Source organism: Carassius auratus, unplaced genomic scaffold (assembly GCF_003368295.1).
Source record: "Carassius auratus strain Wakin unplaced genomic scaffold, ASM336829v1 scaf_tig00214720, whole genome shotgun sequence".
In the NCBI taxonomy this organism is placed as follows: domain Eukaryota; kingdom Metazoa; phylum Chordata; class Actinopteri; order Cypriniformes; family Cyprinidae; genus Carassius; species Carassius auratus.
The window spans coordinates 221,251-292,938 of NW_020527781.1; the positions used below are offsets into that span (position 1 = coordinate 221,251).

Consider the following 71,688-nt stretch of genomic DNA (forward strand, 5'->3'; position numbering starts at 1 on the left):
TGTTTTTCCGGGAAAAATTGGTACAGACTATCTTTCTCTTATGAATATAATAAAACTAAAGACTTTTTGGATTTATGAAGGATGCAGTACTACTCTGTATGTACTCAAGATTAACAGGATATTGAGTGAAAACGAGCATTTCACCCCCCCTTTAAGTTCATAAATTCGATGCAAAGTAGGTTTTTTTTACAGGATTTTAAGGTTTTAAACTGGCTCTACCATCAAGAAAAGACAAGCATTTTACACTTAGACCATCCATACTTTACACCATCAAAAGGCACCTGGTGCATAAACACACTTCTTTTTTTATTGTTTACTTCATGTAGTTCTGAGAGCATGAGGTGCATATTTGTTTACTTCATGTAGTTCTGAGAGCATGAGGTGCATATTTGGATTTTTTCAGATACATCAAGGTAAAATAGGCTTTGTAGTTCACGCGTGTTTCAGTATCGATGGGAAAAAAATCATAATTAACAATATGTGGAGTAAGTGGACCACTGCTAATGCTGAATGTCTGGTGAACGACTGCTGTTTCCAGTGAATATGTGCGTGAGGCACCAGTGCGATCAAACAGCTGAAACAGAAAATACTAAATTTTTGGTCACACATAAGGCATAATTGAAAAATGCAAAGTGTTTGTAGTTTGAAAAAATCAATAATAATAACATAGTTCATAGTAATTATTGCTAATTGCTGCACCGTTCTCATTTCGCTCTGCATATGGAACCCGGAGAATGAAAAGGTCTTCTTTTAATTTTTGACGAGTAGACTGTAGCCTAAGACTATCCTATGTTTTGAAATTAACTCACTGTAAATGTTTTAATATTTTTTTAAGATGTTACAATGTTATATCATAATGTTATTGTTGTTTTACTTCCTCCTTTTATCTCATTTTACAATTACATTCATTTCACAATCCGTCCCTTTGCGCCACCTGGCAGTAGTTTCACGGATGATTTTAAGACGCGACTGAATTACATTTCCCGACGCGGCACTGTGGCAGCGGTATGTGCAGCGGTAATCCCCATTTAGGTTTTCACCTATTGTAGTCCACACCCAGATAGAGAGGTAAACCGGCATACACACCAGAGCATGTGAGCAGTTATATTTGCTCCATCAAAGTGGAGAGCACATTCTGAAGTTTCCACTCCACTCGGAACTAGTACTACTAACTGTTGTCTGGAGTTCACCAGGGAGCAACAGGTGAGACCTGGAGAACACAATCAGGAAACTATATATAAAAGTACAATATTACAGTTCATATCTTTGTGATTAACAGATAAAATTGAGGTGTTTAAAACCCACCTACCCAGCCCCATACACCAAGGAACACAAGAACCACAGATGTTGAGAAATGTTGGCTTTAATCACTCATGTATACCTTTAGTATTTCATATAAAATAGATGTTCTGATGAAACATAAAAAAAAAAACATTTTTAAGGAACAGTTCCGGTAAAGATTTTCTGGTGATGTACAACAATATCACAATGTGGGAACTATAAACTTGTTTTCAAGTTCCAAATGATGACCTTGCTATTTGTTGTTACTTTAAAAATGTCACACCATCTTGAAGGGTTTAGTTCACCCAAAAATGAAATTCCTTTCATTAATTACTTACCCACGATTTCCAAAACCTGCAAGACCTTAGTTAGACCTCAAAACACAAATTGAGATATTTAAGACTCAATATGGGAGTAATTAGTAAAAAAATATATATCATTAAGAATCAAAGCAAATCAGGATTCTGAGATGGTCCTTCACTAGATATAGTTGAAAAAGTCTGTTTTTGCTCACAAAAAGTATTCTCATTGCTAAATGAAAGTCATTACATTTGCCAAGTATGGTAACCCATTGGTGGTCTGTATTTGTCCCATCCAAGTGCACACACAGCAGTGAGAAGTGAACACACACCTGGAGCAGTGGGCAGTAATATCCAGCGCCCGGGGAGCAACTGGGGGTTCAGTGCCTTGCTTGCAGTCACTTCAGCCATGGATATTGAGGGTGGATGAGAGTGCTGTTCATTCATCTATAAAATGCGTTGGTGTTCTGTTGCAAGTAATCTTAAAGACTCTTAAATGCATATACTTTCAGAAGGCAAAATAAATGTTTTAGTGGGGCGTGGCAGAGACTTTGATAAAGAATATATTTTTGGGTTTGAGACTTTAGTCTTTGCAACTGAGCTTCCAAGAGAGAAAGAAAAAAATGAAAATCGTATCATGACCCCTTTAATTTGGTAGGAGGACAATCAAAGGTGTTACAGGTTTGGAACAACATGAGAGTAAAGTAATTAATGACAGAAATGTAATTTTCGGGTGAAGTAATCCTTTAACCATTCTTACACATTGTAATAGCTACTCAAACCATAACTACAAGTGGATCCATCCACACTCCACATCAAACTTCAGTGGTTTGGACTCAAAAGAGACAAAACATTTTGAAGGACATCCACTCCGTTTTGTCCCCTTGAACCACCAAGTGGATTTATTTGTGCAACAAGTTGCTCTAAGGCAGCACTGTCCATCGTGAAGTGACTTTGAGGAACAGCTAGTCCCTCTGGCCAGTCAAACACAGGTGACTCCTGGGAGCTTGATTCTGCTGCTGGTGCCTGAAGAACGGTTTCATTTGCTGGCCCAGCTGTTCTGCCAAAGATCTCTTCCATTGCAGTGGTTCGCTGTCTTTGTTGTTCAAGGCAGCCTCGAACAAAAATCTGCATGGGTGTCTGGTGTTGTTCCGTTCTCAGCCCATGGTTGTTCCACTGTCGAGTAAAGGCTGATAAATGCCTGTTGATCCACATAGACAAAGTGAAGAGCCCAGAGATGCATTTCATTGTCTATGTCCAAGATACCTTCAGCCTCCAGGAAGTGGAAGAGATTATAATAAACATTAGTCAATCCCCGTCACATGTCACCCCAGAGCCTCTCAATTCTTTGGTTGTGAACGCTCCTGCCTCTTATTGTGCTGCCTCTCTGTGATCCCCTAAAAATGTTCATCATCACACAGACGTCACTGTTTTCTCCTCCATTATCCGTTCTGACTTTAGAAGGCACTCCATACATGGCCATAGCATTCAAAAAGCTATTCATTACGGTGCTGCTTGCGGTTGTAAGCCATATTGTCCATGCTGCCTATAGTCTTGCACCTCTGCTATATATTCATTGAGATCCTGAAGTAACTCATCGGCTTCTGGTGCAGTGATCAGCCTCCCTCTCCCATGCAATGCTTTATTGCATTGTTTCTAGCCTCTTTTATGTACTGAATTTTCAGGATGCAAAATGTTCATCAATATAATGAATTAGAATAGAATATGAACATTCAACTGAATGGGCTAAAGAAAGCACACAAATCTAAGTTTCAGAAACAAGGGTGTCTAAACTCAGTCCTACAGAGTCACTATCCAGCAGAGTTCAGCTCAACTTGCAATAAACCTTCCTGGAAGGGCTTGATTAGCTGAATCAGATGTGTTTAATTGGGGTTAGAGCAAAAAGGTCGCAGGACAGCGCCCATGTTAAACATAATTTGAAACAAAGCAATCCTTACCTCACTAAAGTTGACTGTATTACCCAGAATCTTCTGTCAGCTGTCGAGTGCAATTGTTCAGCGTCTGTTGACAACGCAAAATAAAGTTTCTTCTGGTCAGTCAACTGAATGATTAATATGACAATCGAACTCGGAGATAAACTAGTCTGGCCTTAGTCAGGACATCGTTGATTGGATGAGAACCATTCAAAATTATTGGTTAGAGAAATCAGTGGGCGTGGCTCATTATAATATAAGCAAAACGCCTTAAATAACGCATGCTTTTATGCAATCAGACGATGTCTGTCCTGTGGCAAGCCAAACGGCGTTAGAAGCAGCGCTTTTTACAAACACTAAATCCCCGTTAAATATGCAGTTTTTTATGTTTTAAACGCCGTAAAAAATGGCATTTTGAATGTAAACGCGATTAATCTATAGCGTAATTCTGACCCTTTTGGCTTTCCTATATGCATTTAATTAATGGTCTTTATAACGCGGATCAAGTAAAGTACACAGTTCTCAGTGAAACGTGTGCTGACAGACTTTAAGAGTGTACTTTTAATTGTTTTCACTCGGTGGTCCATCACCCGTATAATTTTGGTGATAAAAGTATTTCGGCCGAAAACCGAAAATCCACTTTTGGGCTACTTTTGGGCTATTTTCGGCCGAAGGTGATTTCAAAACATTTCAGCCGGAATATATATATGTCGCAGACCTGATATAAGATGCATTTGGTTTTGAGTCAAGCGCTTCATTGTAGTACTACGGTGATATCTCTTCAGTGCACAGCACGAGCAGGTCAAACTACAATGCAGAATATTAATAACTATGACTGGAAATGTTATATACATACTATTGTAACGGTATCAGGTGATTGACAGCAGTGTCATCCTATCAGCACGTAGTACCTTGCATTTAAGTCTGATTGGCTGTTATCTGGGATGTGTCACGTCCGATTTTCCCCGTTTGTTTTGCTAGCGTCGACGGTGGTTGTAGGTAAGCGAGCTGTGTTTAATGGGTGATTCTTTCTGGAGTTTTCCTATGCATAACTTTTTAAATCATTATCAACTAGTGCAGCTTTGGTGCGGTGCCCTCCGTGCTGCTTAGTGGGTCTGATGACTGTTCACCTCACAGGTAATGTTTATTGTTAAGAGCTCGTGATATGGTGCTGAAATGGCTGTGTGGGTTTAACATTCTTTCGGATATCAAATAGGCGTGATTCCCTGTATTCCCTTGTAAAACCGATGGGCATGACTGACCAATCGGTGTTTTAAGCGTGCTATCTAGCGTGATCTCCTGATGGTAAGTGTTTATACTTTACTATGACTAGGAGTGGGGCTAGTATTACGATTGGTAACATCTCCGTTTGGTTTTTATAGGATTCTCCTTCTCGTTCTATGCCGTGATTTTTTTGCTACTGTCTTCACCCTATTAAAGTGCTGCGGTTAATACGGCCGCGCTGACGCGATCATCACTAAAGAGACGGGAACTGCTTGTTTGGTTCTTATCGTGGCGTTATATTTGACCCTGGATTGTGTGGGGGACTATTTGGTTCCTTCCACTTGTAGGGGAGTTAGCTGCCCTTTTGTGTCTTTGTTTGATTTGAAACCTCTTTTGTTTATTTTCTGTTAACTAACCTCTAATTTTTGGAAGTATAGTTTGTTTGGTTACCTTGATTTTTATTTCATCTTTATTTATGTAAAGCCAATTAAACGGCGTGTAATATTTAATTAAGCCATTTAATTGCTTGGTTCATGTGATCAACCATCTATAAGTACAATTTTATTTGTGTGTGAACCTCTATTGAGCTAAAATTGTCTTGTATTATTTAGGTGACCAACTAATTGATGTTCCTGCGCTTGAATGGTTTTTGTTTATTTTTTTGTTATTTACATTTATTGTGGTGAGGATTTGCTTTATTGATGTCCATCTGGTTATTCTTTTTTTATGAACATTGTTATAGTTTCTTATCTTTATTTTGCAGACGCTGGGGTCCCACGGGTGGATTGCTCTTCCTCCTCCTGGTGGTGGTCGTCCTTTATCGTGTGCAGTGTACACTGTTGAGTGTGTGATTGTGTGATTAAGTGACACGGGGTGTGTGTGCGTGTAGAAGTGTTCCTGTCGTTGGGAGCCCCAGGCCTGCTGGTATTTATTTTCTGTTTTTTTTTGCATTGTTTTTCTTATTGTTTAGTTTAAAAGTGGGTTTCAGTGTCCAACATTTTAAAGTATTTCTTTATTAATAAATATTTGTATTTTTGTATTACTCCCGTCTCTTGCTCAATTCTATGAGGGAATCGAACCTGTGTGCTGTGCTCATTGTTTGAGTATTTTCCCTGGGGCTAACCCCTAGGGTGGCGTAGTCGGACTTTTATTTATTAGGGAATAAAAATTTGCTCTTGTGTTCCAAAAATTACACCGCCCCGCCACACTATTATAATTTTATATACATTTTAGGCTAACGTTATAATGAGAACACTATTGTAAAAAAAATCGTTAATTATTATGGTTTCCTCAACGTTAAGTGTTAGCTATCTGTTAATCAAAACATAAAACATTTACTCCATTTATATATTTACCCCGTTTATATTAAGTTGTTCATTACACATTTTCCCTGTGTGTTAACATCATTGATTATGTTAGTTGAATGTCTGACTTGACTCTTGTTAATAGGTGCGTTTAAATCGAAGCAGGGATGCACAGCATGATCACTTGTATGACATCAAGGTACTTTGATGTCATACAAGTGATCATGCTAATAATACTAAAGTATTTTGCCCCGCCCCCAAAAACATTATTCAACTATCAGTCGAATATCGGCAAGATTTGAAAATACCGATTTGACTATGAAAATCCTTAGTCGGGGACACACCTAATGTTTACCATCTTGATTGGAAAATGCTGTTTTTAAGGTAAGAGTGGATGTCCTACTTTGCTGATATTAATATGGGGAGCGGATGGAATCTAGCAACCTCTCCTGGATGGTAATAATATTAATATTATAAACTGAAAGCAATCTTTACGTGACTTACATTTTAAATATTTTAAAATTGATCGTCTGAGTCTAAAATGATCAAGCATTCTAAAGACACTGCGGGCCATATACAGCAGATTGGTTTCTTATAAGCAAAAACAGATTGCATTAGCGCCCCCTTTTGTCGGCTATCACTTTATCTGACACTTTTTCTGGACTTCTCCAGAACGTCCAGATGGTCAGTCTGCCCCTGGTCATTCCAAACAACAAGCTCCAGAACCAGGAGTTTATAGAACTCTCTTTGTGTTTTTGGTTCCATGCTAGAGCCATCTGCTGATGAATGATAAACGCATTCACCACAGTGATATCAATAAAGTGGTAGAATAGTCTTTCGGAGAACAGTGTAATAACCAATGAGGGCATCAGAAAGATCAACTCCTCCCATGTTCCTGTGTGGAAAATAATAGAGGACATATTTCAAATCTAACAAATCAGTCAAACATTACCAAGTAAATGTGAACATATCTGCACAATTCATTATACAACATCACTAAATAAATTAAACTCACTTGTAGTCAGCCACTGCAGCAGGAATAGGAACAGTCAGCTCCGTCCATTCTCCACTACTCGTCCTCATCCTCCTCTGCACTGTGCGTTCTCCATTTGCTGAATGGACGAAGGAGCACATGAGCACCTCCCTGGTGTCCTTCCATTCAACACAAACAGTTGCTTGTCATTGCGAATCCATGTCATACTTCCAAGGGGAGCAAGGAGAGCATTTCTGGGCAGTCTGTTGTCAGTGGCTTGCTGAAAGCCCACCCGGTTGCTGCGAATTGTCTCACAGGCCCAGATCTCTTTCTGGATGAGGTCTTTAAACAGTGATGGGCTGGTGTAGAAATTGTTCACATGAAGCTTGTAGCCTGTTCTTAAGATTTTTTTTCATCCACCAGCACCATCACCAATTCATAGCAGAGACCTTTACTTTGTTCTGCTAGTGCCACAGGGGATTTGCCCTCATGGATAAAAAATCCAATCCCCGCCTTAGATGCCACCATCCGTTCATCTACTGCAATGTCTTGATGAGGATGGAAGAAGGTTTTGCAGACATCATGTATCTGCTGATAGACCAGCTTCAGTTTGCCAAGGCGATCATAGGCAGGTGTTCCACTTTTTTTCATGTTCTCAGCTTAATTTTTTGGATCACTGAGATGCAGTGCCAACGATATTGCGTGAAATTACCTGCCTGGAATTACCCTTGAAAGCCTATTCTGTCGAGTCTGGACCCATTCCAGTAATCCGTCAGAACAGGAACTTTTACCAGATCCATGTAAATTACTACCAACAGGTAGGAGTATAGATTCCTTTACGGATCTATCCTGCCATGGCTTCCTTGCAGCATCTTGATTTTGTTCTGCATAGGCACCCGAATTCTGAATAATGGTCTATTCTGAGGGTGAAAGACACAGCTGAAAGATTTCTAGAGCAATGTACAACTCCACAGGTATCAGCCGAGGTCCTGGAGTTCTAGCTGGTCGAAACACTGTCACAGGCGGTGGAATGTCTGGTTCATCTGAGGTGTGCCATTTTGCTGAGATGCCACAAGAAACAACAAATTGTGTTTGTCTCCCTCTTCCTCTGTCTCTCCCACTCCCATTTTCTCTTCCTCTTTCTTTAAACCTCCCTCCCTCTTTATCTCCATTCACTTTGCATTGTAATTCTGTCTCTCTAGGTTGTATAAAAGAAAAAATATGCATAAACTCACCGATCCAGCACTGAATCAGAAATTTATTCAGGCAGAAGCATGTAAATTTGTTAATGTAATTTAATTTAACAATTTCATTACAAATTAAGAATAATAATTTAATTGAATAATTTTGTAAATTTAATTTACATTTAAAGGTCCCGTTCTTCGTGGTCCCATATTTTAAACTTTAGTTAGTGTGTAATGTTGTTGTTAGAGTATAAATAATATCTGTAAAACTCTAAAGCTCAAAGTTCAATGCCAAGCGAGATATTTTATTTAACAGAATTCGCCTACAAAAAACGACCCGTTTGGACAACAGCCCTCTAGTTCCTGCAGTAATGACGTCACTAGAACCGTTTTTTGACTAACCTCCGCCCACATGAATTCACAAAAAAGTGGCCTTGTTGCGCTCCGACGGATAAGAGGAAAAGTTGTGTTTGTGTTTGTCGCCATGTCGTCAAACCACTGTTATCAATCATCTTTGTTTGGGCTTCCCAGGGACGATGTACTTGGAGATCAATGGTTACAATTTGTTTAACTTGGTTCCGGAAAATTATAATCCACATGTAAAACTATGTGCAGCACATTTTGCTGAGGACAACTTTCTCAATCAGTTTAATGCCGGATTCGCACAAAGATTATTCTTGAAAGATGGAGCAGTTCCCTCTTTGTCTGGAGAAGGCGTTGTTTATGAACCACAACCGGTAAGTGTATTTTATTATATTAAGTTGGTGCATTTAACAGTTTCTGTAACTTATTACACAAAGGGCAACGCTGTTTAGCTTTGTTAACTAGATGTTAGGGCTGTGCAAAAAAATCGAATGCGATTTTCATGTGCATCTCGTCAGTAAAAACGCTGTGATTATAAGTACCAGGGTTCCCACGTGTCCTGGAAAACCTGGAAAATGAAAGACCAATTTTCCAGTCCTGGAAAACACATGGAAAATGGGAAAAAAAGTAAAATGTCCTGGAAACGTTTGCGTTGTCCTGGAAAATAATTTTCCCTCCTTGTGGATGAAACGGTTTAAACATTTTACGCATGAAGGTCTGTTTTCAGCTGCCTTCTGTAGCAGAAATGAGTCGAACAGACAAATTAAAGAGTGTATCAGAGCTGTGTGCATTGAAACATGAGCTGAATTCCTCGGGAAGTCATAAATCAGTTCTAGTGCCACAAGAACCAAGCAGATTACCAACCAACTTGTTCACACAACAGCTTTCAACATGAACACCACTAGAGCATTTATTTACAATTTCAATTCGAAGAAGAGATTGTCAAATTTGTTGTTCATAATTGAAATGCAACGCTGGACATCACATGGAAACCCATGAGAGTACTGCACAAGTCCCATTGACTCCCCCATCCAGCAGAACCAGACTGAAATACCTAAGGGGGAAGGGCTTTAAACCTTTGTCTCCACAGAAAAGTCCCTTTGCCAGAGAATGGCAAAGAAACTGCTTTTTATACATTATATATGGACCAGAATGAACTCAAAAAGACTTGTAAATGAATCGTTCCATTGCTTAACTCCATATTCATTTATGTGTAACCCACACATTTGACTATCATGTATAATCACTTATTGTGTATGTCTTTTGATAACTATAGGATACATAGTCATGTCTAGTATTGACATAATCGAATTTTCTTGCTTGATATTGTCCTGACAATCATTTATTTGTAAAATATATCATAATCATGTTATAGGAATCATTTCCAAAATTAGACCCTGTGAGGCAAGAACCACATGCTTGGTAAGATAAACAAATTATTTATGATACCCACACCAAGACCATATCTGATTGGTCAAGGCAACATTTGAGGGGTGGCCAACAAGGAAGTTTTAAATACTTTGGACCCCATGAAATTTCGCTTTTAGTCTGCTTTTAGTCTAGCATTGCTTGTGCTATCAGTCATGCGGGCTTTTAGTCTGCTTTTAGTTCCAGCCTTGCTCGTGCTATCAGTCATGCTATTAGTCATGCCTGCTCTTAGCTTTTAGCTTGTAGCTTTGCTACCTAGCTTTAGCTTGTAGCATCTAGCCATGCGGTTAGTCATCATGGTTCTTTGAGCGTGGTTCCAGCGTGCCTGCCTGCTGCTACTATGCCACAATGAGAAGGAACACAACCTAGTCTCGTCAAACTTTATTTCTTTTCTTTTCCGTTTGAGAGTTTCGTGTTCTGAGTTAAGTTTTGTAACGTCGAGTCTCCGACGCCTGACCTCGGATGCCCGTTCAACTTCGACCAGCGCACACGACTCTGCACTTTCAGCCAACGCCCAACAACCACGGGCTTCCCAAGACATCACTTCAGCGACTACTGAACTTCCAGCCAATCAGCGACACCGGGATACCCCTTTCAACGGGAGTCCCTTTCACAGGAAACGAAGGCAACGTATCCCCAGATATTTGTTGTATTTTGATATTTGTTTGTTGCGTGCATTTATGTGTTAGATTAGTTTATATGTTTTAGATTTATCTAATAAAGCCTTATTCATATTGAAAAGAGAAGTATCTTGTGTTTTGTGCTTACAAGTTAATGTCTTAAACTGCCGATCTTGTTACTGTGCTAATTGATAGTGTTTTCACTATAGTTTGGATATTAGTATCCAGCGCAGATTTGATGTTAAACGGCTCGTTCACTGAACCGCAGGCGCGTCTCCGTGAACAGCCGTGGAACAGTGATTCTGTTCAAATTCCCTTTAAAATCTTAAATGATTCCCTTTGAGCTAAATTGACCTGTTTCCCTTACACTTCAATGGGTAATTTTGGGCTGGAACGCTTGTCTGTTTTAATTTCTGCATGTAGCCAGCACAGCGACCCACGTGACACAAACCTGCCAATATGTACGCATTTTGCATAGCAAGTACGCAATTTGACATCTCAGGACGCTGGTAGGGCTTGCCCCTCTAAACTAAGGACATGTGAGTTCTGTCTGTGGCAAATGTGCAAGTGCGGTACTCCGGTCTGACAACACGATGCGGCAGCGTGGTGAAGCAGTTTCAGCTAATCATTGTAGAAAAGCAGAGAATAACGAGTCTACCGAACCTACAACATAACATTCTCGTCCCTCTCCTCCTGCCCAGAATATAAAGCTGAAATAAAAATAAAAACGAGGCATTACAAAAAAACGATAACTAACTATAAAACCGTAATGTGTGTTTGGCAAAACTAACTAAAAAAAAAAAAAAAAAGAGTAAATGTCCTTAGTTTTCGTCTTTGTCAAGGTCTTTCATTTTTAAGGCAATTTAAAACACGCAGCGTATTTGCTCAGCTTAATTTCCTTTCCCTGCTCTCCCTCCGTCTCTCTGTCACTCATGCGTCTCTCACATGCGCGCGCACACACACACACACACACACACACACACTATGGCGCTCGCTTTGTGTCATTTCTTTCCTAACCAAGCTAAAAGACGTGTTAACGTGCATGTGGAGAACGTCTGCACGTCTGAACGTACTTTTATGTAGCTACTTGTATGATGGATTACTAACTGTAATAACTAACTGTATTTTTATATGTAGGCTACATTTCTGAAATGCATTTTCTGTAAAGCTGCTTTGAAACAATATTTATTGTGAAACTAAATTTTTATTTAATTTAATTGAATGGACTATTTGAGACACTGTTGAACAGTAATTTAAGCTAGTATTAAATTAGATTAGTAATTTTTAGCAGAGAAAATCACATGAATAGCTATAGACTACATAGGCCTAGCAAAGCTTTTAACATCCTTGAATATTAAGAAAATACTATTTAGGTGTGGATACATAAACAAACTAAACTAATATCAAAAGTAAAAAGCTTTGAATGTATTTTGAAATATCAATTATGCACGAGCCTGCATGGGAATAGGAAAAAGGGTATATAGGCTGCAATAATAGAGTTTCTATGTTATAAAAAATCGTTCTATGAACTTCTAGCAAGCTCATTTAAACTGAGTTGTAAAATGCCGAAATGAAAGGAGGCTAAATAAATATTATACTAGGCCTACTAAATATCAATATAAAATTGCCAGTAGATGGCGCCAAGGCCCTGTTCTATTGAGATTTCTGGTTGATGTTCAACCTATTCTTTCAAAAACACAAATATATGTTTAACATCCACACAACTAACTACATCTTTCAGACAATTGCAGTTTTTCTGCTGTGTTGCTTTTTGAAACTGTATTTTCATTGACTATTGTGTGAAATGCCAGTAATTAATATATTGTTTATTTACAGGCATTCTGGTTTTCTAAAAACTGTTCATTACAGAAACATTCAAACACATATGTATAAATTTGTTTTACTTGGTATTTTTCCTCAACTTGTCTCAGTTGGCAATTAATTTTCATTATGTATATATATATATATATATATATATATATACTCAGAAGTGAAACATTATGTGAATTTAAAGTGGCTGCATTACAAATAGAAATGGGTATAGCCTAAATGTATGTGCTGTTGTTGGTTCTTATGACATGCTATTTTAACCTTTTAATTTTTCATTTCACTAATGAAGGAGAATGTAAAGCATTGAATCAACCAGGTCTCTGAAATAGCTCAGAGGTGCATCTCATGAAGCTTCATTTGACAAGCATATATTAACAGAGCACAACTCAGTGTCACACATTTAGATAATGGAAGAACAACACAGAAACAAACAGTGTCAAGAGCCTTGAAGAAGAAGAGTAATGATGTGTGGTGGAAGAGTACGGAGGCAAAAGAGTGGAAGAGTTAAGATCGTGGACATGTTTCTAAAGAAATAAGGACACTATTGCAGACAATCTAATCAATCATGACCTTACAATGACTGAGGTGGGTCAAAAGGTAAAGCCGAATGTTGGGAGAACAACAGTGTCTTCAATCATTCAAACGTTTGTAGACAGAACAGGTGTGTAATCAGACATTATTTTGTGGCCACGCCACATGATGAAATGTCTCCTAACTCTGTCTCATGGACAAGCAGCAGTGGAGCGAGGGTACTCCGTGAACAAGGACATGCTAGTGGAAAACTTGAAGGAGAGGAGTCTGATAGCATTGCGCCTGGTCCAGGATGCAATGGCTGAGCGTGCAGATGATGAAGCCCTGCCAAAAGACCTAATCCAACACTGCAAAGGAGCAAGAATGAGGTATATGCAATACCTTGAGGATGAAAAAAAAGAATAAAGAACTAACTGCAAATGAGAAGAAAAGAAAGGAGCTCCCCCAAGACATAGAAAATGTCCAAGCAAAACAGAGAAGAATAATGAAAAGCAGTGAGATGATGCAGAAAGAGGCACATGAAATGGCAATGAAAGCAGAAAAAAATAGGACTTCACATTACTGTCCAAATACAATGCTTATCGCAAAAGTGTGGCCGAGAATAGGGAAGAGCTACAAGCCCTAGCAAAAACACTGGAAGACCTGCAGGAGAGCGTCAAGAAGCTACAATAACAGATTTATTTTAGAGGAACATTTGAATTGAAATGACATTGCTTTGGGTTTATATTGACCTTTTTGCACTGCAAGATAGGATTTGAGTTTGATATTTATATTTTTGATTTTCATTTTTACTTTGTAGAATGCAGGTGTCAGATGCACTAAGTCAACTGTAAGTAAACAGTAACCAGATAAAGTAAAGGAAATTGTTTTTGAAAACGTGAACATGCGTTGGAGATTAATAGATTAATATTTTATAAATATTTATATTTTTCAGCAAAGAAAGCATGTATTAAGTGATGTCTTTATTATCTTACTGGGGCTTGAAAGTGGTAGCTGCATAGGCTGTCAATGGATGAACAAAAAACTCTCAGATTTCATTAAAAATATCTTAATTTGTGTTCCAGAGACAAATTTACATGTAACATGAAAATTACTTTTTGTTACAAGGATATTATATATCCATAATGTGGTTAAACGCAAACACTGTTTTTATATCTAATTTAATAAGTAAGTGTATGTGAAGGGAAACGTGAATGGATGAGTGACTGCAACCAAAGAAGAAATAATGAACACTTACATTGAAGTTGACTATCACTGAACACAATGATTTTCTCATTTTTATTAGAGCTGGCAAAGAGTTATTTGTTTCTGAGATTTTGGCTTTAAAGTTTATGAATAAAAACATCACATCAGAGAGTGTGTAGGGGAAAGTAAAAATCCTCTTCCACTAAATAGTGAACAATTTGTTCCTTACTCCATGAACTCTGGATGTACATGAACATGTCTCGCCACCAATTTTCATCAGCACTTTTTAGAGTACTTCAAATGTATATTTGACCTCCTTGGGGTAAGTGATATTCACAGCATAAAGAAGCGCCATTAAAACAGCAAAGGTATTTGACACGTCCTTTAAGCCATCAAGCAAAAACTGCTCCTCTAACACCACAGCCACATCAATAATTTCCTTTGGGAGAAGGTTTGCAGGGTTCTCCTCTGTGACCACCAAGAGTCCAAAATTCATCACCTTCACCACCTCTTCCTCATCAGTTGGCTAATAAGAGAAAAAGGAAATTACTATGAATCACAAAATTACAAAGCATTTGTAGGTTAACAATGAATGAGTTTTAAACAGAGGTGTGTTTTGCATTAGAATAAGGGTACAATTAATGGTAAATAGTACAGTTAATGGTAAATGTTCTTTAATGTTTTAATTATTTTAATACATTTTGGTCTTGTCAACATCAGTTTAAAATAGCTTAAATTATTTAATTAACTCCAAATAACTTCAAGTCTACCTGCGGTAGACTATGGAAGTTTTTTCCTAACATAATTAAAATTAAAATGAAAATTCTTAAAAAGATCAAATAATAAATCAAAGTCTCAAAACAACTGTTCAAATGATAAATCAAATGGTCAAAATATTAAATAATACATCCAACTCTCAAAATGGCTGCACAAATTAAAAATCAAATGCTCAAAACACATTTCATTTCCTCATTCGGATTTGATTTTTAATTTTCATCATCAACCCAGTATAAACCTGTCATAATTGAATATAAAATGCTCAAATCATGAATCAGATTCTCAAATTATAAATCAAATGATCAAAGCACATCGCAAAAGGCAAATCAAATGCTCAAACGGACATCGCAAATGGCAAATCAAATGCTCAAACCTACATCGCAAATGTTACATCAAAGGATGCATTTCAATCAACCTAGCCTGGGCAGGGCTTTGACATGGAAGAGATCAAGATCGGATGGTGGAAAATATGGATTAAGGTTAGGCTTAAGCTTAGGCTACTTAGGCTAGGCTCTGGAAAAAAATAATCTGTAATTTTTACGGTAAAAAAAGCCTGCAGCTGTGGTTGCCAGAACTTTACCATCAAAAATACAGCAGCAATGTTATCGGTTTACAGACCGAACAGTAGCCCAATAAACCGTATTTCCTTATCTGATATAATGTTAATTTACCGGCCTATTGAAGTATTAATATCTGTTTTGTACGATTATAATACACCAACAACCATCACAGCAGTGATGCGTCACATGATCAGAGCTTATCACAAGCAGCTCTTCTAAAAGTTAATAGCTTACGGCAGTGTCATTCGCACAAACATTAAACACGATCATGGTAATTAACACACATTGCATTTTAAAAATGTAATAAACATTAATTTAACATTAGATATAACATAAAACCTTAATGTACACTGTAAAAAAACAAAACAATTTGTTGAGTCAACTTAAAACTTTGTTACCCCGCTGCTTTAAATTTTTTATCGTCAACTTGACAATATGTATTTTTTTTTGTTTTGGTTAAAGTAACTTCCCATTAGAGTGGAATTAACCATCATTTACTAGTCCAGTCAACACAAGTCAAGTTATGTAAACAAACATTTTCAACTTGAAATTAAAATAGATGACAACACATTTTGCCTTTCATTCATTTATTTAATGATATACAACTCTTTCATTCATTTTTAAGTTGAACAAGCAATTGTTGTCAACATATCAACTGAAATCACTTTTTTGTATCGATTTGTAAGCAAGGTAAAAGGCACTCGTCTATTTAAAGGAAAATGAGTGTAGACTATTGTACTATAAGAGAAATAAAAATTATAAGATATGCATAGCACAAAGCATGAGAAAGTCAACTTTCTGCAAAAAGTGCATAAAAAGAGCATGCCTTTTAAAGAAATACCATATGACAAATGTTAAATACTACAAGCATAAAGGTCTGAGTCTATATAGCATAGCTCAAATAAGACACAAGTTTAAACATTGAGTATTAACTTTGCAAATTTCCAAACAACGAACAGACAAAACTGTGACTGCTAAATTCGAATGTCAGGTGTTCAAGTGTTGCCAATAAAAAAAAAAAAAACAATAAAACTGTCTAACACATTTGCTTTCTAACTACTCACCAACAGCTCCACGAATTCACTTGCACTTAAAAGTCAAAGTCAATTAAAGTCAAAAGTCAATTAAAAGTTTAATGGCAGGGAAGCATACCGGCTAACAGTTGGAGACTGGCCTCTTCATTTAAAAAGCCCAGAAAATCACCATATGATTAAATTAATCAAAATCCACTTTCAATTGTGGACACTGCTGCTTTTATGTCCGCCTGAAAGTCCATATAATTAGTGTAGTGAGAAGGCAGTTTTATTGTCTCTGTGCATGTGAATGCAGTGGGCATTTTAATGGAGTCAGACACCTCCACATAGAGATGTTGTGGGAGGATTGCCCAAGCCACCCAAAATGTAACAAGCTGCTCAATATCCAATGCTGTCGCTGTAAAAAGAAAAAAGAAAAAGTAGGTTCACAATTTACAAAGTTGTGCAATGAGCCAACTGACGTCTGAAATGAATGTGTGGTAACAAGACCCTTGCCATTTTCAATGTACATCCTGAGGTACGATGCCATCTGGCATTTCAACTCCAGAGGAACCTCTTGTTCATCCTCGTCTTCATCCTCCTCCTCGTCCTCATTCTGCAGCATTGGCCATATAACTCTTTCTAAAACCATCTATGTACAAAGAAATGGCATAAATGCTTTGGAAAAATGAAAAGTTTGGTTAAAGATTGCATGTTTTCAAAATCATTATTAATCCATTACTTCAGGAAGGATGATTTTGTCAACAGCTCTTGGGAACAGCACTGTGATGAGAGAAGGGCGTTCCTTTACCATGAGAAGGACCCCAGTGTCCTTCAGACCCTGTTTGATCTGTTTCACCTGCTTCTCTCTACGACCAATAACCTTAAGAATCAGACACAATATTGTAAGAACGGACTTATTTGTGGCTTATGTAATGTTAGCATTTTAATCAACAGTACATTTTTTGTTAACCTTTTATCATATGTCTTGGGAGTATCACAATAATATCGTTTTGTGAGTTCAGTATCATGATATGTATCAAATCGTGAAATTAGGGTATTGTTACACCCCTAGAATCATGTGACTGCAATGTATCAAATCGTGAAATTAGGGTATTGTTACACCCCTAGAATCATGTGACTGCAAACAAGCAACATTCCGTTTCACACAAATGCATCACAATACTGAATACCGCATGTTGAAGAATGGTTTCTGCAAGCCACTTCCGATTTTCTGTAGTTAATGGTGGCAAGTCCCAGCTAAAAGCTAGATCATTCACTTTGTATCGTTCCACATCTGTAAGATTCTGTGACTCTTCAAGCTATGAAAAAACAAGCTAATTTTTGACATTAAATATTGTTGTCAGTTAAATTGCAAAATAAAAAGCATTGTGATGACTTAAAGGGATAGGTCACTTTGAAATAAAATTTTGGTATGTTTTAGCTTACCTCAAGGGCATCCAAGATGTAGGTGTCTTTGTTTCCGCAGTAGTTTCAATTTTGATATTTTAGGTCAAACCGTTCTTGTCTGTCAGTCATATAATGCAGGTCTATGGTCACCACCTCAAAGAGCATGCACAGTGAAGTCCAAATTAAACAATTCCCCATCGTTAGTACACATTGATGGCCTAAGACACGAAATGAGCGGTTTGTGTGAGAAAATAAACAGTATTTATATAGTTTTTACTTCTTGTACATAGCCACGTCCAAGTGATCTGAGGGCGCGCGTGCTTCCTGGTGTGTGACGTGTGTGGGCGTTCTGGCTTAGTCTGCACAAGTGCCGGATAGTGTAGAGGTGAAAAAGATATAAATACTGTTAGTTTTCTCACACAAACCGCTGGGGAATTGTTTAATTTGGACTCTGTACATGCTCTTTTAGGTGGTGACCATAGACCTGCATTATATGACTGACAGACAAGAACAGTTTGATGTAAAAATATCAATTGAAACAAAGACATCTACATCTTGGATGCCCCTGAGGTAAACTAAAACATACCAAAATTTAATTTAATTTAATTTCATCTATTATATCTTGGTCTGAGCAGTCTTTCATGTCTATGATGGCTGGCTCGTCATTTCCTAGAAGTAGGTTGAACATGGATGTGCTCAGCCCTGTCAAGAGTGGCCCTCCATGAATGAACGAGTGGCCAATCATTTGACCAATGACCCTAAAAAGATCACTGTCCAGAAGAACTTGTGAGGACGATGGTACCAAGTGACAAAACCTTCTCAATTGCACAAGTAAATAAAAAACACTTACCAATGTTTAAATTGAAGCCGTTTTGTATTCTCGACATAAGCAAAGTAATAACGGGTTACACCCTCCCCAATTGCAGCATCACCTGACACAATAAAGAGCTTTCTTCATACATACAAATAGTATTTAAATAACAATTTTATGTTTAATGAAAAAGATAACGTTTTAACCAAACCTTTAAGGTTGATCGAAAATGGGGATGCCCAGTCAGTTCGGTTTGACTTGTAGAATGACAGAAACTGTTTATCTCTGTCTTGCATACTGCTAGTTAGATCTAATGTAACCTTAAGGGGTGTCCGGTTCTTCAGCACCATGCAATAAATTTCTTCGAAAACGGTATGCTGCCTGGTGTTCATCACTCTTAATTTTCCAATCTGAAAATATAAGTTAGGATAAGTTAAAATGTTAGTAATTGAACTAAAACTTGATAACCATATATGAATTCATATTTATCATTCTAACTGAACTTAAAATATTAGATAAATTATTGATGAGCTGCTAGGTTCATGAATATTATTCACGTTGCCAGCGTTCGCTGAAATCAAACACCCATCATAGATAGACAGACAGTTATACAGGTAGATGTCAGACAGACTTCAGACAGAGGGACAGAGAGAAAGACTGGTAAAGAATGGTAAATATACAATGAGAACAATTTTGCCCAATTGCATTTAAAGACATGATGAAAAGGCCCATTTAGAATATTGCTGAATGTGCAGACCTTCTACTTCAGAAAGAATCTCAGAGCCAACGGTCTCTTGATGCTCCTGCTCTCTACCAGAAAGAATGAGCCCTGCTCTGCTGCTTTCGGGAATGGAAGAGCTGTTGCTGCTGCTGCTTTCAGAAATGGAAAAACTGTTGCTGGTCCCTCCTCTGCGACTTTTAGGTCTTTTTTTTTTTTAGGAACCATAAATAAATTATTGTGATTATACTTGTCTGTCTGTTGATTTTCTTTATAATTGTAGCCTAAGTAGTTTTAAGAAATGGTTATGGTTAGGTTTAGGGGTGGGATAAGTGGCTCAAACTATCTTTCTGTCCATTACGTTTTATCATTTTAATATGGTCTATAAAATGGGTATGTTTAGGTGTGGGAGTAGGGTTAAGTTGTATTCTAAAATAAAACTATATACATGCTTACAGATTGTGAGCCCTACAATCTACTGCCACCTGAATGCTGCTGTGCCAATTCTTCGGCTGTATTTTGAAGATGGAGCTGACCTCTGCCCAAAACTCCGACTTTCACGGCAGTCCATCCAATCCTTGATTGCTGCAGTGAAACCTGAATGTGACCATGGCTGGGAAAAGGACGTTGGGGTGCTGGTGTTCCTTTACTGGCTGGCCCATGCAGCATCATATCTACCATACACCGGGTAGTGTCACTCGCCTTTGACATCCCGAAGTCTACTGTGCACGATATTGTGCACAGAATGAGCAAGGCAGTCATCTGGATTTTGAGGCAGCTCATCGCTTTCCCCAGTGCGGATGACCTGGAGGCGGTGGGGGGGCAGGTTTTGGCCAGCTGGCAGGGTCTGTAGCTTTCAGAGTAGTAGCTGGTGCTATAGATGGCTGTCACATCCGCATCAAACCACCAGCAAGTGATGTGCAGTGCTACTTTAACCGGTAGCTCTTTAATTCTGTACAGCTGCAGGCCATCACTGACCACCAGGGTAAGTTCCTCCACACTTTTGTGGGGTATCCTGGGTCTGTGCACTGAAGAACAGCCCGGTGTACACTGGCCGCCTGTTTCCACCTGCAGGAAAATGCATCCTTGGAGATGGTGGGTATCCTTGCCTTGCATGACGCCATACACAGAATGCTGTACAGGCTCGCTACAACAGGAAGCATTCTCGTGCACGGAACATCGTGGAGAGGGCCTTCGTGATGCTGAAAACACGCTGGCGTTCCATTTTTTTCAAGGCACTGGAAGTCAGCCCTGCTTTTGTGCCATATGTCATTGCATGCTGCACGGTGCTCCACAACTTCTGTCTTAGTAATGGTGAGATAGTTGATCCAGAAGCTGCGGAGGATGACGATGGCCCACCTGAAACCCTGCAACACTGAAGCCAGCGCAGGAGAGAACGTGCGGGACAATTTAGCTGCAGCGGTGTCTGCACCTGGCAACTGTGTGCCTGCTCTTCATGAGCACGATTACCTGTAGGACACTTAACACAGGTTAAAATCAGTTCTTGTTCTTAGATTGACAGTGTTCCAGCTTGTCTATATTAGTTGTGTTAGTTATTATGTAAATAGTGAGGTGTGTGTGTGTGGGCACAGCCCACAGGGTGCTGTGATGAGTACAGTGCAGTAGTAGTAGTTAGAGAGGTGCATGGCTATCTGTGTGCATCCCTCTATCTTACAGCTCACTGCCGCTGGACAAAGCCTCTCCATCACCAAGATCCTGTCGGGCCTCCTCGCGGCTGCACCTGGTAACTGGGGATATTGCAGACCCAGGCTAATCGACGGGGGATCTCGGAGTAGAACCCTGCGCGGGACAGTTTTCTTCATCCCGCTCTCTCCCGCTCCCGCCGAATTTCTGACCATTACCGCCCGCTCCCGCAACGTATGTGTTACACTCCCGCCCGCTCCCGCAATATGTATGTCCACTCCCGCCCGCTCCCGCAAAACTCTGACAATTTATTTCTGCACAATAATAGAGATGCGTTGATTTTGTGTCTTCTCCCGTCCCGCAGGGGAAAAAAAAACACGTATTTGTATTGATATTATTAAAGAGATTCATGGGGTTGTTCGTTTCGTTTCCCTGGCCTGCATTTAAAAAAAAAAAAAGATAAAACACACAATAGCCTACATTCAAATATAATTGTGTTTTTATCAAAAACTTTGCACTTAAAAATAGACTGCTTTGCAAAAAAAAAATACATACATAATATGATAAACTAGGCTACATGAAAACAGTTTTACAATTGTTAGCCAAATGTCGCAGGTATTCTGTTTGAAAAATACAAATAAGAATAAAAACATTCAAACTTAGGCAGCCTGCTCAACAACACTGGCATCATCACGCCTCTTGACCTAATTAACAAATGGCAACGAGGGGCTGTGCTCAAAAAACTCTAATAAATAACATTAGGTTCTTTTCTACATCATCTATTGACATCTTCTCCATCATGTCGCTAGGCAACCTCTCTATCCCGCGGTGTTTTTTTTAGCCGCCCATGCCAGCCCACAGCAAAATTCAAACCGCCCGCTCCCACGATATTTGCGTTGGGTCCCGCAGGACCCGGCGGGACTCAATCCCAATGCAGCCCTCTATCTCGGAGCTCCCTAGAGGTGACACCCACCAAGCACTGGCACACTGCCTTTGGCTGTGTGTGAATTTGTATACCAAATCTTTAACATTATAACTACATATCACATACTGGAGCTTAATTACAAATTATTTACTTCGAATCCAAATCCAAAATTACCAAAGGTGTAAAGTCCTCATCTTGTACACATGCTTTGAAAGGAACATATATTGAGTTACTTTAACCTCTTAGCCAGCACCAGAACGCCCTCATCCTCAAAGCCTACAAATGACTTTGCTAGTATCAAAGTCCCTTTAAATCTTTAAGGAACCTGAAGTTAATTTTTTTTTCCTCATCATGACACTATAATAAAAAGTTTTAATACTTTTCCTTTTGGTGGTGCTTTAAGCTCTAATATACTACTTTATGCCAAAATTATTATTTTTTTTTTTATTTTGTTCTGTATCCATTTAATAGTTAAATACACAAAATAAAACGAATCCATTTGACCGGTGTCTGGAGTGTGTGGGCATTTCTCAACAGTGCGGCACTCAAAAACATCTGGAATCTGCTACAAAACAGTATTTGGTGTTTTGTGGTGATTTTTTGCATTATAATGCATTATAAGCTTTGCTCAGAACTTTTTATAGCTTTGATTCTCTTTCTTACAATAAGCATTGTCAACTGGAGTGCATAGTCCAGTGACTACATGGAGATGTACCAAGTGCCATATAAAGCGACCAGTTGCCTTTGCTGACTTATTTAAAGACTTCCTGCATGGCTATATTGGAGAAGGAAGGAAAGAAACTGCATTTTACTCAACCAAAGACTTTGAAGGTTACTGCTCAGCAAACTGCTTCATCTTTGACGGTATTCACTATAGCCCCAAGGACAACAATTTATAAAGTTAAATATAAATGGTCACTTTTGTAACAGCAGCTTGATCTGAGTTCTGGGTTTGTATATTGAACTTACATTTTTAGGTTATTTTAAATTTTTTTATAAATGTATTTACATGTCCTGCAGACACTGAACAGCAAATTAAGAGGAATCTTATGTTCAGATCACTGTTGAAATTGTTTATTTAATTTTTTTCTTGGTACTGTTAATATTTTTGCATTTTCTCCATGAATGTGTACTGGTATTTTAAGTTGTATACAGACTTTATTGTATTGTATCTTTTTAGGATTAAAATAAGAGACAGCAAATATGACCTGAATAAAATGGCTTTATTTTATAATGTTCTATATAGACGCATAAAAAAAAAATTATACTTGAGGTGACACTATGATATTAATCCATCAAATTTAAGTTTAAAAAATCTCAAATAATTATCTAAAATAATGGGATTTAAAATGTTGTCTAGACAACTATTTTGCATGTGTGTAGAGAAACTGTAAATATTATAGATCTTAAAATAAATGTAAATAATTACTTATTACTATTAATCGGTACTACTAATATAGAGGATAGAACATCATCTTAATACAATATTGAGCATGCGTGTCACTCAAGACCAACGTATGCGCATTATAATCCATAGATCGGTTGTGCACATGCGTCTATGTCACCGAAACACACCACAGCGCATGCGCGTGACAACGTCCAGTACGTATTGGATCTGATCCATGTCATTGTGATACAGGCTGCAGTGAGGACTTCTTGAATGATTGCACATGTAACAGAGTTAGAATTGTATTTAGTTTTATTGTGAATCCTACTGAATTCAGCAGTAGTTATTCATTTCATGTTAAAATAGTTCCCTCATGTGGTTTGTTTGGGAGCTGCAGACAAAAATGCATGGTTTGATGGAAAATAGCATAACACAGCAGTTGCTACGGGCAATGCGCGCTGTTGGAACATAAATTCATGCAATATTAGTGTGATTATAGCGCAAAATGATTAGCAATTTCAAGAATTTTGTGATTTGGTTTAGCTAATGCTAATGGCTTAAACCATTTAATCCAACGAACATATATTTGATTAGTTATGGCATTTTGTGAACTTCCGTCTGATAGTGCTCTCGTTAGCAAGGCCACGAGGTTGTTAATTTTATTTTATATTTTATTTAGATGTTTAATGTCTGCAGCAAAACACCACTGAGAGGATATTTTATTTCACTTTTCAGGTATGTTTATATATATATTTTTGTGTTTATTATTGCTTTTGTTTTAATTATTGACTCATGTTTCATAAGAAATGTGGTCGTGTGTTGCGTTTTTTTATTGGTTATAGGCTGTTGTTGTGTAACCGCTGTTGTTATGGGGAATGCGTGCTGTTGATGTGTAATGTCTGCAGCGAAACACCACTGAGAGGATATTTTATTTCACTTTTCAGTAAATACAGATCAACAAAATTATGTGTTCTTGCATTTATTGGGAAATTGAGCCCATTGACTCCTGTTCTTCTGAGTGCACGAAGGATGTGTGAATGAATTGGTCAAATCACAAAGCAGAATATGGGAGAGAGACCAGATCCAGTTACAAAAGTGACAAGATCTGTCTCATTTGGTGCCGTGACCCAGATGGGAGTGAGGTTTAGATTTGGGGTGTGAGAGTAACGGATGCCAGCGAGTAGGTACTGTGCTGGTAAACCTCACCCCCAGATCTCAAGAGACGCACTAGTGACAGACGCTCAGCCATTTAGACTCCATGTTAGTGCGTCCGCCTCGCATGCTGGATACCTGGGTTCAAGGCCCAAGAGCGATTGTGAGGTGTTGCGGTGAGGACCCGGGAGAGAGGGGTTACACACAGATACTATTTAACCTCTTAGACAGCACAAAGACGTCCTCGTCCTCAACTTAACTGAGATGATGACATCTCTGAATTCAATGATGAACTGCCCTTAACTGTCATTTTGCATTATTGACACACTGTTTTCCTAATTAATGTTGTTCAGTTGCTTTGCACAATCTTTTTTGTTTAAAGCACTATATAAATAAAGATGACTTGACTGTTTCAAAATATTTTCGTTGACGAAAAAGCAAAAACTGGCAACAGTCAGATATAAAATCACTTAATATTAACTTATTGTTTATTGAACTGTCGTAGCCTATTAAATCAATATCACATTTACAAACTCCCTTTATAATCATTAAATCTGTCACTCCTTAGTTCATCGCAATCTCACAAAGTTCCATTATAGTCCATCAAGCTCTTTAAACTGCACGATGAATCTCTTATTTACATTATGTCTACTTTGTTTATGTCTGTGATACATTTCTCAACACTGCAAATACACTTAGAAACCTATAAAGCACGCCTCAGCGTTAACACAAATATGCTCTGGTCAGTCGCACTGGTGCACCTAAAAAAACATTCAGTCGCACGCATTAGTTTTCAGTAACATTTGTGTGCGACTCAGAATATTAGAGCTCGTCACACAGCCTTGTGTGAATCAGATGAGTGTGACGCAGGCCACGGACAGCATGCCACTGCTACACGACTCAATGAGAGTCAGAGAAGGCCTGTGCAGCGCTGTTTGTGGAATTACTGTAAACTTAGACTAAACATACTCGAATAGGTCTCTCTGTGGTGTGAACTCTCATGTGGGTATAAAGGGTTGTTTTCTGTCTGAAACTCTTTCCACACTGTTCACATGTGAAAGGCTTCTCTCCAGTGTGAATTTTCATGTGCGTCTTGAGATTTGCTTTTTTCGTGAAAGTCTTTCCACAGTGATGACACATAAAAGGCTCCTGTCCCATGTGAGTTATTAAATGGCTCTCAAAGAGTTTCTTGTCTGTGAATACACTTCCACACTGAGGGCAAATAAAACAGCTCTCACTTGAGTGAATCTCCATGTGCTTACTAAGGCCTTCCCTACGTACGAAACTCTTTCCACACTGATCACATGCAAAAGGCTTCTCTCCAGTGTGAACTCTCATGTGAGCCGTAAGATTTCCTTTTCGATTCACAGTTTTGCCACACAGTTGGCAGGTGTAAGGCTTCTCTCCAGTGTGAATTCTCCTGTGAGTATAAAAAGTTGCTTTATGTGGGAAACACTTTCCGCATTGACCACATACAAATGGCTTCTCTCCAGTGTGAGTTCTCATGTGAATCCTAAGATTATCTTTTCGTGGGAAGCTCTTTCCACACTGGTGGCAGATAAAAGGCTTCTCTCCAGTGTGAGTTCTCAAATGAATGTTAAGGTTTTCTCTTGATTTTACACTCTTTCCACACTGTTGGCAAGTTAAATGACTCAGAGTTCCAGTCTTCTGAGCACTTTTTTGAGAGGACGTCTTTTCAGTCTTTGAACAACAAAAAGAGATTTCTCCAGTAAAGAAATCTTGTTTTTCATGCAAATCTTTCACATCTGTTTCATTGGGATCTTGACTGTCCTCTTTCACCGCCATCAGGTCTAAATAAAAAAAAGACAAATACATTTTAAGCCCAGTTTAATGGTATAAAGCAATGGACATCAAAATATTTAGACATTTAAGGCATCAAAATCTACAACTTAGCTGTAAGCAGAGATGATGGGCTCAAGTACTACAGGGCCATTGTAACAAATGGGGGGCCCATGCATTTAAGTGAGTAAAATAATGTTTTGCCAGTTGGTGGCACTGTGACCATGGTTTACAATAATAAAACCCATGCTCAACTTTCATTCCCATTTTTCACTATAAAATGCATTAGGGTCATTCCGTATCAAATCAAACTAATTTTAACTTCCCCGGCTCAAATTTTTGATTCTTCTAAGATTTTTTCTAAAGAAAGGTAAACATGTATAGAAATTAAATCCAAAATATTAAATGTCATGGATGTACATTTACAGAGTAATCCAGTTTTTCAAAGGGAGGTCAAGAAGGCAATTTTCACTTGAGATTTATAGCCAAATTACAATTACATAAAAATGACTTTAGAAGGATGGCAGCATCATTGGTTTATTTTTACACAGAGATCTGTAGGTCCATTGGTAAAATCTGTTGTATTTAGCAATTCTTGATGCATGATGCGTCAAAGGGGACACTATAAAAAATTTGAAAAAGCACTTTCACATTTTCTCCCCCAAAGTTTGCATGCCTGTAACTCAAGAAGAATTAACTAGATCTCAACATCCTTTTGGTTTGTGGTTCTAAATAAACTTTTACTTTTTTGTCTACATTTTTAAGGCCCTGTCTTGACTATTTCCAGAGATATATGAATCTTAATATGGCTCCATGAATGAAATGTTAAATTGTACACATTTTCACAGGTCAAAAACCAAATGTGGGTCAATTTGCATTTATCTGATACTTTTTTGATACTTTATCTGATACTTTTTCTGATACAGGAAGACCTGAACAACAAATAATGTTAAAATTAGAGATGTATCTATATTTCATTCCGTCAAAATAATTGCATCGAACATACCTAACTGTCTGATTGGTGAAAACTCTGTATTTTTAAAGTTTGTGTGGCTGTAACTCAAAGTATTAAAGCTATACAAACATAATTTTAATATTTATATTCTAAAGCTTTTCTTTTGGTAAGGTTCTATGGTACAGTCCCAGAGATATGTGGATCACAATGCAGCACCATTGGATACATTTGAACAATTTTCAATGGTTGAAATATTAAGTGTGATGAACATATCATACAGTTGATACCTGTATCAATGTAAGTAGATAGAAATGTTTGGAGAACAAATAATGTTGAAAGTACAAATGTATTTTTTTCTTCTATCAAAACAGTTGCATCTGATATTGAATTTGAACAATGTGTCTACCATAAATACTCTGAAATTGCCTTTCAACTTGAATTGCCAGAAGCATAGATTTTCTGTCCATAGTTTATTCAGAAGATTCTGTATTTTAATCAGTTTCAAAGAAAATTGGGAGACATGATTACAGCAATACGTATAATTGCATAGACATGAACAAACATCAATCACTTAATTAACCCTCACATTGAGATCCTAAATGAGGTTAAAATTATATTAGATACACCAGTACAGATCAGAGTCTGGAGGTACATTATTTGCGTTGCCTGTGTAAAGGGGGTTCCCTTTGTTGTCATTGAAAAGGGTTTTATCTGAGGTTGCTGGTTGGCAAGTGTTCAGTAGTCGTTGAAATCACATATTGGGAAATCTGTGAATGGCCATTGTCTGAAGAGGCAGAGTTGTGGAATGGTTGTTGTTTCAGATGGGCACTCGAGGTCAGACTCGGAGACACAGTATTATAAAACAACTCAGAACACGAAACTCTCAATGGAAAAGAAAAGAAACTAAAGTAAAAGAACTGAAATTTAACTAGACTAGGTTGCGTTTCTTCTGATCGTGGCGAAGTAGCAACAGGCGTGCAGGCCGAAGCACGCTGGAACAGCACTAAAAGAATGCTAAAAGTGATGACTAAAAGAAAAAGCCAAATTTGATGGTGTCCTGTGTATTTAAAATAGCCACGCAAACTTTGGAAATAATGTTTTCACCACTTATGTATGTTCAATAAAATTATTTTTATAGAATGAAAAAAAAAAAATACATCTCTAGTTTTAAAATTATTTGTGGTTCAGGTATTCCTGTAAAAAAAGTATCCGCTAAATGCGAATTGACCCACATTTGGTTTTTGAGATCCCAATATCTCTGGAAATAGACAAGACATGACCTTACAAATGTAGATGCCAAAGGAAAAGTTTATTTAGACCAATAATCCAAATGGATATTGAGATATTTTTAATACTTCTTGAGTTACAGACATGCAAAGATTGGGGAAAAACTCTTACGTTGACATTAGTGCACAAGAATTAGCATAGTTTATCCGACCACTGTCACTCTGTGTTTTAAACACAAAGTATGGAGTGCCACAAGGCTCAATATTAGGTGTTCAGCTTTTTCTCCTTGTACATATTCCCCCTGAGGGACATTATCATTTATGCTGATGATACTTCGGTTTATATGATATGCCAGTTTATATTTTAACATCACAACACTGAACAACCTAACCAGTTAATGTAGTGTATCATTGATATTAGGGGTGCATCGATTATTTAATAAAATAAACAATAAAAATAATAACCAATAATGTTTAAAAAATAATGAACCAAAAAATACAAACTCGATTCCAAAAATGTTGGGACACTGTACAAATTGTGAGTAAAAAAGGAATGGAATAATTTACAAATCTCAATTTATATTTTATTCACAATAGAATATAGATAACTTATCAAATGTTAAAAGTGAGACATTTTGAAATGTCATGCCAAATTTTAACTCATTTTGGATTTCATGAGAGCTACACATTCCAAAAAAGTTGGGACAGGCAGCAATAAGAGGCCGGAAAAGTTAAATATACATAGAAGGAACAGCTAGAGGACCAATTTGCAACTTATTAGGTCAATTGGCAACATGATTGGGTATAAAAAGAGCCTCTCAGAGTGGCAGTGTCTCTCAGAAGTCAAGATGAGCAGAGGATCACCAATTCCCCCAATGCTGCAGAGAAAAATAGTGGAGCAATATCAGAAAGGAGTTTCTCAGAGAAAAATTGCAAAGATTTTGAAGTTGTTATCATCTACAGTGCATAATATCATCCAAAGATTCAGAGAATCTGGAAAAATCTCTATGCGTAAGGGTCAAAGCCGGAAAACCATACTGGATGCCCGTGATCTTCAGGCCCTTAGATGGCACTGCATCACATACGGGAATGATACTGTAATGGAAATCACAACATGGGCTCAGGTATACTTCCAGAAAACATTGTCTGTGAACACAATCCACCGTGCCATTCGCCGTTGCCAGCTTAAACTCTATAGGTCAAAATAGGTCCAATTGTTATCGGCGCTCAGTTCAGAAGCCTGCATCTTTGATGGTATGGGGTTGCATGAGTGCGTGTGGCATGGGCATCTTATACATCTGGAAAGGCACCATCAATGCTGAAAGGTATATCCAAGTTCTAGAACAACATATGCTCCCATCCAGACGTCATCTCTTTCAGGGAAGAACTTTCATTTTCCAACATGGCAATGCCAGACCACATACTGCATCAATTACAACATCATGGCTGTGTAGAAGAAGGATCCGGGTACTGAAATGACCAGCCTGCAGTCCAGATCTTTCACCCATAGAAAACATTTGGTGCATCATAAAGAGAAAGATGTGATAAAACAGTTGAGCAACTAGAAGCCTGTATTAGACAAGAATGGGACAACATTCCTATTCCTAAACTTGAGCAACTTGTCTCCTCAGTCCCCAGAGGTTTGCAGACTGTTATAAAAAGAAGAGGGGATGTCAAACAGTGGCAAACATGGCCTTGTTCCAGCTTTTTTGAGATGTGTTGATGCCATGAAATTTAAAATCAACTTATTTTTCCCTTAAAATGAAACGTTTTTCTATGTTGTATTGTAAATAAAATATTGGAATTTGAAACTTCCACATCATTGGATTCTGTTTTTACTCACAATTTGTACAGTGTCCCAACTTTTTTGGAATTGTGTTTGTAAAACCATTTTCCAAATAAAATACATTTTTAATATCATTAATTTCTGTAGAGCTGGACATTTTTAAAAGGATCAAATGAGTGAGTTCAGCTTTGAGAATGAAAACCAACCTGTTTGTTCCTCAAAATCTTCTTGTTTGACTCTGAATGCTTCTATCTTCATGTCTTCACTCTCCTCTTTAATAAATGCCATCTTTATAATAGCGTGTCACATGGATCTTTATTGCTTCAGCAGGGGCTTTGTTCTGTTTGAGATGAGAATAATTAACAAAAAGAAATATACATTAAACTAAATTTCAGGGTGTGTCTCAATCAGCTCCCTAGCTCAGTAATCAGTGCACTGGTCAGTGACATTTTTATTATATTTAATATTAAACTTCAGTTAAAACAATTGGTTTTCAAGTCATTACACGTTTGTTGTTCTTGTGGAGTGCGGAGATTCAAGCACTTCATTGAAAGTTGCTGTGTTTGAAATTTCATATAATCACACTACTCATACGATTCCTGCAGTATCCAGTATATATTTATGGCTTTCAGTCACGTGACTGGCTCAAAGACCTGGAGGGTGAAACAACCAGAGTACTGCAGCACAAGCCTGTCAATTTCCCATCTGTTTCCAAGCCGCAAATATTTAGGTCACCTCTCAAAAGAATAAAGCAAAGATATGAAAACAAAATGCAAGATTTGGCTCTTTTTTTTGTTCAAAATGGCATGCTACCATACCCGTGCATCTAGAAAGTATTCACATTGCTTTACTTTTTACACATTTTGCTATGTTACAGCCATGTTATTCCAAAACGGATTATACATTTTCCTCAAAATTTTAAAATCAACCCATAACACTGTGAAAGAGGTTTGTTTGAAATCTTTGCAAATGTATTAAAAATAAAAAACTAAAAAATTACTCAAGTACATAAGTATTCATGTAATGAAAGACAAAATGAGCCCAGGTGCATCATGTTTCCATCATCTTTTGAGATGTTCTACAACTTGATTGGAGTCCACATATGGTAAATTCAGTTGACTGAGCGTGATTTGAAATGCACACACTATATAAGGTCAGAGCACAAACCAAGCCATGAAATCCAAGGAATTGTCTGTAGTCTTCTGAGACAGGATTGAACCAAGACACCAATCTTAGGAAGGGTACAGAAACATTTCTACAGCATTGAAGGTCCCAAAGTTCACAGTGGTCTTCATCATCTAGAAATGGAAGAAGTATGGAAACCACCAGGACTCTTCCTAGAGCAGGCCGCCCGGCCAAACTGAGTGATCGGGGGAGCATAGCCTCAGTCAGGGAGGTGAGCAAGAACCTGATGGTCACTCTGACAGAGCTCCAGTGTTTCTCTGTGGAGAGAGGAGTACCTTCTCTGTAGCACTCCACCAATCAGGCCTGTATGATAGAGTGACCAGATGGAAGCACATGACAGCCTGCCTAGAGTTTGCCAAAAAGCGTCATGTCTGGAGGAAAGCAGGCACCGCAGCCAGCCTGAGCCCAGACTTGAACCTGATTGAACATCTCTGGATAGATCTGAAAATGGCTGTGCCTGATGGAGCTAGAAAGGTCCTGTGAAGAAGAATGGGCGAAACTTCCCAAAAATGTGTACCAAGCTTGTAGCATCATACTCTGACTCAAAGGTGCTTTGAAAATATTTAATGCACATCTTGCCAATAAAGCGAGTTTTGTAATCTGCTATAAATCTCCATTACCTGCGTGCTTTCACATGGAGCAGAGCAGGATGCACGAAATGACCATGTTTTTGTGCAGCTAGTCAGTGCAGCCTTTCTCAAAGTGGGTGCTTTCAGCCACATAATGTTTATTTTAGGTTTCAGACATATAAGTACAAAAAAACTAATACATTTAGAGTTTGTAAAATAAACACTGATGTCAAAGGAAGAGGCAATAATAATCCTTTCCATTATAATTAGTTTTATTCATATCAGATACACATTGTGTAAGTAACTTTAAAGTTTACTCTATTCATTTCCCAGTTCACCTGCCACTTACTTTTATGTATTTTGGGAGAAGTGGATGAATTCACGTGTTGTAAATCCAACAGATCCGAATCTCTGAACTGCGTCTGCGGCGGCGATGGTGGCGCCCATCGTGCATACAGCTCAACTAACGCGATCGTTATAAAGGTGTTTAAACGACAAAACACTTCCACTTGCATATATTTGACAATCGAAATATCAGATATTTCATGCCATATCTAACAGATTTGTGAATAAAAAAGGAAAAATGATAAAAGCAGATCATCATTCATTTAGCTCTGTTGTTGCTGCGGTGTGTCACATGACAAGCAATAACGCGTCACCATGGAAACCATAAAGTGACACATTAAAACTCACGCTGGGGGGTCAGAGAGAATATTTTAAACGTACGTTTGAAAGGGTTAAACATATGAACGGATTAATAAAATTGTAAATTCATTTTAGATAAATATATATACATATATATATAAAAATCCGTCTCACATCAGTAACTGTCATGACGTCCCCGCCTGGGTCGCGTGACTGTGCAGGCTACATTGTTTTATAATTTAACCGCGAAAATACATTTGATTTCACAAAGAGCAAGAAACAAGCAACAGCAGCATGGATCGTTTTTTTTTAAAAGAAAAGCCCCACAAGAACCGGACAGTTTTTACTGTGAAATGGAGCCTCAGCCTACTACTTCCTCCACCAGCTCTGAGTCGGCACCAAAGGTCGCAAAGGTAGACAAGGCTAAAAAGAGAACATACAATGACAAAAAACTAAAATTTGGCTTCATCAGTACTGGGGATGCAACATGCCCTCTCCCTTTGTGTCTAATATGTGGGATGAAACTGTCAAACCAAGGGATGGTTCCGAGCAAACTTAAACGACACCTGACCACCAATCATCTATCAACACTTGCTGACAAGGATCCTGAATATTTTGTTAGAATGAAAAGTCAACAAAGCCGTCAAGAACAAATGATGATTAAATCCGCTTAAGTCTGGGAGAAGACACTATTTTATTTTAACTGCATCCTGCACTTCATTTTAGTTCTCCTGGTCTGGATTTGTTGTTGGGTTCTTGTATTGGGCAGTCCACCTCTTACGGTTTTATGGCATTTATGTCTCCGATTAATTATTTTGTGAATTACTTTGCAAACCTGTGTTTTTAAAGTTGCTATAAAGTTGTTATTATTATTGTTATTTACATTTCGTATTATGCTCTGGTCATTACTGTCCTGTCTAAATAAACCGGACATTTACATTTGGGTTATGCAGTGTTTTTAAATTATATTTTACACTGGGGTTCCTTGAGATATTATGCACTTTTGAAAGGTGCCCCGACTGAAAAAAGTTTAAGAAAGGCTCCGTCAGTGAACAACAGATCTGTGTAGTAAATACTGTTCCATGTGAAAGGGCGCAGGTGATGGAGATTTACCGATGATTAGATGCGCATTAAATCACATGTGTTTTTTTTTTTAATCATTCAGCGCTACTTCAAAGTATTGAGCAAAGGCTGTGAATACTCATGTACATGTGATTTATTTTCAATAAATTTGCTAAAATTTCAAATAAACTTTCACGGTATCATTATCGGGTGTTGTTTGTAGAATTTTAAGGAAAACTTTTTTTTTTTAAGATATTAAATATTGCAGTAATATATTAATAGCATATAAATTAATATTACAATTATTACAATTATGCAAAAGCTTTAAAATTAAATGGAGTGTCTGTTCAATCTTAAAGCAAATTCAAAAGATTCAAAAGACACCTGATTATCATTAATATTAGTGGTGCTATCAGAATTATCGTAAGTAAATGAGTTTCCTAATCGGAAATTAGACATGATTGTCTCTCAAGTCGTATTTACTACAGGGAAATTACTACTAAATTCTGAAACAGTTTCTGGGTTGGGTTCATAAACATGGTGGAGAGGACAATCATTGCTGCTTTTCTCACAATAACTACATCCCTTTGTCCTGTCACTAATGTACTGTATTTATAGGCTAGATAAGAACAATCATTTGATGCATATTGTATGTTTTACACACAGTGAATTAAGCATGTATTTGTCTGAAACTCTAGAATTGTCAGCAAACTATGTGTAGCGCGATGAATGTTTATGATAGTCAAATGGGATGCTACATTTGATTCTTTCTGACATTAAAGCACTTCAATACGTGAATTAAATAGGAAACTTCCAATAGTACATGAATACCCAAAGCTATTTCATTCAACATAAACAAGCCCAGTTCCAATCTGCCTTTTGCCAAATTCATTGAAACTCTCCTTTTCACATCACATCTCTGATTGGAAAGGCATTTATTTTCATTATTTACTGTATTGGCAGCAAACTCCGTTCCAACACAAAATCTAATGACTGTATTATACTTCATTGCAACTTTTGATGAAACACTGAATAGATACAATAACAAGCTAAATATTAAATACAGAAATGTAGCCTGAATATGCCTGGAAATGTATTGAATTAATATATATATAAATATATATATATATATATATAAATAAATATTTTCACAAAACTGTACCAGCCCACCCACCAGGGGAAATCTTTGGCAGCCCTGCATCAGTGCATTGAATACAACTACAGCCATTTCCACTTAGTGTAAGTGCTAAAAATCAACTAATATTATAGTTTGGTTAAAAAGCTCAGTGTTGATTTGGTTCTGTTCAAACTGTAGTTCATTTATCACACGAGTTCATGGTTTACTAGTATGAACCCTTATTAACAAGGCTTTGTCAAGAGAAGTTGAAGCATTTATTTGTAGTGCTGAAGTAATATTAAGTTTCATGTAACAACACCCTAGCATACTACTATGAAAAATTATTTGTTGCTTATTGTATAACTTACCGTTTCACACAGCATTCTATAAAATAAACATTAACCGGTGTGCAGTGTGTACTGAGCAGTGTGTGACATTTCGAACACAGCAAGTGAATCATTCTGCGAATCAAAGTGTTCTGTTTTTAAAAGCTCCCTTTCTCCATCACGACTCGCCAGTGACTGAAACCGTATTTTTAAAACGGATTAGCCTACCGATAAACTGAGCGAAATTAGACGCATCTTCTGTTACTCGTTTGTAGATGCGCTTTAACTCGTGTTAAATATAAATAGAAGAATAATAAAGCAACAGAATAAAGCATTATCATGTTATATTTATTAACACAGTTCGTTCTGCATCGCTAAAAACAGTAAATGCAAAAAACACACTGTACCTTTCTAAAACAGATGGAGGAGCACGACGCATCCTTATGACGCCACATCGCCAGATCAAAATAAAAGGGTGTTTCTCAAACTGAAGGTTTCAGTCCTTCAGAGGATTGTAGGCTGACGTTCTTCTTCTTTCTTCTTTGGTTGCTTAACGGCGGAGGCGGACTAATTTAGCGCACCACCGCCACCCACCAGATTAAATTGTACCCAATCACCACTATGGTTTACAAATTTGAAAATAATGTAGCCTGTAAACTACAAAAAAAAAAAAAAAAAATGTCCTTTGTTAAACATAATTAAATTCCCTTCTATCAATGAGTCCAGTGTTCTTTAAAAATTCAAAAATATACTTTATTACTTTATGATCGGAAGCCTTAGACAAAATATTTCTAAAGCTAAAACTTTCCCCACTGTCCTCTATTTTCCTTTTAATTAAAATCCTTTCTCTGTTAAATTTCCTACAAATCATAAAGACATGTTCAACTGTTTCTGGCACATTAAAGCTCCCACAATTTCCTGAATTATGCTTTCCTATCAGCTGCAATGTTTTGTTCAGTCCAGTGTGTCCTATTCTCATTCTTGTAAAAATTGCCTCTTCTTTTCGACATCTTATTATCAAACGGCCCTGACCAACCTTAGGATTTACAATGTAAAAGCCCCTCCCTTTATCTCCCCTATCCCATTTATCTTTCCATAACTTTTTAACATGTTTTTTAATCATTGACTTAGCCTCTGATTTTGATATTTTACACTGAATAGACACATTTGTTGCTTTCAAAGCCTGTTTAGCAAACTTGTCTGCTAATTCATTACCAACCATACCTACATGAGCCGGAACCCACACAAACTTTACATGCGTCCCCCCATTTTGAATACTATGAATCAAAGTCAATATCTCACACACAATATCATACCTTTCACTTGAGTTACCAGATTAAAAATTTTCTAAGGCTAACAACGAATCTGAACATACAACTGTAGGCTGACGTTACAGTCCTCCTCGTCATTACACGCTCGAAAGATTATGGAAGGCTGTATATGGAAGGCCAAAAAAGGGCGTTAACACGTGAATTGCGTATTAACCGAGCGGCAACCTCCCGCTCTCTCTCGTGAGGCCAATAAGGAAGTGACTAAAAATGCAGTTCATCGACTGGCCGCTTGAGGCTGGCTGCAGAAGAGAGTCAGTTCCATAGACTCCCCATGTTAAAATGCCCAACTTTATAGCACAAAAAAACATGTTTACAGCCTGGTTCAAAAAATGATTTTGGACTATATTGCTAATTTTGCCCTTCATGACAACTGTGAGGGGGGTGAATTTTTTTATAACTCTTCCGTTTAAATTATATTAAGCCTTAAAGTTCTGCATAATTAAGGGCGTGGCCACTTGAGTGACAGGTGGATTGCCGACAATGCCGTCGCGCTAGGGAGTCAGTCCCATAGACTCCCCATGTTAAAATGCCCAACTTTATAGCACAAAAAAACATGTTTACAGCCTGGTTCAAAAAATGATTTTGGACTATATTGCTAATTTTGCCCTTCATGACAACTGTGAGGGGGGTGAATTTTTTTATAACTCTTCCGTTTAAATTATATTAAGCCTTAAAGTTCTGCATAATTAAGGGCGTGGCCACTTGAGTGACAGGTGGATTGCCGACAATGCCGTCGCGCTAGGTGGGTGTGGCTTCATCAATCAGCTCCCACCTTTTTGCCCATTTTCGATTATCCGGGAGAGTCGCACGGTGACGCGCTGCCAAGATGGTGATGGCTCGCTCGGCACACTTTAGGCTTCAAAACCGCTATTGAGGAGTCTATGGGTGACGTCACGGACACTACGTCCATATTTTTCTACAGTCTAGCATGTTTCAAACATGCTGAAGGCCCTTAAATCCTTTGCGCAGACTTTAGTGCATTTTTCCAAAACACATCCTTTGCTTTTTTTGGTACTACACCCAATATAAGAAAAGGCGCCACTGAAGATTGGGTCAAAACCTTTTTACCACACGACCTGGTGTGCTTTAAAAGATGGGATGTGCCAGTTTTTGCTGAATCAAATTTCAACAGTGTGTCACACGTATTACACTTAACTGCACTCACTTTTTTCTGATGTTCGTCTACAATATGTATGAAGGATGCCCAGACAGAAGAGGTGCCCGTAGGTTTTACCTCTTTATACTTGTTGTTTTTTAGCTTTTTTCGCACATCGCTCATGAACGTATCCATTATTACCGTGCGTACACTTGCATTAACCCTGAGTCTGCGCGCTCTGCTTCTAACGGCAGAGAGAGAGAGAACTTTTTTCACTTTTCTTTTTCCTAAGTTTACAAGTTGCAAGTTACAAAAAACACAAGCAGTGTCTGATCACGGCAGGATGTTCTCCGAGTCCGATGACTCCGATCGCACGGATATTACAAACAATGTTAAACAGATCTGGGACCCGAGGTAATAGATTCGGACCCGACCCGGACCCGGCAGATCATTTAAAATATAGACCCGAACCCGTACGGGTCCCGGGTCGATGGGTCTCGGGTGCACTGTGAAGACCTCTAGTTCAGAGAGCATGAGGTGTATATTTAGATTTTTTCAGATACTGTACATCAAGGTAAGTGCACAAAGGTCTCTCTCACACCCTCTCTTTCTCTTTCTCTCTTTCACACACATACACACACACACACACACACACACACACTATAATTTGCTATTATACTCTATATAACTCCATACAAGCCAGAAACTAAGCCTTTTTTACAGGCCTATCTAAAGGGTTAATGGTCCCACCTAGTGATCAACTGTAAAAATATTTTTTTTTTACCTCTTCCCAAAAGGGGAAAACCACAAACAATCAAGAATGCATGGTTATATGGTGTCATGGCTTTGCAATCAAAAAATGTCATTATAATGGAAGTCAATGGGGCAAAAACAGCCACCAATATAAACAATTAGGTTTACTAGATAAAATGTATGTAGAAATTCTTGGTTAATTTTCGAAATGCAGGGAACAAACAAAAACACTTGCACAACTCCGTTGATGCTCTGTAAAAATAAACTCCATCCACTGGTCCCTTAATGCTGTTTTTTTTTTGGTAATCTGTGCAGGGTTGTCTTGCCCTGGCAACCAAAAACACACTTCTCTTGTGACATTTCGCTCTCGCTCTGATCAGTGAATTGCTCTGCTTTTTTTTTGCTTTTTTTCTATGAATTGCTCTGCTCTACAGGAGCGCGCGCTCTTCCGGCAGACGTGCCCTTAGGACCCATATAAGGAAATTCCGCTCCATCTAACGTCACACAGAGCCATACTCGAAAAAAAACTTTCCGAAACTTGTGACAAACCGTTCAAACGTACAACTTAATTTTTTAAACTTTGTCCATGGTTAGCATGGGAATCCAACTCTTTAACAGTGTAAAAAACTCAGTATGCATGAAATAGCATTTCACCCCCCCTTTAATATAATAATCAAACCGCCTACCTGAAATGCAAACACTGAAGAAGTGTATTTGATTTTCGTTCACTTTAAGTTTATTTCAGTGAAAATTTAAAAACTTTAGCACTCCGATCCTCTCACATGCTCTGGCAGTGCTCAAAATAAAACACATTTTGTTTGTTTCCAGATGTTTGATTTGCCTTACTTTGATTTTGTCAAGTAAACAGCAGCTTTAATTTTCTTCTCAACTTCTTGTGTTGACTCCATTTCTACTACACACCACCGTTCCCCGCGGGTCTCCCGAGAAATTTTCTGAAATTTTCTGCCCGCTCCTGCGATATTTCCCTCACAATTGTCGAAAAAAATTCACTACACTGTCTGTCTTGTCTCTCTGTTCATTGCTTTGCGAAATCATGCGGCACAATTTTTTTCCCCTCACTGCTGCATGAGTCTGCGTGAGAATTTGGGGGTGTGGCGTGAGAGTGTGAGAATTGGGTCGATTTCGTGAGTCTCACACTGAATGCGTGAGAATTGGCAGCTATGTAATATACTAATGTTTATATTTGATAAAAATATCACAAATTCTCTGGAGTTTATGAATTTAAAGCACTTCACATTAGGTTATATTCATATATAAGATTAGATATAAAGCTCGTCTGGATTGATGGCTCTTTAAAAAGCACTGTAAATAATCTCTTCAATTCTTCTTCTGTCTTAATATTTGTTTTCTAGTGTGATGTACAAGCACCAATAAGTAGAGCAGAGGTTAAAACCATCATAAAGCAACATTCACGTAAAATATGGCAGGGATATTGGAAGACAGTGGATACAGGACGTCATAGAGTTTACAAAATGAAGTAGTCAGTCACAAGCATGAGGAAGAGCAGAAGCCCAAGGGACGAGATGTTACATCCTAGAATGAGTAACACTGGTTTAAATACAACAGAAATAAATGCACAAATGCATGAACGAACCATGACACTTGAGTATTTATTAGGGAAGCATCTGGGAGCATCTGGGAGCCATGGCGCCGCGCATGGCTGCTTCAGTGCTTGGCTCTCCAGTGTTTGTACTGTTTTTGTTCGTTTTTCCTGTTTTTTGTTTAACAAACACTATCAGTTTCACCAGGGATGAACTGCTGAACATTCGGCAGAACACACCACAAGATCTTTTACCAGATTTAAATTATTCAGACGTTTTACTGAACGTTGTTATCGGAGGAGCGGCGGCGCTGATCAAGCGCTTCAGGACGCGCAGATGGGGGAAACGAGCGGGAGCGCTCGTCAGACTCAGGAAGCGCGGATTTCGAACGCCGTTGCCTAGCATCCATCTGGCAAATCTCCGCTCTCTACCCAACAAAACAGACGAACTCCTTCTACTCTCTCGGACAAATAAGGATTTCTCTCACTCTGCTGCTCTGTGTTTCACGGAAACCTGGCTGAATGACACCATACCGGACAGCGCGCTCTATCTGCCGGGCTTTCAGCTGTTTAGAGCGGATCGTGACACAGAATCAACGGGGAAATCGCGCGGCGGCGGGACATGCTTTTACATCAATGAGCGGTGGTGTAGAGATGTAACTGTGTTAAAGAAGATGTGCTGTCCTGATCTAGAAATGCAGTTTGTCAACTGCAAGCCGTTCTATTCGCCGCGGGAGTTTCACTCGTTCATTCTGGTTAGTGTTTACATCCATCCGCAAGCGCACGTGAGCTCAGCTTTACAGAAACTTGCTGATCAGATCACAGAGACAGAACAACAACACCCGGACTCTGTTTTAATCATTCTGGGGGACTTTAATAAAGCCAATCTCTCCCGTGAACTGCCAAAATACAGACAGCATGTTACATGTCCCACCAGAGACAGTAATATATTGGATCACTGCTACACCACAATAAAGGATGCATATCACTCTGTTCCACGAGCAGCTTTGGGAAATTCTGATCACTGTCTGATTCATCTTATACCATCCTACAAACAGAAACTTAAATCTGCTAAACCTGTAGTAAGGACTGTGAAGAGATGGACCAGCGAAACGGAGCAGGATTTACAATCTTGTTTTGACCTCACTGATTGGAGTGTTTTTGAAGCTGCTACCACCGATCTGGACGAACTCACAGAGACTGTAACATCCTATATTAGTTTCTGTGAGGATATATGCATTCCTACCAGGACTTATTTAACATTCAACAACGATAAGCCATGGTTTACAGTAAAACTCAGACATCTTCGTCAGGCCAAAGAGGATGCCTACAGAAATGGGGACAGGGTCTTGTACAATCAGGCCAGGAACACACTGAACAAAGAGATCAGAGCGGCTAAAAAGAACTACGCTAAAAAGTTGGAAGACCAGTTTTCTTCCAACGACTCAACTTCAGTTTGGAGAGGACTGAGGGCCATCACAAACTACAAGACACCATCCCCTTGCACTGAGGCTAATCAACGGCTTGCTAACGACCTGAATGAGTTTTATTGCAGATTTGAAACCCCCAACACCCATTCCGACCATCTCCCTGCACAACCATTAACACCTCCTGCAATCCCCCGTTCCACACCTACTGCTCTTCAAATCTGTGAAGATGATGTGCGCCAGGTCTTCAAGAAGAACAAAAGAAGAAAAGCACCAGGCCCAGATGGTGTTACACCAGCCTGTCTGAAAATCTGTGCTGACCAGCTGGCCCCCATCTTTTCACAGATCTTCAACAGATCCCTGGAGTTGTGTGAAGTACCTTCCTGCTTCAAACGCTCCACCATCATCCCCATCCCAAAGAAACCCAAGATAACAGGACTTAACGACTACAGACCTGTGGCTCTAACGTCTGTCGTCATGAAGTCGTTTGAAAAACTGGTTCTGGGTTATCTGAAGGACATCACTGGACCCTTACTGGACCCCCTGCAGTTTGCTTACCGAGCAAACAGGTCCGTGGATGATGCAATCAACATAGGATTGCACTTCATCCTGCAACATCTGGACAAAACAGGGACTTATGTGAGGATCCTGTTTGTGGACTTTAGTTCGGCTTTCAACACCATCATCCCAACAACCCTCCAGACCAAACTGACCCAGCTCTCTGTTCCTAGCTCTATCTGTCAGTGGATCACCAGCTTTCTGACAGATAGGCAACAGTTAGTGAGACTGGGGAAATTCACATCAAACAGCTGCTCCACCAACACTGGTGCCCCTCAGGGATGTGTTCTCTCCCCTCTGCTCTTCTCCCTGTACACCAACGACTGCACCTCTAAAGACCCCTCTGTCAAGCTCCTGAAGTTTGCAGATGACACTACAGTCATCGGCCTCATTCAGGACGGTGATGAGTCTGCTTACAGACAAGAGGTTGAGCAGCTGGCTGTCTGGTGCAGTCTTAACAACCTGGAGCTGAACACGCTCAAAACAGTGGAGATGATCGTGGACTTCAGGAGAAACCCACCTGCACTTTCCCCACTCACCATCATGAACAGCCCTGTGACTGCAGTGGAGTCATTCAGATTCCTGGGAACCACCATCTCTCAGGACCTGAAGTGGGACAATCACATTGACTCCATTGTAAAAAAGGCCCAACAAAGGTTGTATTTCCTTCGCCAGCTGAGGAAGTTTAACTTGCCACAGGAGCTGCTGAAACAGTTCTACTCAGCCGTCATTGAGTCTGTACTGTGTACTTCTATAACTGTCTGGTTTGGCTCAGCAACAAAATCAGACATCAGAAGACTACAGAGAACTGTTCGGACTGCTGAAAGGATTATTGGTGCTCCCCTGCCCACCCTTCAAGAACTGTATACATCCAGAGTGAGGAAAAGGGCTCATAAAATCACTCTGGATCCCTCACATCCAAGTCACCCCATTTTTGAACTTTTGCCATCTGGCCGGCGTCTCAGAGCCGCAAATACCAGAACAGCAAGGCACAAAAACAGTTTCTTCCCCCAGGCAATCTACCTCATGAACAGTTAAATGTTCCCCACTTATGCTTATGCAAACAAAAGTGCAACATCCTTATATTTATTTGTTACCCCTCCATCCTAGTACATCCCTGCATCTTTTTCAATCCTATTCCATTATCATTTATAGCACAATTGTTTATACACTTATTTATTTGACTACCTTTTTTTTTTTTTTTTTTTTTTTTTTTTTGTCTGTGTGTTGGTGTCTCTGTGTACTGGAAGCTTATGTCACTAAAACAAATTCCTTGTATGCGCAAACATACTTGGCAATAAAGCTCTTTCTGATTCTGATTCTGATTCATTAATTGCATTTCTGAAAAACACGGGGTTAAGTGAAAGAATTTAATAGGAGGGTTTTTTGGTGCATTTTTTCCCCTTTTCTCTACCTCTCATTTGACGTCATTCTAATACCCACAGTCCAGTCAGGTACGTGGCAGTAATGCACCTTTGAGATGAGTTGCCAACGGCCATTAAACGTAAAAGAAGAAGCGAAATCCTTTCTTTTTAGCGAGCAAGACTTTTATTTTGGTTTGGCGATGTGACGTCATACGGTTGCGCCGCTCTACTGCGTCTGCGATTCGACTGAAGAAAGGTGTGTTTTTAATCATTTAAAAGTGGTTAAATCAATACATTCCGATAAGTGTATATAAATATGTGTAATGAAACTAGTACATAGTGTAAGATTATAACGCTTTACCTAGTGACATTATCTGTGACTAAAGCGCGAACACATAAGTAAACACGAAAGGTCCGTCTAATTTCTCCATTATATCGTGAATCAGTTTATAATAAACACGATTTCAGTCACTTGCAACGAAGTACTAATAAGATGAACAGATCGTTTTAAACCTACTGCTTTAAAACCTTCAAATAGACTGCACGCTGCTCAAAACAGTGTAAATGCAATAATGACATTTAAAATAAACTGCAAACGTCTCCATGAAAATGTAATTTATTAAATATAAAATTGAGAAAATACCGAATAGAAATCTTAATGAACCTTCTATATATTGTATCACTTTATTCATTTGAGTTTTTTTTATTCTTTATCTTAGGTCACCATTAACTCTCACCAGTGTGCTGACTAAGTTACTGAACTGGGGAACTGATTGATTGAACCCAGAGATTTAGTTACCATTTATTTTTTTATATTTTTATCATTCTCATCTTAAACAGGACAAAGTGTCCAAACACACAGAAAAACTCCTGCTGAAGCGACAGAGATCCACGTGACACTCTGTTATAAAGATGGCATTTATTAAAGAGGAGAGTGAAGACATTAAGATTGAAGAAACATTCAGAGTCAAACGTGAAGATACTGAGGAACAAACAGGTTGGTTTTCATTCTCAAAGCTGAACTCACTCATTTGATCTTTAATTAAATGTGCAGCTGTACAGAAATGAATGATATTTCTAAACCTGCGATTCTCAACTGGTTTGCCCATGGGACCCTCATTTCCACCCGGTCATGACCTTGCATGACACTTAAGGGTAGGGCTTGATGATATTGGGAAAAAATTACGTTGCGATATTTGATTTTTCTCTGATAAATATTGCGATATGAAATCTAATCAAATGTTTCCTTACAAACAAAAATGGGGTGAGCACACTTACATTCTATTCTATTAAACATCAGAGTATTATTTAAATTAGAGTAAATTATTTGTTTGTAACTTTGTTAACAAATATTGTACAACTTTTGATTTCAGCAATTAAGGCTATAGCCTAAATGTTGAAATTAACAATATTGTAGAAGTGCAGTTTAGTAATAGTAAATGTTAAATAATGTAGTTAAATAGTTTAATATATAGAACATCATTGTAAAGTGCTACAGATTTTTTTTTATACACCAATTCAGGCGTCTCGTGAGTTCAGTGTTGGACGGGTCAGTTGAAAACAAAAAACAAAAATCAACACAGAAAACATTTTATCACTGGATAGTGATGTTCGACACCATCGGGTCAATTGATTTTGATTAATATGCGCGAGGGAGAAAGAGCAAGACAGCGATCGTGTTGTTTGAAGACGGTGAAGGTGAATATGTGATTCACTCACATATTTTTGAACACTGACTTTGTAGTGCACGATCCAAACTTAAATTTGTATTATTCATGAATGAAAACAGTTTGTAACAAGATATTGATGTAACATTTGCGTGGTAATGCAATGTCTGATTTTAAAATGAGTTTTAAAGGATGAATTTTGAGAGTTTAAGTTTTCGGTTGATATATAATTTCTGATGATTTCTAAAATGTGATAGAGAAAAAGGCAACAAAGAAGTCTTTATTTTTAAACAAAGGTCAAAATTCCTGTTATAAATGTAGATTTTTGAGGGTGCACTCTTGTCATAAATTAATCTATTACTTTTCCTACATAATTTTTTACAAAAAACATTGATAAAATATGTATTTGGGAGTCTTAGACCTTTCCAACCATATATAGTTTGTCAAGATTAGATTAGATTTAATTGTAATATAGTGAAATAAATGTAGGCGTCCCACAGAGCGGACGGGTGACAGTTAACAGGTTAAACCAATAGAAACCCTTTATAAGCAAACCTTAAAAATATTAGATCAAAAACCTATTAGCTATCGTCATTGGAATATTATTACTAAATATAATTTAATAAATTTTGATTAAAAACACTCAAAACTGCAACCATTAATAGTTGGTTTATCTTATCTTAGGTACTGCCCTTTTTTGTAAAAAAGAAAACAATTTAACAAAAAGGATGCATAATGATAATAAATACAATACATGTATTTTTTTTTTGTATTATGATGCTCTGTCTACCTGCCAAGGGACTACGGATGAAAATTAGCTCTCTAGCTAACTCTGGCGCATTTACATTTTGAGTGTAAAACAAATTATTGTAATTAATGTGCATTGTTCCTTTTAAATAAACAAAAAAACAAAAAAAGTAGTTTTACATGCATTCTAATAAATGTCTATTTGATGACCTCTGACAGGAAAAATCTTGGAGACATACTGCAGATGAACAAGCACTCTTAAAAATACATCTTGTAAATGCAGACATTAAATAGACATCTCCGAGATGTAGATGTGTGATAAGGTTGAGTGCTTTACTGTCAGGTGATGGAGACTCCTTCTGTAGATCTTAATGGCACTAGTGTTGGAGTCCTCAAACGTTAGTCTGGACACCTGCAGTGGTTCTCGAAGTCAGAAAAGTCATAATAGTGTTAGAAGAATGTTCACTGTTGTATATTTTCACTGCAATACAATAAGAAATGCAGCAAATTTGGAGAAAAGCGGCAGCAAAATCAGTCCTTTTGATCGCAAAACTCAAGTAATGTGTCAAATCCTGGTTGGACTGCCTAATGTTTGGTAGACCTATATGCTTACATAGTTGTTTTTTGTCGTTTTATTATTTAGCCTACTGTTGATTTTCGGTAATAGTATATTTTCACTAGAAAACAATAAGAAATGCCGCAAATTTTGATAAAAGCGCAGCAAAATCAGTCATTTTAATCGCAAAAATTACAAAAAAGTAATGTCAAATCCTGGTTGGACTGCCTAATGTTTGGTAGACCTATATGCTTACATAGAATGTTTTTTGTCATTTTATAATTAAGCCTACTGTTGATTTTCGGTAATAGTAGCTATAATATTGGAAAATTGATTTAATTAAATGGAGATTGGAGTAGACTAACTTACCTGTTAAATATGCAAATTCAGGATTAATAGCTCCAGTCTAGGCCACAAGCAGGCAGGACATGGGTCCTGCTCCCCCTCTAAAATTGACTAAATATCTAGGTCAGTGGTTCTTAAACTTTTCACAGAGTACCCCTTCAGAAAATATTAGGCTTTCCAAGAACCACCATTGTGACTAGCATTGACATGACTTGTGATGGGCATGGTGTTATAGACTTACTGTAATGCTTAAGGAGGGACACTGCAGGCAAAAACAGTTTTTTCATGCACCTGTCAGTTTTTAAATTTTGGGCTTTTTGGCTTTTCATAAAGTGTTTTTTCAGACTAATGGAAAGAAAACTTCCAAAAGACACCGTTAAGTATTTATTTTTATAGGACTTTATCTATTTGTGTCAATAGATTTCAATTACAATACATATTTGTAAAGGCCATTTTCGCAAAATGATTTTTTTTCACTGAGCCATAAATCTCCACTTCAGTAGCACGTACACACACCACAGATTACATATTTACTCCTGTCTATATTCCGAAGTTTTTTACAGAGGGATGTGTTCATATATAATTTTCTTGATTAAATACAACATTTTATTCCCCCCAAATTGTGAAAATGTTTTCCTGCTGTTCAGAGAATTTTAATATGTAAAAAAAAGTAACAATAATTTTGAAATTGACTTCATCCATTGTTCAGATTTTTGTACTGGAAAGTATGCAAATTAGCACATATTTCATTAAATAATGCCTCATTTGCATATTTAAACTTGTAATACAAAAAAATATGCATTTATCAATGTAATCAATCAACTTCGTAAGTAAAGTGATAACTATTAGTTTATTCACCTGCAGTGTCTCGCCTTAATCTGAAGGTTTAGCATGGCTCTGATAAAGCCAAACATAAATAAATGATTTTGTTTAAATTATTGTATGTTTAATCGCATCCTGAGTACCACCAATAGTGAGTCACAGCTGGAGAACCAATGATCTAACTTTGACATATCTGTAACTTTCAAATGTAGCCCAAAACTTGGCTCATGTTTTACTTTAGGTTAATAATGCTATAATTATAGGCTAAGGTTGTCTAATAAAGCAATAAGCCCTGCGAAGCTGTGTTTTCTGCTAATCTTGGTCCAAAACTATGGACAAAGACCCATTGTGACATCTTGATTAATCCCTCTGCTTTACTTAAATGTATCAGTTTAATTTATTTTAATAACACCTGTGCTTACTTGACCTTTTTTAGATTGCTCACACATCAGACTTACTGACTAATGATATAAGAAGAAGATGTCTCCTTCCTCTTCTGTCTTTATTTCTGTTCTTATGTCTGTGGGCAGTTTTTGAGTCCAGTGTTGATGTTAAATTATAATGACCTTGTTACATTGTGATGCAATATGTTAATCCATTTGGAAAGATATTTAATTTACGCCACAACAGTTGCAGCTTGAAGTCGCGATGGTATTAAAGGTGCTGTAGGGAACTTTTGTAAAAAAAATATTTTTTACATATTTATTAAACCTGTCATTATGTCCTGACAGTAGAATATGAGACAGATAATCTGTGAAAAAATCCAGCTCCTCTGGCTCCTCCCAGTGCTCCTATTGCCATTTGCAGAAACTCCATCGCTCCCGGTAAAAAATAACCAATCAGAGCTGCGGTCCGTAACTTTGTTTGTGTTCAAAATGTAGAAAAATGTATATAATAAGCGAGTACACCATGAATCCATTTTCCAAACCGTGTTTTTGGCTTGTCCTGAATCACTAGGGTACACCTATAATAAGTGTTTATATTCTGACTATTTTAGATTGCTTCGGGGATACCGCGGCGGAGTAACCCAGTACCTTTGTGATTCTTCATAGACATAAACAGAGAGAAGTAGTTCCGGCTACGATGTTCTTCCGCAAGACGCAAGCAGTTCTGTGTATTAACCGCTAGAGCGTCAAAAGTTTCCTACCGCAGCTTTAAATAATATTTTGAAGGTATTAAAAAAAAAGAGGCATTAAAATGTATTAAATTCAACTTAAGAAGTTCTGTATATACCCTGGATTAATTTTTCCAAACCCCTCCTTTGCATGATGCTAATCTGTGGTGATTGGCCTGATGACTCAGTCTGTTGTGATTAGTCTAATGGGTGCAGCGAATGTCTGAAATAGAATGCCCATCAACAATACTGGATTACTGCTTATCAAGTATTGAAGGTTTTATAGTTTATGAACGGATGACATGGCTTCAATATTCAAATACTCTGCAGAATATCTACATCTATAAAAGTGACTAATACAGTCGTAAGAAGCAGAACATCATAGCAGTAAGTATAGTCTGATTAAACATCGCTTAATCTTTTGACGATCTGTCATACTCTGTACAATGGGGTGTGTAAATGGGAATTGCCTTCATTTCATCCACAAATGGAGAGTGTTTTGTCAAACTTTAACTTTGTCAAAGACACACTTCAGTGGCTCGACAACATAATCTGTAAGAAAAAAAAGAGACGTTACCAATTATTTGTTACATTCTTCTAATATGTTTGTTTGAATAAATCCGCTTCACTAATTACTATGTATATTGTCTTTTTTAATGCCCGTGCTTATCATTCCCTTTTTAAGATTTCTGGAACACCATTTTGCACACCACAAGTCCTGTTGATGTTGTGGCTTGTTCTCGGTTTCCATTTTTGTTATGATGAATCACAGCAAGGTACAGTCTACAAGAACATGACCGACATTAATTGAAAGCCCCATTACAATGTTTTTATAATTTTCTTTAAAGCTGTATAGACCATTTACGCAAAAACCGGAAATACATCAACGAAGCATAATCCCAGTTCCGGTGTGAGCTTTGTTGGCGAAGAAATGGCAGCTAAAGTATTTTCGACGAGCCTGAGTTATCTTCCGAAGTTCACCAGTGCCGATGTGGTGAAGAGTGTGGAGATGCATTCGTCCACTAAAGGGAACAAATTGGACAAGGGATATAAATTCTTCCACGAAGAGTTTATCCACAATTACCAAGGTAAGCTTTAGCTAGCTTTAGCCATAGCCGTATCACCGGTTATAACTCTGTTAACGTTAACTGTAAATCTTGGGTGTTGCAAATTTGTAATATAAGGTATAACACATCGTAGTGAAAATGTTGTGTGTATGTTTAAGTGAGAAGGCATGAGATTAACATAACAACCAGTAATTTGGTGAAGCTGTACTATAAATATGAAATGTTACTGACATTGTCTTGTAAAGTTGTGTATTTCTTTGTGAGATAAAACGTAATGTTTTCTTATTCCATGCGGTTATAGTATCAAATATACTCCAGGGACAGGTAGTAGTGAGAGGTAGATGCTTCAGGTCAATGAGATAGCGAGGAGCCTCACAAACTGGAAGTTTGACTATAGACAGACAGAATGCCGGTTGGCAAAATTTGCCCGTTCTTGCATGTTCACTCTTCTTGCTGCGGTTGCGGCATTTTCTTCACTTACTATTATTTTACTGAAAGTAGGTTGACCAGACATCCTCTTTTTCCCGGATATGTCCTCGTTTTTGATGCCTATATAATAAAATAACATTGAACGTATTTGCATTATCATATTGCTATTACCAACTCAAATCTGGTCACCCTACTGAACGTTTCCTGTTATTATGAACATTGATGTAGCAACATAAGTATGACTTAATTCCAACCTATTTAATTTATTGTGTCTAGATATCGCTGGATGCAGAAAGTGCCAACCTGAAAGCTTTCTCCTGCAGTCGTGCGGCTGGTAAAGGATTCTGCAATCACATAGTTGCCATCTTGTACCAGACCGCACATAATTCACAGCTGGGTCTGCAGGCTGTTCCACTCTCCCTGGCCTGCACAAGTGGCTTACAAAGATGGCACAGACCAAGAACACAGGTGGGTTTGTCATTATGATTTAAGAATCGATGTGTATGTATAAAAACTGTAAATTATTATAAATACACCACCAGTAGTGACCACAGACTGTAATTGCTTTTTGTCTTTTACTTTTAAGGGACTCCATCCTGAACCGGTTAGTGAGCGGGTGGTGCAAAAGCCTTGAGGTCCACTCTGTACAAGGCATATACAGGTGATTAACTTTTTTTTTTAATGTTATGACTAACCAAATTATGGTTACTGCAGATATAATGAATTAAATTTAAATATAGTTATGCACTCATGTCTAACTTTACTTTTGTGTGACCAATAATCTTGTGTTTCTCTTGTCTAGGAACACTGCCAGATCCATTTGATGGCAACAAGTGCAGCCCCAACCTCTCATGTCTGTTGTATTGGATGGGGTTTCTGAGATGGAGAGGACGCCATCTATATTGGGGTCTTTCCCTCATGGCGGAAATGAAAGAGAAATTGGATATATATTATAACACATACATGAATGCATACCTTGAATTAGACTAATCTTGTCTTTACCAATCAGTTTGTCTTGCTGTTAATGAACTGTAATGTTATTTTTATTGTAAATGTTTGATGTTATTTGAGTTGCTATTAATCAGTTGATGTTACCATACCAAAAAATTAAATGCACAATTTTGACCAAAATTATTTTATTCATCTATTTTTTTAGTGAAATCAAAGTCACATTTCAACAGAAAAATATTAAGAATATAACAAATATATTTAATTAGAAAAAAAAAAGAATATATATATATATATATATATATATATATATATATATATGAAATTTGGTGTAGACACATATTTGGTCATCTGAGGAACAGTATCGGCTGAAGAGAGTAGGGGGTGGTAGACCAGTGTTTTGCAACTTGGCTTCTAAGTCATGGATGTAATCCAAAGCCTCATCCAGAGCACCTTTAAAGATAAAGAAATTAAAAACCATTCTTAACATTTATGCTACCTTTCAACACAACATAGTAATCATGTTTTAAGAAGTATTTTAAGTATTTAATTACAAATTGCATTTTATTTTTGTTAAGGATGACAAATGACAAAGTATTAAAATAGGGGAGAGTGGAGCACAACCTAACACGGGGCCAGTTGTAACTTGGTTTAAATACTTCCACACATGCTAGTATGATGAAAGTTAGTGTATTTACTAGAGCTGCCACATCAGTAAATTCTTTCATTATTTAAAAAAAATTACATTATTTTATATGAACATTTACTAATTTTATTTTGAGAAAATATTTTAAGATTTCTTTTTTTTATTATTAGTTCAGATTACAATTTAAACTATTATATGGTCATCTTATTAAATTAATTTGGGTAAAAATAAATACTCTAAACCCAAAGTAGGTTTACAAAAATGGAGAAAGTCAAAGGCGTTATGTTGTGCCCCGCTCTGCCCTACTGCCCATCCCTTGCCCCTTACAGCTAGACAGCATGAGACTGTTACATATGTAGGCTACCGTTAGTTGAATTTCGTGAACAGTTTATATTATAAATATTCATTTGTTCAGGTAGAAATGCATTTATCCAATGACGGTACACATAGTTGACTAGTGTTAACTAAACATATTATGAACAATCTTACCTGCAGGTGGGTGTGTCACGTAGTCGTGATCCATCCTTACTGCCTTAGCCACAATGTTGTCACAACTGACTCCCTTATCAAAGTACTAGTAAAGTTGTTCCAAGGGATAATAATAATAATTTTGGTTAAGTGTCTTGCTCAGGGACACATTGGTGTCTCACAGTGGATTTGAACCCGGGTCTCTCACACCAATGGCATGTGTCTTATCCACTGCGCCAACATTATTTTGGATAGCCAGGGACACTGCATTGTTAGAAATTATTGTCAGTAATGGGATTGTCGTAAGTGTGCACATTCTTGAGGTGGTTGACCAGTGAAGTCCACTCTTTAACCTTCTCTGGTCCTGATGTGGAGGAAGTGGCACACCAAAAAAAACATGATTTCCGATGCTATGCTGCCACTTTCCAATCAATCCACATTTTTTATTTTTTGGGTGTATTCATACTAGGCACGGTTTCCTTGAACTGAGCTCGAGCGTGATTAGCCCCCTCCCCCACTGTCCTGTACTCACACTTGCGCTAAACTTTCCAGACCGAAACACACTTGCGTCAAGTGTGAAATAACAGAGAAACCCACTTTGGCTAAAATTCTGCCCAATTAATTGAATTAATGCTGTGCCTTGATTTTCACTTGTAAGTAACGTTATCCGAGAATTATTGGTATCCACTGAAGTTTAACCTTCAGTCTGCTTGTTATGGTCAAAAAAAAAAAAAAAAACCACCTTAAAACAGTTGTATCATTGTATGCAGTTGCCTAAATGAGACAGTCCATGATCACTAGATTTTTTTTACAGGTGTCACTATACCGATTTAGCAACCAAATGTTTATAATGTGGAAGTTACTGCCTTTTGCCTTGGTGTGATTTCTCACGTTTTGCAGACAATGCAAAAGCAGAGTACATTAACTTCAAAGTAGGAGTAAAAAATCAAGTTAGAGCTCACAATTTTATGTAGATAATTTTCGATACCAAATCATCTCATTGTTAAATTTTCAGTGTTCTACCTATAATTAATTTGGCTGGACAAGTAAAAAACTGTACAGTCGTTTTTCTCAGTTTCACACTCTAGCGAGTTCAGGTCTTTTGCTTTTGTAGAGCAGTATTGCTGTGCATGTCCATAAGTGTGTAGCTTTCATACTTGGCTGAATGCACTACAAACAAAAAAAAAAGGTGGGAACGTAACTATTCTTCAACGTGTGATTATATAATTTTCATACACAATACACAATCAATAAAATAATACACACTTAACGAACTTATGGCTTACCTGGGGAGTGCATGCATATCTCCAGTTACAGCAATCTTTCCTCTGTTTTGTAACTTCTGTATAAGGTTTCGCTGTTCACGTATATACAATTTCTGCAATGTCTCTGGAATGTGTCGGACTGGTAAATGTGTGACTCCATGGCCTTGCAAATTTATGAATGTGGAACATTAAAAGTATATTTATAAAAAATATTAACTATTTTCATGTTATGAAAAAAAAAAATTTATATTGCATTGTTTATTGATTTACTACAGGCATATTTTTGTTTAGTTGGATGAATGATCATCCATTAAAATAAGTTGCTGCTGATAAGAGGAGGTTTCCGATGGGTGTAATTCCAACTATGGCCTGGCTCTGCCTGTGCATGTGCAAAAGAAATGGCTCTCATTTGCAAATTAACTTATGGATGTGTATTAATTATGACATTAAAGATTCATGTAAAACAGAGTCGCATGGGTTGAAAGTTGAGTCATGTGGTTCTGTCTCGAATTGTCTGATTCTTCCTCTTCCAACTGAAAACCAGTCTGAAACCAGGAGTCTTTATAGGTGTTGATGAGAACAGTAAATCCTAGGAGGTTGATGTGGTTATAGTGCCAATAGTCAGTTGCCTGTGAGCTAAAAAAAAAAAAAAAAAAACAAAACAAAAGGAACATACAATTCTGACTTTTTTTGCTTGAAATGACATCACCGGAGATATCCGGTCCAAAATCTGTGGCCATTTATTAAAATCGAAAGCTTTGTGCCATTAAAATAAGATTAACTTGTATTGTTCTCTTTTTACTTTAGACATCATGCTCCTGAAAGAGGAAAGTGAAGAACTAACTGAAGTGGAAGGCATAGATCCATATGAGAAGCATGATTTTATTGGAGAAAGTTTTTATAGTTGCTCACAAACTAAACAGATTGTGCAAAACAAAGCTCAAAAGACGGGAGATTTAACCTGCCAACAGTGTGGAAAGAGTTTCACTAAAAAAGGAAGCCTTAAAGACCACATGAGAATTCACACCGGAGAGAAGCCTTACTCCTGCCAGCAGTGTGGAAAAAGTTTCACTAGAAGTGGAACCCTTCAAAGGCACAATAGAGTTCACACTGGAGAGAAACCTTACACCTGCCAACAGTGTGGAAAGCGTTTCTGTGAAAAAGGAAACCTCAAATGCCACATGAGTGTTCACATTGGTGAGAAATATGAAAAACTAAATGAAATTAAAGACAAAGATCAGCCTGAAAAACTTTTTACTGGAGAAAGTTTTAATTGCTCACAAACTAAACTGACAACACAAAAGAAAGCTCAAAAGACAGGAGATAGAAGTCATTTCACCTGCCAACAGTGTGGAAAAAGTTTCTTTGAGAAAGGAACCCTTAACAGGCACATTAGAATTCACACCGGAGAGAAGCCTTACTCCTGCAAACTGTGTGGAAAGAGTTTTACTGATACTGGAAACTTTAATTCTCACATGAGAATTCACACCGGAGAGAAGCCTTACTCCTGCAAACTGTGTGGAAAGAGTTTCTTTCGAAAAGGAAACCTAGAGAGCCACATGAGAATTCACACTGGAGAGAAACCGTACACCTGCCAACAGTGTGGAAAGAGTTTTAGTCAACAAAGAAACTGTAATTTTCACATGAAAATTCACACCGGAGAGAAGCCTCACTCCTGCAAACTGTGTGGAAAGAGTTTCATTCAAAAAGGAAGCCTAAAGAGACACATGACAATTCACAATGCTGGGAAACCGTACACCTGCCAACAGCATGGGATGAGTTTTAGTCAAAAAAGAAACCTCAAAGGCCACATAAGTGTTCACACTGGAGAGACATGTAAAGAAGTAACTGAAATGGAAGACAAAGATCAGTCTGAGAAACATGATTTTACAAGAGAAATTTCTTTTGAGCTCTCTTTTGTGAAGTCTGTTTAGTTTGTGAGAAACTTTACGAACTTCACCAAAGAGAGCTCAAAAGATGGTAGCTACAAGTAATTTCACCTGCCAACAGTGTGGAAAGAGTTTCAGATGCATAATATCCCTTAATAACCACACAAAAATTAACTTGAGAGCAGTTTAAAATGTTCTCAGTGTGAAAGGGGTTTCACAGCCAGGAAACTGCAACAGTCATGTAATAAGAAAGAAGCCTTTCACTTGCTGTCACTGTGAAAAATCTGGCTCAGGCAAAGCAAAAACCTTAGGATTAACATGAGAAGTCACAGTGAAGAAAAACCCTTTCACGTGTCAACACTGAGTAAAAATTTAGGCCTGAAGAAAACTTAACAGATTTGGTGTAAACAGAAAATAATAACAAAACACAGAAATGGTGAAAGCAGGCCCAGAACTCTTTATTCATGATACCTCCTTGACCCTGGTTGGTCATAACAAATAACTTCATTAATTTAGCAACAACAAAAAAAAATTCTTACATACCTGACTTACATAAGTTTTTGTTTAAACTCTTCAGTGCACACTAGGTGAAGACCATATTATTATACTTATAAAGTTGTTTGGAAGGAAAAGAGATGCTCCTCCTATTGTTCAACCTCTGTTTACCTTGTCTAATTGGTCAGTGCTACAGGAACCGGAAACTTTTTCCATCTATTATCCTGAAGCTGTTTGTGACCATCAGGGGTGCTACATTGGCCCCTACGTGGCCAATGAAGCACTAAATAAACAGATTTATTTTTTGAAGATGTACTTAGGTTTCCTTTTTTACCATTTCGGGTCCTAAAAGCCAGTGTCATCCTCCATAACATCTGCCTTGGGGTTGGTGACATCATGGCCCCAGAGAATGAGCACGAGGAGGAGATGGCTGAGGAGGAGGATGAAGGGGAGGATGCTTTGGAGACAGTCAGTGGTGCTCCATGGTGTGACCAGCTGTCTGCCCTTGAGGAGGTACCTATTTGAAGAAAATGGGTATCTATTTGTTACGGCCAAGTAAGAGAATTGTAAAACTATGTCTAAGATAAAAATGGAACGGACCATAAAATTGTTTTGCATAGATGTACTTTATGGTTTGATTTGAGAGTGCAAGTCAATTTAAATTTTTTTCTTCCCTTTCTGAAAACATCTCAGTGACATGACAGCAAGCTCCTATGTAGCCTGTGTGTTAACTTAGTTTTATTGAATATTATTATGTGGAATAGGTTTACAGCAAAGTGTCTTAAGTGATTCTTTATCAATTGTAGTAAGAGGTGTAATACAATGATTTAATAAGAAAGATTTGCATCAATATCGTGTTTAATTTGTGATCATCTGTATAATAAACCTGGCATTGTGACTGACTCTGGAGTAATTTGTTTCTCTTTTGTAAGTCATTTTGGATAAAAGCTTCTTATGCATAACCGGTATTATAATATATAATAATAATAGTTATTTTTATTATTATTTTAATTTATAGGCTAAATAAATGAGTGCAATGCTTTATTTTTAAATAACCTTTTACAGTTTTGGAAATGTGTTTTGTGTACTATTCTTTCTTAACATGAAGACTTAATTTGATGATTTTATTATACTAAGCTTACCCCCCCAGATTTAGATGCTTGCTTCACTGTTAATGTTATCATTAAATAATTAGTCCTATTATAACATTGCATTCCGTTAGAGAGCAAAGGAATGACAAAATGGAATAACTGGCACATTATTCGTTTTGCTTCTCTCGAAACTATCCTTTTTTTTCTTAGAAAATTTATATAATTTTCTATTCTCATTTTGAGCATTTATTTAGGCTATAAAACACGGGCAGCGGGGTCTTATCCTACTGGTGATTAATGTAAAGTAAACACTAAATACAGTGTTGGGAAGTTGTGGTGGTTTTCTGTGAACATACACTCAAGATTTTATGATGTTCCGTTATTTTATTTTATGTCTATTATATTTATGTTGGTTATGTTTTATGTGAACAAATTCCAGCATTACAGAATTGAGTTCCCTTTCAGTCGGTCACGTTCGACTTTACGAATGGGATCTAGCCCAATCACCTTCGAGTGCTACAAAACGAGCCAATGGTACACAAAATACCTTGGTCTGCGGGATTTGCATTGCGAGCTCTGCAAATTTCTGCAAATTTCTTTCACAAAAGAGATATGGGCCGATTTGCGTCTTTTTAAATATGTAATTTCGCCCGTGTGTTTTTGGGTGCGGGCGATACATCGCTCCTCGTGACAGCCACGATCACTGTGTCATGTGTCTGTGCTTCCAGCACGCAGAGACTGCGTTCGTGGAAGGCTCATGTTCTCATTGCGGGGACATGACCATCTCGGCGTTGAGATCGAGAATCAGGGCTGGATGATTGGTTCCTGGTGGCTGCTCATGCAGATGCACCCCCTCTGGTTCCTTTCTTTGCGGTAGTGCACCAGGAAGTAACCAGTTCATGGAAGGCACCTTTAAAAGCACGAGGGCAGTGCTGACCCAGGGATTTTGCAGGAGGTGCGCACTGCTACCGACCTCCGGGGCTGTCTGCTTCACCATGCTGCCCCACCGTGGGTATGCCTGTAGTCCCCTTGATCCCGCTGGGTCGGTTTCTGGGAGCCTGGCTAGAGCTCCCCAGGTCTTCCCGGTGGCTCATCCGGACGCTCAGGCTCGGCTACGCGATTCGGTTCACCCGGCGTCCCCCCAGATTTCGGGGTGTTAGTGCGACGATGGTGGGCAAGGATGGCCCTGTCATGTGCATGGAGGTCGCGACCTTGCTGGCAAAAGGCGTGATAGAGCCGGTCCCTCCAGCCAACATGAAGTCCGGCTTTTACAGCCCTTACTTCATAGTACCCAAGAAGACAGGTGGGTTATGGCCAATCCTGGACTTGCGTGCCTTGAACCGAGCTCTGCACAGACTCCCGTTCAAGATGCCAACGTCCGAGCGCATTTTTGAATGCATTCGTCCGAAGGATTGATTTGCAGCGATCGACCTGAAGGACGCATACTTCCATGTCTCCATTCTTCCTTGACACAGACCATTTCTTCGGTTTGCTTTCCAGGGCCAGGCATATCAGTACAAGGTTGTCCCATTCGGGTTTGCCTGTCTCCCCACGTCTTTACGAAAGTCACAGAGGGAGCCCTGGCTCCTCTCAGGGAACAAGGTGTCCGTATCTTCAATTACCTCGACGACTGGCTCATCCTAGCTCACTTTCGAGAGCGGTTGTGCGAGCACATGGATCTGGTGCTCAGACACCTCGCCCGACTGGGTCTTCAGGTCAATTTGGAAAAGAGCAAGCTCTCCCTTATGCAAAGGATCACTTTTCTCGGTATGGAAATAGACTCGTCGCCCTGTTCGCGCAGCTTACGAACGAGCGTGCACAGCCACTGCTGAATTACCTGAGACGATTCGAGGGCAAGAGAGCGGTTCCACTGAAACTGCTTCAGAGGCTCCTCGGGCATATGGTGTCCGCGGCAGCCGTCATACCACTCGGGTTACTCCATATGAGACCACTTCAACACTGGCTTCATGACCGAGTCCCGAGATGGGCATGGAAACAGGGCACGCTCCGAGTGACCATCACTCCGGCCTGCCTCCGAAACTTCACTCCGTTGTTGGACCCCTCGTTTCTACAGGCCGGCGTGCCCCTAGAACCGGTGTCCAGACATGTTTTTGTGTCAACAGATGCCTTTGCCACGGGCTGGGGGTGCCATGTGGAACGGGCATGCCCCGGGGAATGGAGACTCCACCCCCAGTTGGTTCAGCTGATTTGGGACAATTCAGAAACGCTCAGGTAGACTTGTTTGCCTCTCCAGAAAATTCCCACTGCCAGTTGTTTTACTCCCTGACCAAGGGCACTCTCGGCACGGACGCCCTGGCACATAGCTGGCCGCTGAGCCTGCGCAAGTATATGTTTCCCCCAGTGAGCCTTCTTGAACAGATGTTGTGTGAGATCAGGGAGGACGAGGAGCAGGTCCTCATGGTTGCGCCTTTTTGGCCCGGCTGGACCTGGTTCCCCGAACTTGTACTCCTCGCGACAGCCCCTCCCTGGCCAATTCCTCTGAGGAAGGACCTTCTTTCTCAGAGATTGGGCACCCTCTGGCACCCACGTCCTGATCTGTGGAACCTACATGTGTGGGTTCTGGACAGGTCATGGAAGGTTTAGGTACCTTGCCACCACAGGTGGTAGCTACCATCACTTCAGCTAGAGCCGTGTCCACCAGACACGCCTATGCTTTGAAATGGAACCTCTTCGTCACTTGGTGTTCTTCACGGCGCGAGGACCCCTAGAAATGTCCGATTGGGTCAGTGCTTTCCTTTCTACAGGAGGGGTTGGAACGAAGGCTGTCTCCTTCCACCCTCAAGGTCTATGTGGCCACCATTTCGGCTCACCATGACCCTGTTGAAGGTAAGTCTCTGGGGAGGCACGATCTGATCATCAGGTTCCTGAGAGGAGCAAGGAGGCTTAATCCGCCTCGCCCTCAGCAAGTCCCTTCTTGGGACCTTGCAGTGATTCTATCGGCACTGTAGAGGGCTCACTTCGAACCCTTGCTTTCAGTTGAATTAAAGTTTTTATGTTTAAAAACTGCACTCCTGACTGCTCTGGCTTCGATGAAGAGGGTCGGGGACCTGCAGGCACTTTCAGTTGACGAAGCGTGTCTGGAATTTGGGGCGGGTAACTCTCACGTTATCTTGAGACCCGGCCTGGGTACGTGCCCAAAGTTTCCACCACTCCTTTTAGGGATCAGGTGGTGAACTTGCAAGCGCTGCCCCTGGAGGAGGCAGACCCAGCCCTGGCGCTGCTCTGTCCAGTACGTGCGCTCCGCAACTATGTGGACAGAACTCAGTGCCTTAGGAACTCAGACCAGCTCTTTGTCTGTTACGGAGGCCAGCAGAAGGGGAAAGGATGTCTCCAAGCAGAGTTTATCCCACTGGATAGAGGATGCTATTGTCCTGGCTTATCCGGCTCAAAACCTGCCATGCCCCATAGGGAGGAGAGCTCACTCAGCTAGGAGTGTAGCTTCCTCCTGGGCGCTGTAGAGCTGAGGGCTGGGCGGCACCTAACACATTCGCAAGATTTTATAATCTCCGTGTAGAGCCTGTGTCCTCCCGGGTACTCGCTGCTATCACTCACACGGGTTGTTGGAAGACAGGCATATGGCATTTTGTAAGGGACCCCATTCGTAACGTCGAATGTGACCGACTGAAAGGGATCGTCTTAGTTACGTATGTAACCCTCGCTCCCTGAAGGAGGGAACGGAGACGTTACGTCCCCTTGCCACATTGCTGTCCCGCTGAATGGCCAGGTCGCTGGCTCGTCTCCTCAGCGAAGACTTGAATGCGAGTTGCTCACGCTGCTCCTTATATACCCGCTCTGCGGGGCGGAGCTCGCGATGCAAATCCCGCAGACCAAGGTACTTTGTGTACCATAGGCTCGTTTTGTAGCACTCGAAGGTGATTCGTAACGTCTCCGTTCCCTCCTTAAGGGAACGAGGGTTACATACGTAACCAAGACGTTCCCCTCGTGTCATTTTGTACTTTAATTGTTTAAAAGACACCTGAGTGTTTACACTGGCAAGACTTAAAACACATTCAAATAATGCAGTCACAAATGCCAGACAACTTAGTTTTTATCATACCTTCCCTGTTTCTAAGCTTTCTTCTACGTATGTTGAAACAGTAAGCCTGCCCTTTCCTGTTCTCATGCTAGAGTTATGTGTGCTGCATTTTGATTGTTTCTTATTGCAGACTGATGAGAGAGGCAAAGAAACACTTCCAGCAGTTGAAATTTTATGAATCCAACCCAGTGTCACAGCATTTCATGAGTCACAAAATTTTAATCTATTGATTCGTGTTCATGGACTGCACTGCCACGGTTCACGTGAAACAATTTGAAACCAGACCTCACACCAATCAAAAGCATATTTACACTATCGGAATCGTTCCCCATCACCTATACTGTGCACTAGTGGCCATTAACTGTACAGGAAATACTACACTGTGAACAAGTGACTGATCTCAGCTGGCTCTTCCGCTTCAGATTCTAGAGAGCATTTGATTGGTCAGAAGATTTGATGAGATGTAGTATAATGTGACATCAGAATTTGTTGTGCCGTTTTGGTGGAAGAGATGAACTGCAAGCTTTGAATGCTTATATCTTCTTAAAGGTTTTTTTATTTTCACTATTTTGGAGCACACTGCCTAATAGATAACCATTTGATGCTAACAACCAAAAAACATAAATTTAGATTTCATGGGGACTTCAGATCTTCTTCGTATTTGTAAAACTAGAAATTATTGAGGATTTTTTGCTTATCTTGGGGAGGCTATTCCAAAAAGCAGGGCCTCAAAAGACAACTAAAAAGACCAGAAAAAGGAGAATGACAGGAATTTTTACAGACACACGTGTCAGGAATTCCCTTAAGGGTGAGCAGGAGAAGAAATCCTGTCCAAAGTAAAATGAAAGATCTTTGGTATAAAAAAAAGGGAGAAAATGGCCAAAAACAGGAAATAAGTACACAAAAGAAAATGAGGATGAGACTATGGAGTAAGAATTTAATTCACCAGAGGAGCAGAGGAGAACAAAACCTCTTCCTCAAATGTAATGAAAAAGGTCTCTGCAGAAAAGGAAAAATAAGAAAAGAAAGAAGTGTACAAATGAAAATGATGAGGAAAGTGAGGAAGAGGAAGAATACTGCATTGCCTGCCTGGAGATGGCTGTCTTGTCAGTCCTGGGAATACTTGTTTAACATTTTAATTAACCTTTTCGCACGTAAGTTCTAAAATAGTCAGACCAGCAGTCTGGTGTGAGTTTTTTTTCTGCGACCATTATTTTGCAATCAGTCGCGTTTTAATTTCCATGGAGACGCTTGAACCTTGTCATGTGACATTTCAGTCAAAATGGCGCGCACACGATGGATAACCGTCTGCAGGTGAGTAGCTTGAATATTTCGCTTTATTTAATTTTTTTATTCAAAACCTCTCAAATAATTTGTTAGCGTGTACCGACTATGGTTGAAATGGTTCTGTTTGCTGCCCCCCACCTCCACTGCTGTGAACTTCGCTTGCACATGGTACTTTGCATCTCCCCCAGAACAGCCGCATGACAATCGGTGCATCTCCCCCAGAAACGCCGCGTGACAATCGGTGAGTATTAGTATTTAGTTGTTAATTTTATTCTAAAGCATCAAGAATTATTTACAAGCATGCAATAAATATGAATAAAGATTTTATGTCATAAAAATTATCTTGTAAAACGGGCCGCTCAAAAATGTGGTCGTTCATGTCATTACGATTTGTTTGTCTGTTTTGCATAAGTTATTGCAAAAATGTTCCATAATCCGTGCATTCAGGAGGTTCAGTTGAATTGATACGTTATACATAACGTGAATATACCAAAGCACATATTTGACGTTAAATCAGTTTTCTTGTTTGTTTTAGTATATTGCTCACCGAGTTTTATATCTCTCAATTGCAAAGCACATCAATTGCAAAGCAAATCAAAAGATGCCATGTTAAAGTAGAGTAAACCTACATGGTACGACATTGTTAAATGATATTTTCCTAGCCTACAAAACATTTGAGCAAGCTAATAAGTGAAGTGTGACCATATAGTCTATACAATTATATTAATATATGGTCACACCTCACTTATCAGCTTGCTCAAATGTTTGTATAGGGAAATATAATTTGATGATGTCATACCATGTAGATTTTACTTTTTTTGGTAGTGAGAGATATGTATAGCATATGCACAGCTGCACTACTTCCTGAACTTCAGCTAGCTCCTTTGTTTTCTGTCTGCCATTATTGGACAAACTGACTAATCCAGGTGTGCCTGACATAAGGAATCACAGCAACAATAATCCGACAAACCTGGATTAATCAGTTGGCTAAAGTTCAGGAAGTAGTACAGCTGTGCATATAGCCCAAAAAGAATGTATGTTTTGGGCTTCATGTATGTTTTATTAAAATGTAAGGTAAATGTATAATAGTTTGTATTAAACAAAAACGTTTATTATTACTATTACAAAACAGAAAACAAATATATTTACAATGACTAACAATTAAAATAGTATCATAAACAAACACAAAATCTGTAAAAAATACTCAGAATTTTGGTAAATGTTTTTGTTTAAAACAAACTATATTATACATACTGGAACCTTTTATATTTAATAATATAATTACAATAAATTATAAAGTATTATCATAAATTCATTAATATAGGCTACTCTGACTTTTTACAGGCTTAATAATGCTTCATGAAAACCAGTCATCATATCAGCTTTGTAAACAAATATAAAAACAAATATATGTACAATAAATATTAAACAAAAAACTATAAATACACTGACTTTTAATAAATGGTTTTGTTTAAAGCAAACTATTATACACACTTAATAATATGATTACAATAAATAATAATTAACAATGTATCATCATGAATTAATATACTCTGACTTTTTACAGGCTTAATTATGCTTCAGTGTGTGGTACTCCTCAAAACACGGGACAGCACACAAGGGAGTGTTGCATGGCACACACATGTGCTTGGTGAGGCGTCTCTGCTTGCCCTTGCGTGTGCTGGAGAGGCAGACCTTGCAGTGCCGCCTGGTCTTGCTGCCCTGGGAAGTGGTCTGAGGGACTTCAGATGGGAAATGCCTGGCTCTAAGGCGCAGAGGAGTGTCCAAGGCAGGACGCCCGCCTTTGGTTGGACCTCGCAATGTGCTGTACTCCTCCAGCAGCCCTCTCATCAGGTTCGTCCTGAATTGTAGGGAGGTGATTTCCTTTCCTACTCATAGTAGAGCACATCAATAGGAAGTGAGGAGAAAATAATAGTATGTGACCGTGTGGTCTGTTTATTATTGTGAATTTGTTAACACTTTAAATTACATTAATTAAAAATGTTAGCACTTTTTATCTTGTTTATATTTATTTGTATCCATTTCTCACCACTAATTTGCCGGTAGACGATGTGGCTGTTGAGTAAAACCGTGTCGAGTACATGAAAAAATACTTTCTTGTACCACTTGGTAGACTTTCTGGTGCATTCATGAAAACCAGTCATCATATCAGCTTTGTCAACTGCACCCATCTTTTTGTTGTACTCCAGCACACAGACTGGCTTCATCATTGGTTGCCCAGTGAGGTGATCCAGCTTGCCTGTGGCTGCCATACCAGTTGGATGGCCTGTGGTAAGGACATGAACATCCCTCTTGTCATGCCATTTTACTGCCAACTGTGACCCATTCTCTTTGAATTCCACCTCACCTTTTTTCATCTTGCAGGTGAACTTTGGCATCCCTTTTCTGTGTCCGCGCACGGTCCCACAAGCTCCAGTGCCAAGTGACAAGAGGTGCTGGAAAAGTGTGGGACTACTGTACCAGTTGTCAACATATAGAACATGACATTTGCTTAAGTAAGGTGCTAAGAGTGTCATCACAACAGACCCAGAAATCCCAAGTCCTGGGTAATGTTGGATGTCAGTGGAGGATCCGGTGTAAATGATCATGTCCTCCACATAATCAGTTAGCACATCACACAAAACAAAAAACTTGATCCCAAATCTGTGCCGTTTGGATGGAATGAACTGACGAAATGCCAACCTGCCTTTCCACTTCATCAGAGACTCATCCACACACAGATCCCTGTATGGCACAAAAATGCGACGAAAAGAGGAGGTGAGCGCAGTGAATATGTGTCTGATTTTTTTCAGTGGGTCATTGGAAACTGCTGTCGCATTGTTTGCAAAGTGAAGACAGCGAAGGAGCAGAAGGAAGCGATCCTGTGAGAACAAAGACCCAAAAAATGGGGTCAAGAGCATGGGGTCTGTGCTCCAGTAATCACGAAGTGATGGTTTTTTGATCACATCCATTAAGAGAACTGACACTAAAAATGTGTACATTTCAGGGATATATGTTGGAACCCATTTAACCAGCTTCCCTTTCATTTCCTTCTCTTGCAAGTCCGAGGCATAGCGTTTTTTTCCTCCACAATTTCTCCTATGACATCTTCCGTTAGAAACAATTTAAAACAATTTACCTCACTGGGTGATTCTGGTGGATTTTGCACACCACAGTGCTGGTTGTTAAAATTGCCTGGGCCAGGAGGATAAAAAAAGGTTGGTTGCCTTCCACAACAATGTGTTTAACGTTACCTCTTCTGCCTCATTAGGAACTGGTGTCATCTCTTTGTCTTCAAAGTTGTCCAGAGCTTCAAGATTTAGGGGAAGATCCTCATTCACTCCAGGAGCAGCGTGTGAGCGTCAAGCAGGAGCGTCGCGTGAGATGCAGTGAAGCGGGGGTTACAGTCATATATTTCGGGAAACATGGATGATTTTGCATGTTGTAAATCCAGCAGGCTCTAAGTCCAACTCTCCATCAGTGTTGTAAACAAGTGATGGCGGCGCCCATTGTTTTTAATACAAAACATTGATTAACATGCACGCACGTCTGAAAAAATACCCACTGTTCACGCGTCGCTGACACTTGCGTTGTGAAACAGCTGTTATCTACAAAGTATGTGTTTGACTTGAATAAATATTAATATTACATGTTTAAAATGTTCTTTTACTGTTATAAATATGAGTGTGCAATAACAACCTATATTTATGTTATTGTGTAGTGTAATTTAAAGTGAATGAAACATAAAATAAACATTTAAATACACTGAACAGTTGTGATGATAATTGTAGCTGAGCACGTCTGTCTCTGGCTCAGTGGCAGTCAAAGCGGGAAAGCAGTGAAAGCTAAAGTTTGAAATTTTGAATTTAGCAGTTGATCACGTGTTTTACTGAACGTTCTAATCACACCGGTGTGATCGTACGCTCCAGGGACCAGCCAAGACTGATCACACAGGTGTGATCGTACGTGTCAAAGGGTTAAGAATGGTAAATCATTATATCATCGTTTAATGTGTAACACTAATAATTTCCATAAACAATGTGTTGCTTTTAATCTTTTTTTTAAATAACAAATATGATCTCCTCATGCTTTCATGGATTTCAATGTTAATAATGTTTATCTTGTACCATTTCATTAAAGTCTGGTTGAAGACTGATCTTGACTGATCAGCTGATTAATGTATTTGAGTAAAATATAATTTAAATAATTTAAATCTAGTTCCCACTAGAATACAGTAGTTGTCTTGTCTTCTACAAAAACAGAAATAGAATTCGCTTTCTGAATGCATATGATGTCTGACATCTAAAAGAATTTTAACTATATACCAAAAAACTTAGGTAATGTTATTAGAAACTACAGCAAAGTGATTACTTCAAGGTAGTCTTTCATTTAAGATACAGTGGGTTTATATGACTTATTTTTCATTTACAACCGCCCTAGTATTGTGTAGCCAGACCTTCTTTGGCCAAGGCCCACCCATAAAGCTGTTGATTAACATGCCAAAAAAAAATCACAGTTCGATTAGTTTAGAGTCAGGTTTTGGTGCATGGAAATGTTGCCACAATAACAGACCAGTGTGTTAAACTCTCAGACGTATTTTAAAGAAACTATGCTGCTAACTTTAAATATTTCACATACTTTTGAAAACCCATTGTTTAGTTGATCCAAATAAGTGTCATCACAGTTGTAAACACTACGACTTTCTTCTTTTCGTGAGGGTTTGGCACCACGGCATATTTTTTTTCAGGTGGAACGTTAAAGAATGTGACAGTAAACAACAGTAAAACATGGTAGTGGCAGTGTTCTTGTGTGAGGCTGCGTGAGTGCAGCAGGTTTCAGGGATTTGAATTTCATAGATGGCATCATGAATACACAGATGTTCTGTGAAATACTAAAAGAGAAAATACTACCTTCACTCCACCCTTTGAACACGATTATGCCCAAAAACATTCACCTAAAGCCCATTGGTTTATTTCTGAGGAAAAAAACGGTAAAAGTGTAAATGTTATTAACCCTTAAATGCATGAACGGTGTTGTATGTAGTTCAGATCATTTTACTGACTTGGTCCTTTGGGTCTCGTTCAGCAAAATGAACAAATCTTTTTTTGAGTCATTTCGTTCATTTTAGCAAAATGTAATTAAAATGTTATATGTTACTTCCCCAACACATCTAGTATTTACGCAAACGTTGATCACACTACAAACAATACAAAACTATAATGCTATAAGAAAGAGAAAAGTTTAATTCATTATTTACCTGGGTCTTCAGTCTGTGATTAGCTCACCTCACCACTTATCAGACAAGTCTTCGGGGTTTGATTATATTGATATAAATGTGTGAATTTCTGTCATGATGGTTCTTTTCCATAACACTGAATGCGGTAAAAAAAGGTAAAAAAATTGTTGGTTAATATTATTAAGACTCTTTCCAGCTCAGACTGCATATATAAGAGGTGAACTACTTTAGTACAGAATCCATAGGATGTTGCGAGTGAACTAATCACTCCTCGAGATCAAAGATTCATTCAAAATGAACGAATCGTTCAAGAACGACCCTTCACTAGTTGTCAGTGATGTGCGGCTCAATGTATAAACAACCCGCACCCGACCAATGTTTTCAACTAACCTGCCCGCAACTCGGAGCGCAAAAAAATTAAAATAAAATATTGTACCCAACCCGCTTCCTAACTGTGACGGTTGGGTTTGGGAAAACACAAGGAGAGGGTAGGATCCAATTGCAAGTATGGGTTTTATTTACAGGGTAAAAATACAAAATAAACAGTCATGAGAGACAAACCAAACAAAAGAGGGAACCGGATGAAACGGATAGGAAACTCTGAGGAACAAGAAGGTAAAGGGAAACTCGGGAGACGAGCACAACTCACACATAGGGTAAGGACTCCATACAGACAACAGAGAAAGACAGCTCTATATAGGGAGATTAATGACAAAGGATTATCAGCACCTGTGCGATTTAATTGGAGTGCAATTACTGTGACGACATGACCAGACTAGCGGAATTAAAGTGCCTATGGTGAAGTGCCTAAGGAGAAGTGAGCTCACTAGGGGACACCCAGGAAAACAGAGACTGACAGCGTGACATTACCCCCTCCCCTACGGAGCAGCTCCCAGATGCTCCACCTGAAACCCCGTAAAACCCAACAAAAAAAAGAGGTAGGAGGGAGGTGAAGCGGCAGCGGACTAGGGGGAGGGACGGAGGGTCAGACAACAGAGACATTAGGTGATGCCCACCCGGGCGGAACAGAGGGCCATCACACCCATGTGGTCAAGGCAGAAGCCCCCCCAGGGCGGAGCGAAAGACCACCACATTCTTGTGGCCGACCCCATGGGAGGACGAAGATCACCGGTGACTTGACTCAGTCCTCGAAGATCACCGGTGACTAGCCTTGTCTCTGGAGAGTTCATGGAAACCTGACTCGACTCTGAAAGGTCAATAGTGACAAGCCCTGACTCTGGAAGGCCATCGGTAACTAGCCCTGACTCTGGAAGGCCATCGGTGACTAGCCCTGACTCTGGAAGGCCATCGGTGACTAGCCCTGACTCTGGAAGGCCATCGGTGACTAGCCCTGACTCTGGAAGGCCATCGGTGACTAGCCCTGACTCTGGAAGGTCATCGGTGACTAGCCCTGACTCTGGAGGGTCCACGAACACCTGCCTTGACTTAAGACTGCCTGTGGAGACGTGAGACACCTCTGTTTCGGGCACTGCCTCTGGAACGGCCTCGGTCACCGCCTTGGCCTCCGGAACAACAGCGGGCACCGCCTCGGCCTCCGGAACAGCATTGAGCGCCTCCTCGGGAACGGCCTCGGGCACCGCCTGGGCCTCGGGAACTGCATCGGGCACCGCCTCGGCATCTCGAACAGCATCGTGCACCGCCTCGGCATCTCGAACAGCAACGTGCACCGCCTCGGGAACGTCCTCCTGGACGGCAGCGGCCCGCTCGGGAACGTTCTCCGGACCTTGAGGAACGGCAGACGCCTGTCTCCTCCTCCGTCCCTTATGATGGCGAGTCGGTGGCACCTTATCAGGAGACTCAGGCATTGAATCGGCCATCTTGTGCTGTGGTGCTAGGCTGGCGGCCATCATGGGTTGTGGCGCTGGACTGGCGACCATCTTGTACTGTGGCGCTGGACTGGCGGCCATCTTGTACTGTGGCGCTGGACTGGCGGCCATCTTGTGCCGATGCACAGGACTGGCGGCCATCTGGTTCCACGGCGCTGGCTCGGCCGATCTGCGTTTCCCCTCTCGGGACAAACTGGGCAACTGGCAGCTCCCAACCGAATCCCGGGTCGACGGGCGCCCACAGTGGAGATCGCTGCCGGATCTCTTCCCGGCTGTTTGTTCCGGAACGACCTCCCCTGGTTCCCCGGAACACCACTAGGCGAGAGCCCTCGAAGCCACCTTTCTCCCGCTTGCTGGCTGGGGAGAACATGGCAGCAGACACACCGCTGGATCCTTGTGGATGGAGTCCTTCTGTGACGGTTGGGTTTGGGAAAACACAAGGAGAGGGTAGGATCCAATTGCAAGTATGGGTTTTATTTACAGAAGGGTAAAAATACAAAATAAACAGTCATGAGAGACAAACCAAACAAAAGAGGGAACCGGATGAAACGGATAGGAAACTCGGAGGAACAAGAAGGTAAAGGGAGACAAGCACAACTCACACATAGGGTAAGGACTCCATACAGACAACAGAGAAAGACAGCTCTATATAGGGAGATTAATGACAAAGGATTGTCAGCACCTGTGCGATTTAATTGGAGTGCAATTACTGTGACGACATGACCAGACTAGCGGAATTAAAGTGCCTATGGTGAAGTGCCTAAGGAGAAGTGAGCTCACTAGGGGACACCCAGGAAAACAAAGACTGACAGCGTGACACTAACCCACATTTTTTAAAAGTAGTAAATGCGTCGCCCCTTTACATTAATTTAATTACTTAAATAGACTATAGCCTATAATAAGCGTTATGACCGCACACATAAGGCTTCCCACAAAGAACCGGTTTAAGTAATGATAATGAATGAATGTGTTTAAATTAGCAAGGACTCATTTAATTGTTTTGTGATAAACTGGTGTTTTCTGTGTCGCTGCAAAGTTGACGATGCGGACTCGCCATGAACGCATGAGAGAAATGCACATTTCATATGGATTACATAATCAGAGAGTATCCTATTTATTTTGGTTTTAATATGTTCGTTTAAAAGCAGACATTTCAAGCTTTCTGTAATATATTGGCTATATTTCTTTATAAACCCACCAACGAAATAAGACACTACCTGTCCAAAAATATCACCCAAAGTTTCTACAGCTTTTTCTTAGCTATTTCAGAATCTGGAAAAATGACTGGGGCTAACTTACTGCAGTCAGAGCGATATGAATGTTTGTGATGTACGTATAAATGTTTGTCACTTCTGCTGCCCAAACTTTGTCAGATTGTGGGTCATTTGGTTTATTGTAAAACGATTGCACTGATTTGCATGTTTCTTGATGATACGCTTTTTTCTGTCGTACTCACATGCACCATGTCACTCACGTCGTATTCTCCACCATGTCCCACGGAAAAACTGCTTTTGCATAAAATGCAAAAAGCTCACTCTGCTTTGCCATCTACAGGTCTTAACCAAGAGTAGGCTATGTAGCAGTCCATTCGCTATTAAAAGTGCATATTCTCTTTTTCGTGGCCACACTGGCCATGGCTGCTTAACCTGACCCTGCTTAACCTGATTTAAGATTCTTGTGGAGGCGTTCGTGCACCAGTCAACCGTTTGATTGACGTATGATTCAGCCTATCGACTAACGCTTTTATTGCCTCCTCTGAACTATTGGATCTAGTTAACAGTACACCCATGGACGTATCCTCTATGCTTTTTAGTTTGTTTGTTTTTTATGTCTTCTTGAATGTTTTATTTTGTCATTGCCAGTCACTGTGGGTTTACGACTATACTACCCTGTTTCAGATTTGTTCGCATGTTGCGGACTTGTCGATAAGCAGTGCAAACAAGTGTGCCTTTTCCTATCACACGCTGCCATCGTATTTACAGCGTTCTTTGGATGGATGTACGTGCTGCAGGCAAAAGCGGCCCCGACGACGAGGGAGACGTGCAGGTGCTCACGTGAAGCAGAGATTCTTGCGTAGGTCTTGTTCTGTTGGGCAGTTTGCAACAGTTGATGGCATTATAGATTGTGCAGCGGATATTCGGGGGTTGGCGATGTTCTTATTTGTTGCCAGTGTATCCAGATGGAGGTTCGTCAGTGCTGCGGTTTTATCAGGATGCAAAGTTTTCATCACATGTCAGAGGTGCAGTTTTGAGCAACTTGATCGTTCTTAAGAAGGTAAAGTCGGGCCTTATTACAGCGGCCCCCATAGTTGGACAGACTTTACAGATGTCACTTGTAAATGCGCGCTCGATTTCAAACAAGACATTCATCTTAAATGATTTTATATTGCATAATGTCT

General features: G+C 39.1%; 2 protein-coding genes across 6 annotated transcripts; one reads left to right on the plus strand and one right to left on the minus strand.

Moving 5' to 3' along the window:
* Window positions 1-24,368: 24,368 nt before the first annotated feature.
* Window positions 24,369-35,809, minus strand: LOC113092858 (gastrula zinc finger protein XlCGF8.2DB-like). Of its 3 annotated transcripts, none has more exons than XM_026258630.1 (3): window positions 35,632-35,801; window positions 30,527-30,660; window positions 24,369-26,364 (listed from the first exon to the last, which is right to left on the minus strand). In XM_026258630.1, the coding sequence occupies exons 2-3, from the start codon at window positions 30,606-30,608 to the stop codon at window positions 25,508-25,510; spliced, it is 939 nt and encodes a 312-aa protein (XP_026114415.1). In that variant the 5' UTR covers window positions 30,609-30,660; window positions 35,632-35,801; the 3' UTR covers window positions 24,369-25,507. The 3 variants fall into 3 exon arrangements, with proteins under 3 accessions (XP_026114415.1, XP_026114416.1, XP_026114417.1); XM_026258631.1 differs by lacking the exon at window positions 35,632-35,801 and adding an exon at window positions 35,453-35,582; XM_026258632.1 differs by lacking the exon at window positions 30,527-30,660 and having other exon boundaries at window positions 35,632-35,809.
* Window positions 35,810-43,378: 7,569 nt separating this feature from the next.
* LOC113092854 (gastrula zinc finger protein XlCGF57.1-like) lies at window positions 43,379-55,642 on the plus strand. Of its 3 annotated transcripts, XR_003287634.1 has the most exons (6): window positions 43,379-43,570; window positions 44,034-44,311; window positions 49,414-49,653; window positions 50,338-50,529; window positions 50,648-50,722; window positions 50,864-51,181. XR_003287634.1 is itself a non-coding variant. In XM_026258623.1 (3 exons), exons 2-3 carry the CDS (start codon window positions 44,227-44,229, stop codon window positions 55,320-55,322), a joined length of 1,212 nt encoding a protein of 403 aa, XP_026114408.1. In that variant the 5' UTR covers window positions 43,402-43,570; window positions 44,034-44,226; the 3' UTR covers window positions 55,323-55,642. The 3 variants fall into 3 exon arrangements, 2 of the variants coding, with proteins under 2 accessions (XP_026114408.1, XP_026114407.1); XM_026258623.1 differs by lacking the exons at window positions 49,414-49,653; window positions 50,338-50,529; window positions 50,648-50,722; window positions 50,864-51,181 and adding an exon at window positions 54,196-55,642 and having other exon boundaries at window positions 43,402-43,570; XM_026258622.1 differs by lacking the exons at window positions 49,414-49,653; window positions 50,338-50,529; window positions 50,648-50,722; window positions 50,864-51,181 and adding an exon at window positions 54,196-55,642 and having other exon boundaries at window positions 43,403-43,570; window positions 44,155-44,311.
* Window positions 55,643-71,688: the final 16,046 nt, after the last annotated feature.

Excerpts from the sequence above, each read along its gene's own strand:
- LOC113092858 (XM_026258630.1), bottom strand. The coding sequence starts at position 30,608 with ATGGCATTTATTAAAGAGGAGAGTGAAGACATGAAGATAGAAGCATTC. Across the intron at positions 26,365-30,526 it reads AGATTTTGAGGAACAAACAG|ACCTGATGGCGGTGAAAGAG; the intron begins GTTGGTTTTCAT and ends TTTTTTATTTAG.
- LOC113092854 (XM_026258623.1), top strand. The coding sequence starts at position 44,227 with ATGGCATTTATTAAAGAGGAGAGTGAAGACATTAAGATTGAAGAAACA. Across the intron at positions 44,312-54,195 it reads AGATACTGAGGAACAAACAG|ACATCATGCTCCTGAAAGAG; the intron begins GTTGGTTTTCAT and ends TTTTTACTTTAG.